The following is a 72,089-nucleotide window of genomic DNA, read 5'->3' as shown; positions in this document are numbered from 1 at the left end:
CACTGTAGTAATTTTTTATATGCATCAGAAAATAATCACTGTATCATATGCATACAAAATAAGTTTTAAAAGCACTTTATGAAGCATATCTATCAAGCTCCGGATAGAGCTTGAGGCCCCGTGTTTCTGGTGAGCCTGATTCATAACCGTTGCTTCATAACCTGTCCGCCTGCTCTGAGCGTGTTTGGATAAAACAGCGTGTCTCCGGCGTTCAGTATAAACGATTCAAACAGCCCGCTAATGTCCAACTGCCTTGCTACGGATACTCTGTGTGACCAAAAAAAACAACGCGTTTCATCCAGTATTGTCCGGACTTTTTCAAGGGATAATTAGGACTCCCGAGGTAGTCATTTAAATAGTCATTAGTATAACCTTATTGGTCAAAGAGGATTTGTTTTTTGTACATAACACTCTTCCTTTTTTACTTATTGGTAACATCGACCAATTTAAAAGTATCGATATCAATTACATAACATCGATGACAGTGTGTATAGAAATATCGGCTAGATTACGAGTTTTTGTCGGTAAGGTTTGCTGTGTTAACGAGCAGTTTATGCTCACCGCTCACCTACAAACAACGCTGGTATTACGGGTTTTTAGAAACCCAGCGTTAGCCGCAGAAAAGTGAGCGGAGAGCAAAATTTTGCTCCACATCTCACCTCAATACCAGCTCTGCTTACGTTAGAGGTGAGCTGGCTAAACGTGCTTGTGCACGATTTCTCCATAGGAATCAATGGGGCAGAGCCGGCTGAAAAAAAACCTAATACATGCAAAAAAGCAGCGTTCATCTACAAAAATATGTTATAAAAAGATATATATATATAAAAAAAAAAAAATACACAAAAATGATGTGCAAAAAGAAGCTTCTATATGTATACATATAGAAGCTTCTTTTTGCACATCATTTTTTTTTTTATATATATATATATATATATATCTTTTTTTACGTTTTTTTCACATATTTTTGTATTTTTTATTTTTTTTACATTTTTTATCAAGTTCACAGGACCCCACAATCTTCTTCACATTTATGGTATTTCATCAACTTTTTTCATCATCTTTTCACATTTGATACATCCATGGACTAATTATCCATTATATTCAAATTGATTCTTGACTTTTTATATATACAGGGAGTGCAGAATTATTAGGCAAATGAGTATTTTGACCACATCATCCTCTTTATGCATGTTGTCTTACTCCAAGCTGTATAGGCTCGAAAGCCTACTACCAATTAAGCATATTAGGTGATGTGCATCTCTGTAATGAGAAGGGGTGTGGTCTAATGACATCAACACCCTATATCAGGTGTGCATAATTATTAGGCAACTTCCTTTCCTTTGGCAAAATGGGTCAAAAGAAGGACTTGACAGGCTCAGAAAAGTCAAAAATAGTGAGATATCTTGCAGAGGGATGCAGCACTCTTAAAATTGCAAAGCTTCTGAAGCGTGATCATCAAACAATCAAGCGTTTCATTAAAAAATAGTCAACAGGGTCGCAAGAAGCGTGTGGAAAAAGCAAGGCGCAAAATAACTGCCCATGAACTGAGAAAAGTCAAGCGTGCAGGTGCCAAGATGCCACTTGCCACCAGTTTGGCCATATTTCAGAGCTGCAACATCACTGGAGTGCCCAAAAGCACAAGGTGTGCAATACTCAGAGACATGGCCAAGGTAAGAAAGGCTGAAAGACGACCACCACTGAACAAGACACACAAGCTGAAACGTCAAGACTGGGCCAAGAAATATCTCAAGACTGATTTTTCTAAGGTTTTATGGACTGATGAAATGAGAGTGAGTCTTGATGGGCCAGATGGATGGGCCCGTGGCTGGATTGGTAAAGGGCAGAGAGCTCCAGTCCGACTCAGACGCCAGCAAGGTGGAGGTGGAGTACTGGTTTGGGCTGGTATCATCAAAGATGAGATTGTGGGGCCTTTTCGGGGTGGAGGATGGAGTCAAGCTCAACTCCCAGTCCTACTGCCAGTTTCTGGAAGACACCTTCTTCAAGCAGTGGTACAGGAAGAAGTCTGCATCCTTCAAGAAAAACATGATTTTCATGCAGGACAATGCTCCATCACACGCGTCCAAGTACTCCACAGCGTGGCTGGCAAGAAAGGGTATAAAAGAAGAAAATCTAATGACATGGCCTCCTTGTTCACCTGATCTGAACCCCATTGAGAACCTGTGGTCCATCATCAAATGTGAGATTTACAAGGAGGGAAAACAGTAAACCTCTCTGAACAGTGTCTGGGAGGCTGTGGTTGCTGCTGCACGCAATGTTGATGGTGAACAGATCAAAACACTGACAGAATCCATGGATGGCAGGCTTTTGAGTGTCCTTGCAAAGAAAGGTGGCTATATTGGTCACTGATTTGTTTTTGTTTTGTTTTTGAATGTCAGAAAAGTATATTTGTGAATGTTGAGATGTTATATTGGTTTCACTGGTAAAAATAAATAATTGAAATGGGTATATATTTGTTTTTTGTTAAGTTGCCTAATAATTATGCACAGTAATAGTCACCTGCACACACAGATATCCCCCTAAAATAGCTATAACTAAAAACAAACTAAAAACTACTTCCAAAACTATTCAGCTTTGATATTAATGAGTTTTTTGGGTTCATTGAGAACATGGTTGTTGTTCAATAATAAAATTAATCCTCAAAAATACAACTTGCCTAATAATTCTGCACTCCCTGTATGTTCACCTGCTTTAAGATTGTTGTTATTAATTTTTGAACTGCATGTTGGTTTTATATTCATGCATTTTTATTATTACTATGTTTATCATGGATCCATGAATTTTAGTACTGCATGTTTTAACATTAAATCATATTGTAAAATTATTCATTTTAAATTATAAATATACATTTTAAGTATCATTGTCTATTAAACACACTATTTCTATTTATCTGGCGCTCCTTAGCATTTCATTATATCATACAATCATTTCTTACTAGGGACAGCTAAGGACCCTTTGCTTTTAGGAGCCGCAGATAACCAATTTGGTCCAGCGCTGATAGACATCTCTTTAACTACAATTATTAACCTCTAATCTGCCGCCCACAATGTCGCCGCCACTATATTAAATGTATTAGCCCCTAAACCTAAGTCTAACCCTAACCCCCCTAACCTAAATATAATTTAAATAATTCTAATTAAAATTACTACAATTAACTAAATTATTCCTATTTAAAACTAAATACTTACCTATAAAATAAACCCTAAGATAGCTACAATATAACTAATAGTTACATTGTAGCTATTTTAGGATTTATTTTTATTTTACAGGCAACTTTGTATTTATTTTAACTAGGTACAATAGTTATTAAATAGTTATTAACTATTTAATAGCTACCTAGTTAAAATAAAGACAAATTTACCTGTAAAATAAATCCTAACCTAAGTTACAATTAAACCTAACACTACACTATAATTAAATTAATTCAATAAATTAACTACAATTAATTACAATTTAAAACAATTATCTAAAGTACGGAAAAAAAAACACTAAATTACAGAAAATAAAATAATTACAATTTTTTTAAACTAATTACACCTAATCTAATCCCCCTATTAAAATAAAAAAGCCCCCCAAAATAAAAAAAGCCCTACCCTATACTAAATTACAAATAGCCCTTAAAAGTAATCAGCTCTTTTACCTGGAAAAAAAGTACAATACCCCCCAACATTAAAACCCACCACACACCCAACCCTACTCTAAAACCCACCCAATCCCCCCTTAATAAAACCTAACACTAACCCCTTGAAGATCACCCTACCTTGAGATGTCTTCACCCAGCCGGGCCGAAGTCCTCCACGAAGCCGGGCAGAAGTGGTCCTCCTGACGGGCAGAAGTCTTGATCCAGCCTGCATCTTCTATCTTCATCCATCCGGAGTGGAGCGGGTCCATCTTCAAGACATCCAACGCAGAGCATCCTCCATCAGCCAATAGGATTTTTTCTGCCTTAATTCCGATTGGCTGATAGAATTCTCTCAGCCAATCAGAATCGAAGGGACACCATCTTGGAACCTTCATTCTTCAGTTGGACTTCGTTGGAAGAGGATGCTCCACGTCGGATGTCTTGAAGATGGACCTGCTCCGGATAGATGAAGATATAAGATGCCGTCTGGATGAAGACTTCTGCCCGTCTGGAGGACCTCTTCTGGCCGGCTTTGATGAAGACTTCTGCCCGTCTGGTGGACCACTTCTGCCCGGCTTCATGGAGGACTTCGGCCCGGCTGGGTGAAGATGTCTCAAGGTAGGGTGATCTTCAAGGGATTAGTGTTAGGTTTTATTAAGGGGGGATTGGGTGTGTTTTAGAGTAGGGTTGGGTGTGTGGGTGGTGGGTTTTAATGTTGGCAATGCCCCGCAAAAGGCCCTTTTAAGGGCTATTTGTAATTTAGTATAGGGTAGGGCTTATTATTATTTTGGGGGGCTTTTTTATTTTATTAGGGGGATTAGATTAGGGGTAATTAGTTTAAAAAACTTGTAATTATTTTATTTTTTTCTGTAATTTAGTGTTTGATTTTTTTTGTACTTTATTTTATTTTATTGTAATTAATTTAATTTAGGTAATTTATTTAATTAAAGTGTAGTGTTAGGTGTAATTGTAACTTAGGTTAGGTTTCATTTTACAGGTAAATTTGTACTTATTTTAGCTAGGTAGCTATTAAATAATTAATAACTATTTAATAACTATTGTACCTTGTTAAAATAAATACAAAGTTGCCTGTAAAATAAAAATAAACCCTAACGCCTAGATTTAGAGTTCTGCCTTAGCCGTCAAAACCAGCGTTAAGGGCTCCTAACGCTGGTTTTGGCCGTTCGCTGGTATTTAGAGTCAGTCAGGAAAGGGTCTAACGCTCACTTTCCAGCCGCGACTTTTCCATACCGCAGATCCCCTTACGCCAATTGCATATACTATCTTTTCAATGGGATCTTCCTAACGCTGGTATTTAGAGTCTTCGCTGAAGTCAGCGTTAGAACTCTAACGACAAAACTCCATCCGCAGAAAAAAGTCAGGAGTTAAAAGTTTTATGGGCTAACGCCGGTTCATAAAGCTCTTAGCTACTGTGCTCTAAAGTACACTAACACCCATAAACTACCTATATACCCCTAAACTGAGGTCCCCCCACATTGCCGCCACTCTAACAAATTTTTTTAACCCCTAACCTGCCGACCGCACACCGCCGCCACCTACATTATCCCTATGTACCCCTATTCTGCTATCACTGACACCTACATAATATTTATTAACCCCTAATCTGCCCCCCCAACGTCGCCGATACCTAACTACACTTATTAACCCCTAAACTGCCGACCGGACCTCGCCGCTACTCTAATAAATGTATTAACCCCTAAAGCTAAGTCTAAACCTAACACTAACACCCCCCTAAGTTAAATATAATTTTTATCTAACGAAATAAATTAACTCTTATAAAATAAATTATTCCTATTTAAAGCTAAATACTTACCTGTAAAATAAACCCTAATAAAGCTACAATATAATGAATAAATATATTGTAGCTATTTTAGGATTTATATTTATTTTACAGGCAACTTTGTATTTATTTTAACTAGGTACATTAGCTATTAAATAGTTAATAACTATTTAATAGCTACTTAGTTAAAATAATTACAAAATTACCTGTAAAATAAATCCTAACCTAAGTTACAATTAAACCTAACACTACACTATCAATAAATAAATTAACTAAACTACCTAGAATTATCTACAATTAAATAAATTAAACTAAATTACAAAAAAAAAACACTAAATTATAAAAAATAAAAAATTACAATAATTTTAAACTAATTACACCTACTCTAAGCCCCCTAAAAAATAACAAAGCCCCCCAAAATAAAAAAATGCCCTACCCTATTCTAAAATAAAAAGTTAACAGCTCTATTACCTTACCAGCCCTTAAAAGGGCCTTTTGCGGGGCATGCCCCAAAGTAAACAGCTCTTTTGCCTGTAAAAAATATACATACAATACCCCCCCCCCAACATTACAACCCACCACCCACATACCCCTAATCTAAACCAACCAAACCCCCCTTAAAAAACCTAACACTAAGCCCCTGAAGATCTCCCTACCTTGTATTCACCCAGCCAGGTATCACCAATCCGTCCAGAAGAGGGTCCGAAGTCTTCATCCTATCTGGGCAGAAGAGGACATCCGGACCGGCAGACATCTTCATCCAGGCGGCATCTTCTATCTTCTTCCATCCGGCGCGGCAGGACCATCTTGAAGCAGCCGACGAGGAGCCAACCTTCTTCACCGACAGACTAACGACGAATGAAGGTTCCTTTCAATGACGTCAGCCAATCAGATTCAAGTTCAATCCGATTGGCTGATTGGATCAGCCAATCAGATTGAGCTCGCATTCTATTGGCTGTTCCGATCAGCCAATAGAATGCAAGCTCAATCTGATTGGCTGATTGGATCAGCCAATCGGATTGAACTTGAATCTGATTGGCTGATTCAATCAGCCAATCAGATTTTTCCTACCTTAATTCCGATTGGCTGATAGAATCCTATCAGCCAATCGGAATTCGAGGGACGCCATCTTGGATGACGTCATTTAAAGGAACATTCATTCAGACGTAGGACGTCGTTAGAAGAGGATGGATCCACGTCGGCTGCTTCAAGATGGTCCCGTTCTGCGTCGGATGGAAGAAGATAGAAGATGCCGCTTGGATGAAGATGTTTTCCAGTCAGGATGTCCTCTTCTGCCCCGATAGGATGAAGACTTCGGACCCTCTGGAGGAGCTCTTCTGCCAGGATAGGATAAAGACTTCAGATCCTCTTCTGGATGGATCTGTGATACCCGGCTGGGTGAAGATAAGGTAGGAAGATCTTCAGGGGCTTAGTGTTAGGTTTTTTAAGGGGGGTTTGGGTGGGTTAGATTAGGGGTATGTGGGTGGTGGGTTGTAATGTTGGGGGGGTATTTTATGTTTTTTTACAGGCAAAAGAGTTGTTTTCTTTGGGGCATGCCCCGCAAAAGGCCCTTTTAAGGGCTGGTAAGGTAATAGAGCTGTTAACTTTTTATTTTAGAATAGGGTAGGGCATTTTTTTATTTTGGGGGGCTTTGTTATGTTTTTTAGGGGGCTTAGAGTAGGTGTAATTAGTTTAAAATTCTTGTAATCTTTTTGTTTTGTTTTTTGTAATTTAGTGTTTTGGGTTTTTTTGTAATTTAGTTTAGTTGATTTAATTGTAGGTAATTGTAGGTAGTTTATTTAATTAATTTATTGATAGTGTAGTGTTAAGTTTAATTGTAACTTAGGTTAGGATTTATTTTACAGGTAATTTTGTAATTATTTTAACTTGGTAGCTATTAAATAGTAAATAACTATTTAATAGCTATTGTACCTGGTTAAAATAAATACAAAGTTGCCTGTAAAATAAATATAAATCCTAAAATAGCTACAATGTAATTATTAATTATATTGTAGCTATATTAGGGTTTATTTTACAGGTAAGTATTTAGCTTTAAATAGGAATAATTTATTTAATATGATTTAATTTATTTCGTTAGATAAAAATTATATTTAACTTAGGGAGGTGTTAGGGTTAGGGTTAGACTTAGCTTTAGGGGTTAATACGTTTATTAAAGTAGTGGCGAGGTCCGGTCGGCAGATTAGGGGTTAATACTTGAAGTTAGGTGTCAGCGATGTTAGGGAGGGCAGATTAGGGGTTAATACAATTTATTATAGGGTTTGTGAGGCGGGAGTGTGGCAGTTTAGGGGTTAATACATTTATTATAGTGGCAGCGAGGTCCGGTCAGCAGATTAGGGGTTAATAAGTGTAGGTAAGTTAGCGGCCACGTTGGGGGGGGCAGATTAGGGGTTAATAATTATAATGTAGGTGTCGGCGACGTTGGGGGCAGCAGATTAGGGGTTCATAGGGATAACGTAGGTTGCGGCAGTGTCCGGAGCGGCAGATTAGGGGTTAATAATAAAATGCAGGGGTCAGCGATAGTGGGGGCGGCAGATTAGGGATTAATAAGTGTAAGATTAGGGGTGTTTAGACTCGGGGTTCATGTTAGGGTGTTAGGTGCAGACTTAGAAAGTGTTTCCCCATAGGAAACAATGGGGCTGCGTTAGGAGCTGAACGCTGCTTTTTTGCAGGTGTTAGTTTTTTTTTCAGCTCAAACTGCCCCATTGTTTCCTATGGGGATATCGTGCACAAGCACGTTTTTCAAGCTGGCCGCTACCATGAGCAACGCTGGTATTTAAAGTTGAAGTGGCGGAAAATTATCCTCTACGCTCCCTTTTTGGAGCCTAACGCAGCCTTTCAGAGAACTCTAAATACCAGTGGTATTTAAAAGACGCGGGGGGGGAAAAACATGCGTAGTTAACGCACCCCTTTGGCCGCAAAACTCTAAATCTAGCCGTAAGCTAGCTACAATGTAACTATTAGTTATATTGTAGCTATCTTAGGGTTTATTTTATAGGTAAGTATTTACTTTTAATTAGGAATAATTTAGTTAATTATAGTAATTTTATTTAGATTTATTTAAGTTAGGGGGGTGTTAGGGTTAGGGTTAGGCTTAGGTTTAGGGGTTAATACATTTAATATAGTTGCAGCGACATTGGGGGCGGCAGATTAGGGGTTAATAAATGTAGGTAGGTGTCGGCGATGTTAGGGACAGCAGATTAGGGGTTAATAAAATGTAACTAGTGTTTACGAGGCGGGAGTGCAGTGGTTTAGGGGTTAATATATTTATTAAAGTGGCGGCGATGTCCGGTCGGCAGATAAGGGGTTAAAAATTGAATTCAAGTGTTTGCGATGTGGGGGGGGCTTGGTTTAGGGGTTAATAGGTAGTTTATGGGCGTGAGTATACTTTTTAGCACTTTAGTTAAGAGTTTTATGTTACGGCGTTAGCCCATAAAACTCTTATCTACTGACTTTTAAATGCGGTACGAGCAGGGATAGGCACGGACCAAGGCTGTGGTAGACATTTTCCAAAGTACAGACGTTGGTGAAGGACACCAAGCTACATTTCAAATTAAAAACGTCAAAAAACACTCTCTTTACAGAGAGGGTAGTGGATACATGGTGGAATAGCTATCCAGCAGAAGTGGTAGAGACAGTGAAGTAGTTTAAACATGCATGGGACAGGCATAAGGTTATGCTATATATAAGATAAGGCCAGGAACTAATAAAAGTATTCAGAAAATTGGGCAGACTAAATAGGCCGAGCGACACTTTGCTGTCAAATGGGCTGCACGTTGGACGCCCCTGGTCTAGTTCCACAAGTACAAATTAGTCATCTAATCAAACAAGTTTAAAATAACATTTATATAAAGACTGCTTGTGGTATTATCTTTTTTTATTTTTTGAGAGTCTGCAACTCCTGACCAAATCCACCTACCTTGATGTTAATTGCATGATCATCATGGTTGGTTGCTTACTTGGTTACGTAAGGTTTGTCAGAGTAGGCAGCGGTCTTCTACACACAGACACCAGCACCACGCTGCCGCACTGATCAAGGCATTGGGACAGGTCACAACTCACGGTTAGTTGACTGCAGGCAGTTTGCTTCTTCCCTAACTTTCCCGCTACTAAGCGTGGCGCTGCTTGAGTCAAGGAGGAGTGAGGACCAGCATTAATACGTAAGGTTTGTCAGAGTAGGCAGCGGTCTTCTACACACAGACACCAGCACCACGCTGCCGCACAGATCAAGGCATTGGGACAGGTCACAACTCACGGTTAGTTGACTGCAGGCACCTTGCTTCTTCCCTCACTTTCCCGCTACTAAGCGTGGCGCCGCTTGAGTCAAGGAGGAGTGAGGACCAGCATTAATCTGTCCTACTCCTCCCTCCCCTCCGCAAAATGGATGGTGGACACTGCAAGGGCCAGTCATGGACACCAGTGTCCGTGTATGGACACCTTGCCTATCCCTGGGTAAGAGTCTTGACAGGAGAGGCTGTACCGCTCACTTTTTCCAAGACTCGTAATACCCGCGTTAGGAAAATCCCATTGAAAATATGGGATACGCGATTGACGTAAGTGGGACCTCTCAACACTGCTTTTTAAGGCTAACGCAAGACTCGTAATCTAGGCGAATGCTTTTAAATTTATAATTATAGTTTTATATTTTATAATTTTATAAACACATAAAAATTATTATTCATAAAATTAAAAAATAGTAATAAAACATAAGTCATATATAGACTCTATAACATAATAAAACTGATAAAAATTAAAAGAGCAATAAATAAATAGAAAACTTGATTCATAGGGAAAAATCTCTTAGTGTTAGTGTATTAAACTGTACCACACATTAATCAGGTCTCATATTGTTAATGATACTAAGAAGTAAGTTGCAAATAATATATTGTCATGATAAACAAATTAGGGATGCTAACATTATTAATAAAAACAAAATGGCACAAATTAAAATATTTTATAATTTATTTTATAAAGGTCTAATTTCTCTAGTCATTCAATAACTAGTATGTGATATATTGTGCCTGTAATGAATTCATAAGAAGGCTTGTATGTCTAGATCTATGTTTAGACCTCTAGGGTGTAGGCTATTGGTATTTTTAATCCATAGTGTCTCTTTTTGTCTTAGTTTTAAGAGTCTATTCTCTGTATTTGGAGGGATCCAATCTATTACTTGTATAGAGATTCCTCTTTCACATTTACCATGTACTACTCTAAAATGATTAGACACACTATGGCTCTGTAATCCCTTTTTTATGTTATACAGGTGTTCACTGAATCTTTTCCTGATCTTGCGTTTTGTGCGTCCTACATAGATCAAATTGCACCCACATTTAAGGAGGTATACTACATATGTCGATTCACAGGTGCATCTACACTTTATATCAAACTGCTTTATATTGTTAAAATTATGAAAAATATTTCCTTTGGAAATATGTTTGCACATATTATAGCTTGTTTTTCTACATTTATATGTTCCACTTGGTATAGAGAGCCAATTATTTAGCGTATTATCTACTTGTATATTTTTTGTGTGGTTAAAAAAACATACAAGTAGATAATACGCTGAATAATTGGCTCTCTATACCAAGTGGAACATATAAATGTAGAAAAACGAGCTGTAATATGTGCAAACATATTTCCAAAGGAAATATTTTTCATAATTTTAACAATGCAAAACAGTTTGGTATAAAGTGTAGATGCACCTGTGAATCGACATATGTAGTATACCTCCTTAAATGTGGGTGCAATTTGATCTATGTAGGACGTACAAAACGCAAGATCAGGAAAAGATTCAGTGAACACCTGTATAACATAAAAAAGGGATTACAGAGCCATAGTGTGTCTAATCATTTTAGAGTAGTACATGGTAAATGTGAAAGAGGAATCTCTATCCAAGTAATAGATTGAATCCCTCCAAATACAGAGAATAGACTCTTAAAATTAAGACAAAAAGAGACACTATGGATTAAAAATACCAATAGCCTACACCCTAGAGGTCTAAACATAGATCTAGACATACAAGCCTTCTTATGAATTCATTACAGGCACAAAATATCACATACTAGTTATTGAATGATTAGAGAAATTAGACCTTTATAAAATAAATTATAAAATATTTTTATTTGTGCCATTTTGATTTTATTAATAATGTTAGGATACCTAATTTGTTTATCATGTAGACATATTATTTGCAACTTACTTCTTAGTATCATTAACAATATGAGACCTGATTAATGTGTAGTACAGTTTAATACACATACGCCTAGATTTAGAGTTCTGCGTTAGCCGTCAAAACCAGCGTTAGGGGGTCCTAACGCTGGTTTTGGTCTACCACTGGTATTTAGAGTCTTGTAGGTAAGGGTCTAACGCTCACTTTCCAGATGCGACTTTTACAAACCGCAGATCCCCTTACGTCAATTGCGTATCCTATCTTTTCAATGGGATCTTTCTAACGCCGATATTTAGAGTCTTGGCTGAAGTGAGCGTTAGAAATCTAACGACAAGACTCCAGCTGCAGAAAAAAGTCAGGAGTTAAGATCTTTCTGGGCTAACGCCAGTTCATAAAGCTCTTAACTACTGTGCTCTAAAGTACACTAACACCCATAAACTACCTATGTACCCCTAAACAGAGGCCCCCCCACATTGCCGCTACTCTATTAAATTTTTTAACCCCTAATCTGCCGACCGCACACCGCCGCAACCTACATTATCCCTATGTACCCCTAATCTGCTGCCCCTAACAACCCCGACCCCTACATAATATTTATTACCCCCTAATCTGCCCCCCCCCAACATCGCCGCTACCTACCTACAATTATTAACCCCTAATCTGCCGACCGGACCTCACCGCTACTATAATAAATGTATTAACCCCTAATCCGCCTCACTCCCGCCTCAAAAACCCTATAATAAATAGTATTAACCCCTAATCTGCCCTCCCTAACATCGCCGACACCTAACTTCAAGTATTAACCCCTAAAGCTAAGTCTAACCCTAACCCTAACACCCCCTTAAATTAAATATAATTTAAATCTAACGAAATAAAATAAATCTTATTAAATAAATTATTCCTATTTAAATCTAAATACTTACCTGTAAAATAAACCCTAATATAGCTACAATATAAATAATAATTATATTTATTTTAGGATTAATATTTATTTTACAAGCAACTTTGTATTTATTTTAACCAGGTACAATAGCTATTAAATAGCTAATAACTATTTAATAGTTACCTAGTTAAAATAATTACAAAATTACCTGTAAAATAAATCCTAACCTAAGTTACAATTAAACCTAACACTACACTATCAATAAATTAATTAAATAAACTACCTACAATTATCTACAATTAAATCAACTCAAATAAATTACAAAAAAAACAAACACTAAATAACAAAAAACAAACACTAAATTACAAAAAATAAAAAAAGATTACAAGAATTTTAAACTAATTACACCTACTCTAAGCCCCCTAAAAAATAACAAACTCCCCAAAATAAAAAATGCCCTACCCTATTCTAAAATAAAAATGTAACAGCTCTTTTACCTTACCAGCCCTTAAAAGGGCCTTTTGCGGGGCATGCCCCAAAGAAAACAGCTCTTTTGCATTTAAATAAACATACAATACCCCCCAACATTACAACCCACGACCCACATACCCCTGATCTAACCCAAACCCCCCTTAAAAAACCTAACACTAAGCCCCTGAAGATTTTCCTACCTTGTCTTAACCACGCCGGGTATCACCGATCCATCCAGAAGAGGGTCCGAAGTCTTCATCCTATCCGGAAAGAAGAGGTCCAGAAGAGGGTCCGAAGTCTTCATCCTATCCGGCAGCCCTTCAGAGAACTCCAAATACCAGCGTTGTTTAAAAGGTGCGGGGGGATAAAAAACATGCGTAGCTAATGCACCCCTTTAGCCGCAAAACTCTAAATCTAGGTGTAAGAGATTTTTCCATATGAATCAAGTTTTCTATCTATTTATTGCTCTTTTAATTTTATCAGTTATATTATGTTATCGAGTCTATATATGATTTATGTTTTATTACTATTTTTTAATTTTATGAATAATAATTTGTGTTTATAAAATTATAAAATATAAAACTATAATTATAAATTTAAAAGCATTGTTTTTAATATTTCTATACACACTGTCATTGTTATTAAAATGTTATGTAATTGATATTGATACTTTTAAATTGGTCGATGTTACCAATAAGTAAAAAAGGAAGAGTGTTATGTACAAAAAACAAATCCTCTGACCAATAAGGTTATACTAATGACTATTTAAATGACTACCCAGGGAGTCCTAATTATCCCTTGAAAAAGTCCGGACGATACTGGATGAAACGCGTTGTTTTTTTTGGTCACACAGAGTATCCGTAGCAAGGCAGTTGGACATTAGCAGGCTGTTTTAATTGTTTATACTGAACGACAGAGACACGCTGTTTTATCCAAACATGCTATCACACTGCTGTGTATGCTGTTGGTGGACTTTATTATCTAAAGACTTTTTTATGTGCTTATCAAATACATACTTCTTGTAAGTATGTTTTTATATGTGCGTGTGATTTTGAAATAAAATTATTTTACTCTTGAATCCTGGGTTGCGCTGTGTTTTCCCTCTGTTCACAGAGGAATATGGCTGCACCTCACTGACGAGGCCCAATGAAGATCAAAATGATTGCCTGGGCTTGTCATGTTCCCTGTTCAGATGAGGATTGCTTGGTATTTCGATGCTGGACTGATCAGACTGATTTACTTCAGGAAAGTTCTCCTCTGTGAAAAGCATAATTGGGCTAAAAGAGGCTGCTCTTAGGTAATAACTCGCCATAGAACAAGCTACTGAGCTGTTGTTCGTTCCTGGTAGAACGCTTCTATTTCTGTATTAAATTGCAAGATGCATTTACAAGGTATGTGCAGCCACCAATCAGAAATTTCTGAGCATACCTAGGTATACTTTTCAACAAGGGATACAAAGAGATTGAAACAAATTAGATAGAAATACATTGGAAAGTTATTTAAAATTGTACACTCTATATGAATCATGAAAGATAAAAATTGTGTTTCATGTCCCTAAATTATCTTAGTAGATCTCATGCCAGTAGTTGAAAACAAAGTCTACCCATTCACTCAGTTATTTACCCAATACCAGTTACTATTGGTCTATTTGTGATTATTTTTTTGAGGTGTTAACTGCACTGGCATATGCACAGGGTGTCAGGTATGCTCTGGCACATCTTAAAGCAGGGATACCATCTATACAGCTATTGAGTTATTGAATTTAGTTTGCTTTATGTATCTGTATTTCTTATATTGAACATTCACAGTGTCATTTTGCAACCATACTTATGTATCCAGAGCTACAGAATTTAGTGGCACTTTACATTTTAAAAGGACACCAGAGTCAGAATTAAACTTTCATGATTCAGATAGAGCATGCCGTTTTAAGAGTCTTTCCAATTTAATTAAATTATCAAATTGTGCACAGACTTTTTATACGCACACTTTCTGAGGCACCAGCTGCTACTGACCATGTGCAATAGTTCACAAAGTATACGTATATGAATCAGTGATTGACTGATGGCTCTCACATGATACAGTGGACTGACAAATTGAAGAAAATTTTGACATTTTGTCAGAAAAAAAATCTACTTTTAATTTAAAATTCAGAGAAAGTGCTATTGCATAATCTTTTTTTATGATGCATTTGTTGGTTATGCAATTCTACTGTATTTAATAGTCCTTTAATTATAGTAATAATAATAATATGCTATTTTTTAAATTATATGCTCTTGTATGTTGTCTGAATCACAAAAGAAAATTTTTGGTTTTAACTAATCCCACATCCCACAGTTAAAGGGACAGTTTACCCAACTCCCGTTTAAATTGTTTCCAATGATCTATTTTACCTGCTGGAGAGTATTAAATTGTTGGTAAGTAGCTTGTTTACCCTTTTTTCAGTATTTTAAATAGCTGATTTAGCCTGTGGGCTCCCCAAACCTACACTGAAAGTTTGTATTCTGGAGTCTAAGCTATTGGCAAGTCTACGTAAACAGAGCCAGCAGAAGAAATTACACTCCCAGTGGGGTGCAGGATAGTTTAGTAATAAAATGTTAATTTTACATTGTTCTTTCTAAGGATTTGATTTATTACGCCACGGATGCTGCATCAAAGCCCTATCATTTCTGGTCCGCCAGAAACGGAAGTTAAGAAGCAGCACCTTTAAGACTAGGGATGATTGATGGCCTCTGCTAGTGAGTGAGCAAGGGGCGGCATTGCACAAGCATTTCACCAAAAATTCACCCATTCCCCAGTTTTGCACAACCAACCTAGTTATATTAATACACTTTTAGCTCTGTGATTACCTTGTATCTAAGCCTCTTCTGACAGCCCCCTTATCACATGGTTATTCATTATCTATTGACCTGCATTTTAGCCAATTAGTGCAGTGTCCTGCACAACTCCATGGGCGTGAGCACAATGTTATCTATATGGCTCACATGAACTAGCAGTCTCTTGTTGGAAAAAGCTAATAAACAAAGCACATGATAAGAAGCTGTCTGTAGTAACTTAGAAACAGGCAGAAATTTAGAGGTTAAAATGTTATAAAGTATATTACTACATCAATGTTGGTTGTGCAAAGCTGGGGAATGGGTAGCAAAGGCGTTATCTATCTTTTTAAACAATAACAATTTTGATGTAGACTGTGCCTTTAAAAAAACAATAAAGGGGGGCGTGGCCTGACCAAGCTGAAAAATGGCAGCATAGTTAGTGAGCTCTGTTCAGCACATCGAGCAAATGACATCCATGTAGCCCCAGACAGCACCCAATCACCCCAAAACAAGGAGTAACACCCTATACCCTAACCTGGTCGCTCTGGCTACTTTAAAAAATCTATCTACATACGGAGGAGGGCAGGGAGCAAGATCCTAGAAAGGCCTCACAACAGCACAGAAGCAACGGCTGCACCGGGTGACACCGGACAACCAAAGAGCACTTACACAGCAGCACCGGAGATCATCAGCAGTGACAAGCATCCGCAGAGGAGTAGTGGGGGCCATCGGAGGGACAGAACAGCAGCGGAGGTCGGAGGGAGCCAAGTAACACCGCGCTCATACAGCAGCAAGGAGAAATCCAAGATGGCGCCGACGACCGCTGCGCACTGAAACTGTGAGCGGGACCTCCCTCCAGGTAAACACTATCTAATGTGAGTCACAAAAAGGTAAAGGACTCCCACACGAAATACAATATTACAGGGCTGTCAGGTGCTATGATACAGGCATAAAAAGGGCCCAAGAGAGTGGAGGGGAAAAAAAATGGCTGCCTCAAAAATATAAGATAAACAGAGATCCCACACAAAACACCATATTTTCTATAAAAGGGGACAGAAAACAGCAGACCCATCTGGGGGCTTTCAGTTACTCAGCTAGATAGCCAGATCATGAACACTACCCAACACCAGCTACTCTAATAATTTAGATAGAGGAACTGGTAGAGACTCCTACTACAAAAAGCAATAGACTGTAAAACATTAACTGGGACACATCCAGAACCTCACCAATAGGCCTTCATACCCACATCCCCACAAAAAATACTGAACCACTAATCTGTGGGTTACCTGCTATATCACTAACAGAAGAAGCAATAAAAACCTCCTTAACAATGTCAGCCAGAAGATTAATAAAAGGCGACAAAATAACTAAACCATCCACAGTTAATGCCTATTTTAAAACAACTATAAACTCCAAACCAAGCACAACAGATGAATTGGAAGAGGGGGACCAGGAAGCGTCAGATATAGAACATGCTGACACAAATGAAGATACCACCCCAGTGACCAAAGCAGATCTGAAGGGCTTAGTCTCTAAACAGGACATAACAGCCAACTTCGAAAAACTCTGGAATAAAATAGATAACATGCATACGGCAATGACCAATAGCTTATCTGAAATCAAATCAGACATTGCTGAACTTGGAGGGCGGATGGACACACTAGAGGAACACACAGACACCCTAGTAGAGGATATTACTAATGTTACCCAGTCCGTAGCCTCCCACCATCAAGAGTTAATCGAGATTCACGAAAAACTCAAAGATCTAGAAAATAGGAGCAGGAGGAACAACATAAGGCTGAAAGGAGTCCCAGAAAGTATCCTTAACAAAGACCTCCTCTCCTGTGTGGCGCAATTGTTTCACCAGGTGACGGCGGGGACAGGAGACTTCAATATTGGAATTGAAAGAGCCCACAGAGCCCTCAAGCCCAAGCACAAAGAGGGTATGCCCCCTAGGGATATAATCATCAAAATGGCGCTATTCCAAGATAAAGACAAAATTTTACAGGGAGCACGCAAGAACCCCACACTGAAATTTCAAGGGAAGGTGATACAGTTCTACCAGGACCTGAGTGTCAGAACCCTTCAACGTAGAGGAGCTCTCAGACCGCTGACACAGCTATTAAGGAGACATCAAATATTATTCAAATGAGGTTTTCCCTTTGCCCTGTACATTAATAAGGATTCTAGAACAATTACCCTCAAAGAACCATCAGATATTCCGGAGGTCTGTCAAATTCTAGGCCTAGAAACTCCAAAAATGTCACCTCCTGCCCCCCTACAGCCACTAACGAAACCAGCAGACCAGATTTCTAAACCACAATGGTCTAAATCGACCAAGAAGAAGCAAAAAATTTGAAAACTCCTTTTTTGGGACACATTTAGGGACACAGAAGTCTCCCATGACTCTGTAACAGCCGCTATAAGAAGAAGTAGAGCTTGACAGGGTACTACAAGCTCTAAAAGGACACTTTCTCCAATATCATCATAGCTTGTGAAACTAAAAACACACAGAAGGACCGGCTTTCCTTTTCTTGAATGATCAGCTCTGAGACAGTAGGGACACATGATACCTTAGAGCGAGACTTTGCTCACATTTATCAACCTCTTGTCATGGGACTTTTTTTTTTACTCAGCTACGTATAACTCGATGCAGCTGAACTGACACCCCCAATTAGCAAAAACTTATTGTTATTGTACTTTAAGCGATTTCTTAATATGTTTTCTTCTGTTTTTCTTATTCTATCTCTTTCTTCCCTCTTACTCTTTCCTACAGTAGTAAAGGTTGGAGGTCCGGATTATTGGGTCCAGAGTGCAGCCATGTTGTACTGTTGTTATATGTTTTTTCATATGTTTCAAGATGTCGAATGGGAGAGGCCTTTAATATTGAGGATAACCACGAGGGTGGTCTTGAAGCCTGCACTAGAATGGTATGAAACACTGGAGGGTGGTGGGCCTAGAGGGGTCTCACGAAGACAAGGTAAGCTGACTATTCACAGACAACACATAAATGGCCGGTGAGTTGACTATAGCCACACATAATGTACGGGGCCTCAACACTGATACTAAGAGAAGACTAGCCTTTAAACAATACTCTATGCTCAAGGCCAAGATACTATTTCTACAAGAAACACATTTTGTTACACCCCAACTCCCCTACTATTGGGCTAAAAGTTTCCCCAAACATTTTCATGCGACTGCCAAGACAAAAAAGAGAGGGGTTTCGATTCTCATCCACTCCTCGGTTAACTACGTACATGAATCCACTACGGCAGATGTAGAGGGTAGATACCTAATCTTAAAGGGACAGTTGGACAACGTAGACGTTGTCCTGTGTAATGTTTATGCGCCCAATGAACAATAACATATATTCTTTGCGAATATATCGCAACTCATTACACAGTGGTCACAAGTTAGAATAATTTTGGCGGGAGATTTTAACATTCCTATCTCACCACGGGGTACACAGGGGTCAGGGACGACATCGAACAGACAACTGAGGCGAGATAGCATAATACGAAACATTCAGGCTTCACTCAGCTCAAACTCACTGATTGACTCCTGGTACATTTTAAATGGCGACACCAGTGAAGCAACCTTAATACATATTCCCGACTCGATTATGTCTTCACCAGTCAAATCATACAGCCAACACTCCGCTCTTCTAGCATTTGTCCCTGTGTGTGGTCGGACCACTCCGTTGTAATACTCAGGATGACTGGACTGGTGGACCCAAATAGGTCCAGATCATGGACATACGACTCAAACTTACATAAACACCCACACATTCATTCCTCCACTTTGCAACATTTGACAGAATTTTGGAACATTAATACAGAAACCACTGATAATCCGACCTGTGTATGGGCAGCGCACAAATCTGTACTTAGGGGCATACTCATCAAAGAAAAAACTATCCACAATAGAAAGACGAGACGAGACTTGTTGCAAACACACGAGGACATAGCGCATCTAGAAAGACAACACAGATTAACGGGGAACCCCACCACACTACATAACTTGCAAAATAAAAGAGACTCATTGGCCAAGATGCTGAACTCCCAGGCCAACAGCTATAATGAAATTAAAATCACAGTACTTTATATATGCTAACAAGCCCGACAAATTCTTGGCTCATAAACTTAGAGAAAAATATAAGACGGCTAATATCCCACTCATTGAAAAACCTGATGGCACAACTACAACTCATCCCCAAGAAATAGTTGATGCCTTTGGAGACTTTTACGCGAAGCTTTATGACGGCCACAAAGTAACACACAGCCCAAAGATAGAGAAACTTACACGTAGCTTTTTAGATACCCCCTCACTAGTTAAAATAACAGAGGATGATAAAATGATGCTGAATGAACCCATTTCAACGCTAGAAGTTGTATTGGCGATAAAAGCTTTAAAACCAGGAAAGGCCGGGGGACCAGATGGTTTCCCAGGGGAATATTACAAATTATTCAGAAAGGAACTTATCCCTCACCTGACCAAATTCTGCAATCACATTATGCAAGGGCACCCAATTCCCGCTGAGTTGCTGCAAGCAAAAATTATAGTTATACCCAAACCAGGCAAAGACCCCAAAAAATGTCCTAGCTACCGCCCCATCTCCCTGTTTAATCAGGATATAAAAATTTTTACTAAGATATTAGCCAATAGGTTGGCAACTATATTACCCAAACTGATACATAAAGACCAAGTAGGATTCATTAGAGACAGAGAAGCCCCAGACAATGTAAGGTGAATTGTAGACACGGTCCATCATCTCAGCGAAACACGGACGCCTTCTCTGCTCCATTGGTTGGACGCGGAGAAGGCGTTTGCTAGGGTAGACTGGAGGTACATGACTAAAACACTGACTCAAATGAACTTCGAGGGCCCCTTTATTGACACCATCAAAGCTATATACACTAACCCGTCGGCCCTTGTGTCCTCTAATGGGTATAGATCTAAACCGTTCCCAATTCTGAATGGGACCAGGCGGGGTGTCCATTGTCCCCCTTGCTGTTCGCGCTGTGCATCTAACCCCTGGCAGCTAAGATACGGGAGAACCCTGGCATAGCAGGAGTTAGAGTGGGAAATACGGAGTATAAAATTAGTCTCTTCGCGGATGACATACTACTCACCTTGACCAGACCTATGTTCTCACTACCCAACCTGTATGAAACACTGGGAGAGTTCTCACTGATCTCTGGCTATCGCATCAACACTGACAAGTGTGAAATGACACCAATAGGGATCCCACCTCATACAAAGAAACTAATCGAAATAAACTTTGAGTTAAGAGAATCTAAACGACCCATGAAATATCTGGGGGTGGGAGTGACGGCTCAGACACAGCAGCTATACAAGGCCAACTATTTACCCCTGTACAAATCTATTAGAAAGGACCTACAGACATGGAAGAAGCATAATTTCTCCTGGATGGGGAGGATATTGGCGGTAAAGATGACGGTGCTGCCCCGTCTGCTCTATCTCTTCAGAGCTTTACCCATACGCATTCTATACCCTGACTTGGAGAAACTTCAATCAGAGATCTTATCATTTATTTGTGGTAAAAACTTGCTAGGGTAGCGGGGAGTACCATGACAAAACATAGAAGCTTGGGTGGTTTGGGGGTACCCAACTTAATCGAATACTTTAAAGCTGCTAGATTAGCCCAGGATGCCTTAATACTTAGAGCCAGAGATGAAGCTCTTTGGATACAGCTAGAATCAGACATGAGGGGTGGGGGTGGGTCAGACGCCATTTTATGGGAACACAGAGACAACACACACATGGCAAAACAACACCAATCAATCACAAGCGAGACCACCCAGATTCTATGGTCAGAACTGGCGCATAAAAGAGAGATGTGCCGACTAGATTCAATACTGAGACCCATTAGATACCTCCTCCATAAAGATCTACAAAGAGTAATCAATAAATGGGAAAATAAGGGACTGTATCGGGTAGCAGACTTCTTAATACAAAATAGAGTGATGACCCACGCCCAATTAAAAGACAAATTATCCCCTGATCCTTTGCACTGGTATTTATACCTCCAACTATAATCGTCAATACATACCTTTATGCAATCAGTACAAACCAGAGGGAAACTTACCCTAGAAAATATTTGTAGCTCCACAAATAGACCAAAGCAATCTATCTCTAGAATATACCTAGATATACAACAATCGAGGACCAAGGCTAAAACACCTCTCATGCATAGATGGGAAGCAGACCTAGACATTAGACTAGAACCAGAACAATGGTTCATGACTTTCGCTACAGCCACTAATGGCTTACTGAGCGCAGACCTTAGAGAAAATGCCTTGAAGACGATATTCAGATGGTACCTAACACCCCTCAGGACGGCACATATGACACAATCCGACTCTAGGTTATGCTATAGAGGATGCGGAGAAATAGGCACATACCGTCACATGATTTGGGACTGTCGGGAGGTTCAGATTATATGGCAGTCACTGTCCAACCTAATTAGTTATCTGTTAGATGAACAAATACAAATTGGCAGGACACAGGCACTACTCCATGAGCGGCTGCCTAACTTCAATAGACCAATTAACACTTTCATTAGAATACTATGTACGGTGGTGAGAACCTGGAAGGAGGGCACACCGACATGGCAAGAAATTAAGAACAAAATTCAACACACATGTAGCATGTACGATTTGGCTGCATGGTCACTAGACACCAAAGACATGAACAATGAAATTTGGTTTTACTGGAACTATAGAAATGGCTTCAACCACCCTCCCTTACAGACAATAACTCATTCTCAGGCGTCCAACCGCTAGACAGGTACACCTGAACTACAATATACAGTTTACCTATGGCACCTCAATGAAAAAGGGTACCACAAGCAATCGCTATCTCCTTTGATCTTTCTCTTCCCCTTCTTTGTTTTTCCCTTATTTCTTTCTCTTTCAACAACAGGATGATTTACCCACCTTCAAAAAATATTTTGTATGATTATAGGTTTATATAGATATAAGAGGATGGGGGCGATATGAACATATCTAACATACCTCCTGTTTAGAGGTACTGTTCTACGAAATACATAATTAATGTCATATCCTGTCTTTATATTTTTGTATTTTTCGGCTAGTTGTGATGCCGTATGTTCTCCTATGCTTTCATCCTTTTTCTTTGTTTTGTTTTTGTTTTGTTAACAATAAAAATGATTTAAAAAAACAAAACAAAAACAAAAACAATAAAATCAAAACTAAACTTTTATAACTTTTTATAACTTTTATAATTCAGATAGAACATGCACTTTTTTTTGCTTAGATCTGTTGTTATTCTTTGTTAAAGAGTAATCCTAGGTGAGCTCAGGAGTATGCAGATGCCCCTAGCCATTTAGCAGCTGTATTTGCAACAATGTTTAAAGTAACATTAGACATAGTTGGAAACTTTGCTGCCCTAGATTGTCTGCAGCATTCTGTGGCATAAGTGAATGTAGCAAAAGATAAAAAAGAACTAAGTAAAATTGATAATAGAAGTAAATTGGAAAGTTAAACAATATACTTCCCAGCACTATTAATTTATTATGATAAAGCAATAGTATGTATAGAAATAATATACACAGTATTGCTCAAAAAGGGGCCCCAATCATTTGCTCATCCATCCACTCTTCATGCCCACTAGACAAGGAGAAAAAAACAAAACAAAATCCCATCCAAGGGGTCCCAAGGGGGAACAGTTGTCATCAACCTGTCAAAGTCATATAAAGACTCGCATGGCGTTATTGTCCAGCATCATTTTCATTGGAATCAACTCAAATGGATCACCAATGCTTGCAAGTGCTGTCAAGTTGAGTCTATATTATCATAACCATGTATTTTAAAATGGCTGTTCGAACTTGTTCATATCTCGCAACAAGCCAGTGAAGATGCAGACTTAATAGTGCCAATTCATAACATTATGCCAAGTTCTATATGTAATTATCATTTGTGCCAGTATGTATGCATAGCGCTAATAATTCCCTTAAACCAGACAAATGCAGAGTGAAATAGTTGCCCCAATATGCCCTAAAATGCACAGGCCCTTTTATATATGATTATAGGACCACAGCATACTTCCGGTTACTTTTCAGTTGTAACTTGATCCAGATCTCTAACGGCTCTTCATGAAATCTCCATGTATCAGTCATTGTGCACATGAAGCTCCTATCCAGAATCCTGTGTTAAAGGGACACTGTACCCAAAAATTTAATTTTGTGATTCAGATTGAGCAAGAAATTTTAAGCAAATTTCAAATTTACTTCTATTATCAAATTTTCTTCATTCTCTTGGTATCTTTATTTGAAATGCAAGAATGTAAGTTTAGAAGCCGGCCCATTTTTGGTGAACAACCTGGGTTGTCCTTGCTGATTGGTGGATAAATTCATCCACCAATAAAAAAGTGCTGTCCAGAGTACTGAAACCAAAAAAAAGCTTAGATGCCTTCTTTTTCAAATAATGATAGCAAGAGAACGAAGAAAAATTGATAATAGGAGTAAATTAGAAAGTTGCTCAAAATTGCATGCTCTTTCTGAATTACAAATGAAAAAATTTGGGTTCAGTGTCCCTTTAACACTCGTAAATGGCAAGGGAGAACCGCTACTCAAAGCGCCCGTGTGTTTTTGTTTTTTTCTCCTTGTCATGTGCATGAAGAGTGACTGGATGAGCAAATGGTTGGAGCGCCTTTTTGATAAATACAGTGTATATTATTTCTACACATACTATTGCTTTATCATAATGAATGAATCTTCACGTATAGTGCTAGGGAGTATATTGTTAATTTTATGGATTAAGGGTGCTATGACTGCACTCTATCCCATGCACTAAATTGTTAAGTTGTTTGGTGTGTGTATATTTAGAGATAGTGCTGTCACGTTTACAAATTGGAAAGTTGTTTAAAATGCTATGGTTTATTAAATCCATTTAACTTTCATTTTGACTTCACTGTCCCTAAATCTACATCCACTATCTGCAATTATGAAGGTTTCATTTTGACATTAGTGTACATTTAAAACAGTCAAAATCCTAAAATGTTATTGTATAAAAAGATAGATAATCCCTTTATTACCCATTCCCCAGTTTTGCATAACCAACCCTGTTATATTAATTTACTTTTTACTTCTATGATTGCTTTGTATCTAAGCCTCTGCAGACGGCCTCCTTCGCTCAGATCTTTTGACAGATATGTATTTTAGCCAATATGTGCTGACTCATAAATAACTTCACTGGAGTGAGCACAATGTTATCTATATAGCCCACATGAGCAAACAGTACATGTTATTAGTTATTCACAGCCAGACTGTGAGATAAGAGGTGGACTGCAGAGTATTAGAAATCAGCTTATGAGCCTACCTAGGTTTATCCTCTAACAAAACATACAAAGAAAAAAGCGAATTTGATGATAAAAGTAAATGGGAAAGTTGTTTAAAATTACATGCCCTATCTGAATCATGAAAGTTTCATTTGGGGGCCGATTTATCAAAGCTTCAACTGATAATACGATGGAATTCACTTGAATCTCGCGTCATATTCGATGCAAATTGAATCCACCATAAATAACAAACCATCAACATTGTCAAATGTTGAAATGTGTGACATAATGTAAACTGCCGCAATCTCAATCCGACGCAGATCGATGCTTGCGTCATTCCAGATGTTTCGAATTCACATGGAATACACCCAAGGGTGTTAAGGGAATTTAGCACTGTTATAGACAAACCTTTACTCTTAATTTTTCAAGACTCATTATCCTCAGGCATGGTACCCCAGGATTGGCATAAAGCTGATGTGGTGCCACTCTTCAAAAAGGGAAGCAGGGATGATCCAGGAAGCTATAGACCAGTTAGTCTGACATCAATAGTGGGGAAGATATTTGAAGGGATTATAAGGGATTATATTGATGAGCATATTTGTGTAAACAAGATTATGAGTTCTAATCAGCATGGCTTTAGGAGAAATAGATCATGTCAAACTAATCTAATTAGATTCTACGAGGAAGTAAGTAAAAATATAGATAAAGGGGAATCAGTTGATGTGATATACTTAGATTTTGCAAAGGCATTTGATACAGTGCCACATGAGAGATTAATGCACAAAATTAAGGGACTGGGAATAGCTTAAAATGTTAGCTCATGGATAAATAACTGGATAAAAGATAGGGAGCAACGAGTAGTAGTAAATGGATCATACTCAGATTGGACAAAGGTAATCAGTGGCGTCCCCCAGGGATCAGTACTGGGCCCTGTTCTTTTTAATATTTTTATAAATGACTTGGAGCAAGGATTACATAGCGACATCTCTATTTTTGCAAATGATACAAAGTTAAGTAAGGTCATTAGGCCAGAGCAGGACGAACTCTCTTTACAAAGGGATTTGCTAAAATTAGAACTATGGGCAAGTGAATGGAAAATGAGATTTAATACGGAAAAATGCAAGGTTCTACATTTTGGAAGTAAAAATAAGCAGGCTACGTATTTTTTAAATGGGACAAGACTTAGCCAAACACAGGAGGAAAGGGATTTGGGAGTAGTAATAGATAACAAGCTAAAGATGGGTGCACAATGCAGGGCAGCGGCTTCAAAGTCTAATAAGATACTAGCATGTATTAAAAGAGGCATTGATTCAAGGGAGGAAAGCATAATTCTGTCATTATATAAAGCCCTGTTAAGACCTCACCTTGAGTTTGGAGTGCAGATCTGGGGACCGATTGCTAAATAAGATATCGCAGAAATAGAAAAAGTTCAGAGAAGGGCCACAAAGCTAATAAGGGGATTGGAGAAATTAACCTATGAGGAGAGGCTAGCCAAACTGGGTCTGTTTTCTTTAGAAAAAAGGCGCTAGAGAGGTGACATGATTACTTTATATAAATATATTCAAGGCCCATATACAGAGATGGCAGAAGCTCTGTTTATTCCAAGAGAATTGTTTCTGACAAGAGGTCATAATTTAAGGTTGGAGGAAAGGAGATTTAATCTCCTGCAACGGAAACGTTTTTTCACTGTAAGAGCAATAAAATTGTGGAACTCATTACCAAAGGAGGTAGTGAATGCCAATACCATAGATACATTTAAAAATAGTCTGGATAAATTTCTGCATATAAACAAAATTAATGGATATGACTGCTAGTATTAAAAGGGTCACATTTTAATGAGGTTATTTAAGCTTAACTGGAGCTTTTTGAAAGTATTTTAGATTTGTATAGGTTGAACTCGATGGACTTCAGTCTTTTTTCAACCTTATCTACTATGTTACTATGTTACTATGTTACATTTTACTCTATTTGACCCGCTTCCTAATTTATCAAACATTCAACAGGTACGCTCGCGTCTTTTCCGCCATAGCGTACCAATCATTCAAACCGCCACTCTTGAGGCCGCGAATGCCATAGAAATCAATGGGAGTCTAAAAACCCAGAAAGGTTATGTTAGATGCTGCAAGAGAATGAAGCTTATTACATATTTATGTAAATTAGAAAGTTGATGACAATTGTATACTTTTTCTAAATCCCACAGACAACAAAGACGCATGTTCAGTATCTAAATAATATGTTAAATAATAATATTATAATCACATGTAATTTCAAGGCACAGATTCATTTCAAAAGTAGTTTTAATGACAGGTAATGTCTGTCTGGCAGCAGGACTAGTAGATATAGGGATAAAAATTAAATAAATACATTACATACTATAGCTAACTTCCTTTTTTTGATCAATCTAATTTCACTATGCTTAACACATACACTGCATTTCGCATCAAATTGGACCCAATACTTCGCACCAAATGGGACGCAATACTTGAACTCCTAAACAACACATAAACTAGTGAAATTTTCCACCACTTCTGAATAAGAAATGCGTAATCACATGATTTATGACATCAGCCAATCTGATTTAATATACATTATATACTATCATTAACGCATCAAATTGTTTGATACTTGTGTCATTGATCACTCATCAGAACTTGTAAGTGCCATTTGTTACATTGTGTATTATACTTTGAAAGTATGTATATGTGAAATTATTATTAAAGTTAAACATTGATGATGACATTAGGACACAAGGTGTCATATTTTTTACAATGATTTTAAAAATCGATTGATGTTTGATTCAATGTAATCTTAAAATGATAGCTCAAAGGGATAGTCCACCTAACATTAAACTGTCTTGACTCAGATACAGCAGAAATTAAAATAACCTCTTTACTGTCATGATATTTTCAGTGTTTTTCTTCCTTCTCTTGAATTTCATTTTCATTAAGAAATGTCATCTTATATGCCAGCCCATTTTATGACACCTGTGTAGGGGTGGTGTTTAAAACTAGACTGCAATCAGGAAGGGTTACACAGATGTAGAGTGAAAACTGGCCCAGCTCTTAAAATATCCATTGGTTGCAAATAAATACATATGATACCCTGATTACATGTTATATTCGCATATTATTCTTGCTCAGAATAATAATATATTTACACTATATAGTGGTATAAATAAACACAGAGCTATGAAAGACAACATTGTTTAGAAAAAAACAAATTTTAGGGACATGCAAATATGTTTGGAAAAGATTTCTGACATAACACACACACACACACATATATATATATACATATATATATATATATATATATATATGAATTAGTTTAAATTCCAAAAGAGGACTCAACTAGTGAATCCTGCCTTTAGAAAATAAAAGAAAAGTTGCGCACACTTATATGTACTAGTTGTAAAATGATTGTACTAGTTAAAAGTAGTTGTAGAGAATACAATAGATTAACTTAATAGTTCTATTGTTTCTCTAGAAACAGATCTAATTTCAAGTGTGTTATAATAAACAACCTGAAAATTAATCACTATTGTCAGTGGAAAGTGAGCCTATATTTGAACCTATCTAAAATATTCAGATATACATGAAATATAAAGTAAAAAACATAATAAAATAATTTTGAAACAATTATAGAATAATTTAGAATTTAAAAAAGACAGTCTTATCCTTCTGATGATATTCCTATGGAAAATGTGCAGGGAGATGATTTCAGTGCAGCTCGTCAAGGAAACACCCAAGGTTCTGATTGAGTGATGTAGTACAGCTGTAGAAATCTAAAAAGACAAGCGCACAGAGACACCTCTCATAGTGCAGATCAATTGGGTTTATTTACACAAACATTTAAAATACAAGATAAGTTGTGGAGGGTATTCCTTACTCACAAATATGACCTCAATCGAAATGAGGTAAGATAAGGCAATTGGATACTCAAAGTGTCCCCACTTATAGCCTGGAAAACGCCGGGCTGTACAGGCAGTCCTCAAATCTCTATTTCGTAGATGAGGCTTAGTATTATTTTCTCCGGTAATAGTGGCCACAGTTCCTCATATGCTTTTTGGCAATCACAGATGAACTTGGGTAAATATAGCACAATCTGCTCTATTCAGAGCTGTAGAATACCGCTATGCTTCTCTTGTAGTGCTTAAAGAGAGCTCTCGGCGTGTCTGTCGGCAGTGACGTAAGGTGGGCGTGGACTTACGCGTTTCACGGTAAACAACCGCTTCGTCAGAGGCTTGATGACGCCCACCTTACCAGCTGAACTTTTGTAGTCAGCGTTAAGGGACACTCCCACCTTACGTCCTGAGCACTGATTTGCTGGTAAAAACAGACATAGCTTTTGGGCACCCGGATTGTTCAAGTTTATCCCTGAAAATGGCCTATTTAACAACACACATCTATCTGTGAATAAAAAAATAGTACTTCAAGTTATAACATCCTAAAATAGGTGATCGAACAGTACTAAGATAATGATTAATTAAGATTAAAAAATCACACACAAGTTGTTGGTAAAAGCAAATACTAATACAAATAATTTAAACAGTTATATAGTGTTAAAATAAACTGAAATTAACAATGTGTAATATATGTATATATCTTTAGCAGTTTGTCCTTACACTCCTTGTTTGTCCCTTAAGGTTAAACTATTAGATGTTATGCCGCACATTTAATTTTTTTGGTTTGTGAAATTTTGATTTTGGTTTATTGCACCTTTTAACACTTTATGGAATATGTCAATTAGACAGAAAACGTCTCATGTAATGGCCAAATCTTATTATCTATTATTATGGAGGTATATTATATTTTATATTAAAACTTTGCTTATTAGAGAATAGCAGGGCAATTATTTAGGATTCTAATTTATATGTGCACTAGTGCTATATATGCGCACATCTCTATGTATGTACGCATATACACGTATACATAATATATATATATATATATATACAAATGCATATACTATATATACTGTAAATAGAGGGATAAACGCTTAAGAGTGCCACACACACTTTTTTTATATGTGTATATACACTCGCGAAATACACCTAATTCCACACGCTATGCTTATGGTTTATTTAGTTCTTAATCAATAGAGTTTTATTGTAGTTTGGGGACTATATATTATGTTAAAAAGGCCTGAATATCAACTTCCCTATTCATACCCAAGGGTTCCATAGTCTGGAGACAGTGAATCCAAAAGGTCTCTCTTTGGCGTAAGCGTAACATTCTATCTCCCCTTCTCTCATCTAATGTAACTTGTTCAATAGCCTTGAAGCGAAGACTGGAAGGGTCATTATTATGTACCCTTCTGAAGTGATCTGTTACTCCATGAGATACGTCACCTTTCTCTATATTAGATATATGTTCCAGGACCCTCCTCTTCACAGTTCTTTTGGTCCTGCCTACATATTGACAGTGACAAGCACATTCTAATACGTATACTACGTATTTAGAATGACAATTCATACAGCTTTTGTAAGAAGAATCAAAATTTGAAAGATATTTTAGCTCCGAGTCGCTTAAGACAGGATGCTAAATCCAATTGGCTAAATAGAGCAAATTTTGGATTTTTTAAATGCAATCGTAAAAATTGCAATACATGCCCCATCATAGATATAAACAACAAACAAATAAAATCACAAGTTAATGGTTTCACAAAACCAATAAAAAGCTGTATGAATTGTCATTCTAAATACGTAGTATACGTATTAGAATGTGCTTGTCACTGTCAATATGTAGGCAGGACCAAAAGAACTGTGAAGAGGAGGGTCCTGGAACATATATCTAATATAGAGAAAGGTGACGTATCTCATGGAGTAACAGATCACTTCAGAAGGGTACATAATAATGACCCTTCCAGTCTTCGCTTCAAGGCTATTGAACAAGTTACATTAGATGAGAGAAGGGGAGATAGAATGTTACGCTTACGCCAAAGAGAGACCTTTTGGATTCACTGTCTCCAGACTATGGAACCCTTGGGTATGAATAGGGAAGTTGATATTCAGGCCTTTTTAACATAATATATAGTCCCCAAACTACAATAAAACTCTATTGATTAAGAACTAAATAAACCATAAGCATAGCGTGTGGAATTAGGTGTATTTCGCGAGTGTATATACACATATAAAAAAAGTGTGTGTGGCACTCTTAAGCGTTTATCCCTCTATTTACAGTATATATAGTATATGCATTTGTATATATATATATATATATATTATGTATACGTGTATATGCGTACATACATAGAGATGTGCGCATATATAGCACTAGTGCACATATAAATTAGAATCCTAAATAATTGCCCTGCTATTCTCTAATAAGCAAAGTTTTAATATAAAATATAATATACCTCCACAATAATAGATAATAAGATTTGGCCATTACATGAGACGTTTTCTGTCTAATTGACATATTCCATAAAGTGTTAAAAGGTGCAATAAACCAAAATCAAAATTTCACAAACCAAAAAAATTAAATGTGCGGCATAACATCTAATAGTTTAACCTTAAGGGACAAACAAGGAGTGTAAGGACAAACTGCTAAAGATATATACATATATTACACATTGTTAATTTCAGTTTATTTTAACACTATATAACTGTTTAAATTATTTGTATTAGTATTTGCTTTTACCAACAACTTGTGTGTGATTTTTTAATCTTAATTAATCATTATCTTAGTACTGTTCGATCACCTATTTTAGGATGTTATAACTTGAAGTACTATTTTTTTATTCACAGATAGATGTGTGTTGTTAAATAGGCCATTTTCAGGGATAAACTTGAACAATCCGGGTGCCCAAAAGCTATGTCTGTTTTTACCAGCAAATCAGTGCTCAGGACGTAAGGTGGGAGTGTCCCTTAACGCTGACTACAAAAGTTCAGCTGGTAAGGTGGGCGTCATCAAGCCTCTGACGAAGCGGTTGTTTACCGTGAAACGCGTAAGGCCACGCCCACCTTACGTCACTGCCGACAGACACGCCGAGAGCTCTCTTTAAGCACTACAAGAGAAGCATAGCGGTATTCTACAGCTCTGAATAGAGCAGATTGTGCTATATTTACCCAAGTTCATCTGTGATTGCCAACAAGCATATGAGGAACTGTGGCCACTATTACCGGAGAAAATAATACTAAGCCTCATCTACGAAATAGAGATTTGAGGACTGCCTGTACAGCCCGGCGTTTTCCAGGCTATAAGTGGGGACACTTTGAGTATCCAATTGCCTTATCTTACCTCATTTCGATTGAGGTCATATTTGTGAGTAAGGAATACCCTCCACAACTTATCTTGTATTTTAAATGTTTGTGTAAATAAACCCAATTGATCTGCACTATGAGAGGTGTCTCTGTGCGCTTGTCTTTTTAGATTTCTACAGATATATATATATATATATATATATATATATATACACACACAAGTATGTGCATTCTAGCATTAATAATCATTTTAAAAAAAGAAAAAAAATGAGATAGTCAGATCATGATTTCGAGAAATACAAATACACATTAATTTATGTGAAAATATCATATCAGATTTTTTGTATAACAAATAAATAAAACAATGAGATATTATAGTTTGTTCAGGTATAAATATAGCTATTTCTTGGACATTAACAGATGAAAAATAAAAGATTAGCTTTAGAGAAATGTGCTTGTTCATGAAAAGTAATGATATGGTATAAAGTTGGAAAAACAGAATATCTGCGACATCGATGACTTATTTATCAACAGTCCGATGCTCATCGCTCCTTACACCTGGATTTACAAACACTACAACGTGTTTTTTTCAATCTTTTTAATAAATAAGGGCATTGTATGTGGATTTGCGGCAGCGATGTCTGGCGAGCGTATTGACTCCAGCGAATGCACCGAGATTGACGCTCTGATAAATCGGCCCCTTGGACTTTACTGTCCCTGCTTTAAGAGTCTTTTAGAAACAAGTATGTGCTTGGCTCCTTATCTTAAATACATTTGCGCTTAATGAGATATCTGTGCTTTGCATAATGATATGTAACGATTTATGGATTTAGGATAAGTACTTCTATTATAGTAAATTTCTATAATGATAGGTGATATGAGCAATTCGCATCAAGTGGAAACTCATTGTATTCTCTTTCTTTTTACATTGTTCAGATAAGGGAGGCTTTAATATTAATCTTGCTGCATTAATTTAAATTGCCATTTACTTTTTCAGAGGGTTTTCTCCTTTCCCTTTGAAGCTGGAGTATATTCTGAACGAGTCATATACAGGTAGATAAGAAGTGTACAAGAAACATACTGACAGGTGACTGTTATATTGACACTAAAAGCAAATATATACATTTCAATCATAAAATAGGATATAACCCATAAAACAAAAGTAGCAATTAAAGGGATGTTGTATTGTAAATTGATCTTAAAGGGACAGTCTACTATATAATTTGTATTGTTTTAAAAGATAGATAATCCCTTTATTACCCATTCCCCAGTTTTGCATAAACAACATGGTTATATTAATATACTTTTTACCTCTGTGATTACCTTGTATCTAAGAATCTTCTGACAGTCCCCTGATCACATGACTTTGTATTTATTATCTATTGACTTGCATTTTAACCAATTAGTGCTGTGTTGTGCTAAGTCTTAAATAACTTCTTGGGCGTGAACACATTGTTATCTATATGGCCCACATGGACTAGCAGTCTCCTGTTGTGAAAAGCTAATAAAAAATAAGAGGCTGTCAATAGAGCCTTTGAAACAGGCAGAAATTTAGAGGTTTAAATGTGATAAAGTATATTCATCTAACAATCGGCTAGATTACGAGTTTTGCATTATGAGTGAAAAAGCCTCATAATGCTGCTTTTTGACTGCCGCTGCTATTATGAGTCTTGTCAGAATAGTTGTACCACACACTTTTTTCAATAGGACTTCCATAGCGCCGGTATTATGAGTTTTGCCTGGGAGGCCAAAAAGTGAGCGGTACAGCCTATACCAACAAGATCCATACCGCTATCTGAAGTCAGTAGTTATGGGTTTTGTGCTACAAAGATGTAGCATAAAACTCATAAGTATTACAAAGTACACTAACACCCATAAACTACCTATTAACCCCTAAACCAAGGCCCTCCCGCATCGCAAACACTATAATAAAAATATGAACCCCTAATCTTCCACTCCAGACATCGCCACCACTATAATAAACATATTAACCCCTAAACTGCCGCACTCCCGCATCGCAAACACTAGTTAAATATTATTAACCCCTAATCTGCTGCCCCCAACATCACCGCCGCCACAATACTAAAGTTATTAACCCCTAACCCTAAGTCTAACCCTAACACCCCTAACTTTAATATAATTAAAATAAATCTAAATAAAAATGACTATCATTAACTAAATAATTCCTATTTATAACTAAATACTTACCTGTAAAATAAACTCTAAGCTAGCTACAATATAACTAATAGTTACATTGTAGCTATCTTAGGTTTTATTTTTATTTCATAGCTAAGTTTGTATTTATTTTAACTAGGTAGATTAGTTAGTAAATAGTTATTAACTATTTACTAACTACCAAGTTAAAATAAATACAAAGTAAAATAAAACCTAACCTGTCTTACACTAATTGATTGGAACAGCCAATAGAATGTGAGCTCAATCCTATTGGCTGATTGGATTTTTTCACCTTTAATTCCAATTGGCTGATAGAATTCTATCAGCCAATCGGAATTCAAGGGACACCATCTCGGATTACGTCATTTAAAGGAACCTTCAGTGCACAGCTGGGACTGTATGAAGAGGATGCTCTGAAGATGGAGCGGCTCTGCGTCGGAAGGATGAAGATAGAAAACTTCTGCCCGCCTGGAGGATGACTTCTTGCCGCTTGGATGAAGACTTCTCCCGGCTTCGTTGAGGACTTCTTGCTGCTTGGATGAAGACTTCTCCCAACTTGATGAGGATGGATGTCCGGTCTTCAAAAACTGTAAGTGGATCTTCGGGGGTTAGTATTATGTTTTTTTAAGGGTTTATTGGGTGGGTTTTATTTTTAGATTAGGGGTTTGGGCAAAGAAAAAGAGCTAAATTCCCGGGCAATGCCCCTCCAAATGTCCTTTTCAGGGCAAATGAGGAGCTTAGGTTTTTTAGATAGGATTTTATTTGGGGGGTTTGGTTGTGTGGGTGGTGGGTTTTACTGTTGGGGGGGTTATTTGTATTTTTTTTTACAGGTAAAAGAGCTTTTTTATTTTGATAGGGCTATTAGATTAGGTGTAATTAGTTTAAATATTTGATCATTTCTTTTTTATTTTGTGTAATTTAGTGTTGTGTTTTTTATTTAGTTAATTGTATTTAATTAATGTAATTTATTTAATGTAATGTTAGGTGTTATTGTAACTCAGGTTAGGTTTTGTTTTACAGGTAACTTTGTATTTATTATAACTAGGTAGTTAGTAAACAGTTAATAACTATTTACTAACTAGTCTACCTAGTTAAAATACAAACTTAGCTGTGAAATAAAAATAAAACCTAAGATAGCTACAATGTAACTATTAGTTATATGTAGCTATCTTAGGGTTTATTTTATGGGTAAGTATTTAGATTTAAATAGGAATTAGTTAGGTAATGATAGTAAGTTTTATTTAGATTTATTTTAATTATATCAAAGTTAGGGTTAGGGTTAGACTTAGGGTTAGGTTTAGGGGTTAATATATTTATTTAGTGTTAGTGATGTGGGAGGCCAGAGTTTTAGGGGTTAATAACTTTAGTATAGTGACGTTAATACATTTATGTAGGTTGCGGCGACATTGGGGACGGCAGATTAGGGGTTAATAAGTGTAATGTAGGTAGCGACGACAATGGGGACAGCAGATTAGGGGTTAATACATTTATGTAGGTGGCGGCAACATTGGGGCAGCAGATTAGGGGTTAATAAGTGTAATGTAGGTAGCAACGACATTGGGGCAGCAGATTAGGGGTTAATAAATGTATGTAGGTGGTGGCAACATTGGGGATGGCAGATTAGGGGTTAATAACTGTAATGTAGGTGGCAGTGATGTCGGGGATGGCAGATTAGGGGTTAATAAGTGTAATGTAGGTGACGGTGATGTCAGGGGCGGCAGATTAGGGGTTAATAACATTATGTAGGTGGCAGTGATGTTAGGGGCAGCAGATTAGGGGTGTTTAGACTCGGGGTTTATGTTAGGGTGTTCGGTTTAAGCATAACTTTTCTTTCCCCATAGGAATCAATGGGGCTGCGTTACGGAGCTTTACGCTCCATTATTGCAGGTGTTAGGCTTTTTTTTAGCCTGCTCTCCCCATTGTTGTCTATGGGGAAATCATGCACAAGAACGTAAAATCAGCTCAAAGCAGCGCTGGTATTTGTGTGCCGTATGGAGCTCAACGCTGCCATATTGCCTGCTAACGCCGGGTTTTTGCAAACCTGTAATAGCAACGCTATTAAAGGTGAGCGGTGGAAATAACTTGCAAGTTAGTACTGAGCCGCTCATAATGCAAAACTCGTAATCTGGCCGAATGTTAGTTGTGCAAAGCTGGGGAGTGGGTAGTAAAGACATCATCTATCTTTTTAAACAATAACAATATTTGTATACACTGTCCCTTTAAATTGATCTTAAATGTATGTGTTTCCAATGTCTTGTTAAACCAGCTGCAGAGTTTAAAGGGCCACTTCAGTCAAAATTGTTCATTAACATTTTAGTACCTCTCTCTCACCTCCATTGTAAGTGTTTTATTTTACCTTCTTGTTTAAATAGCTATTCTACAACCAGTACTGCTGTACTAAAATTTTCAATTTAGGTGGTAGATTCAAAATGCAAAAGTAGCTATCTAAAAAGACAAAATAAGGGTTATTAAATGTTAAATATTGTACACACATACACATATACGGCTAGATTTAGATTTAGTTTTGTCGGTAAGGACCCGCGTAGCTAACGCCGGCTTTTTTCTGGCCGCACCATAAAAATAACTCTGGTATTGAGAGTCCACATAAAGGCTGCGTTAGGCTCCAAAAAAGGAGCGTAGAGCATATTTAACGCAGCTTCAACTCTCGATACCAGAGTTGCTTACGGACGCGGCCAGCCTCAAAAACGTGCTCGTGCACGATTCCCCCATAGGAAACAATGGGGCTGTTTGAGCTGGAAAAAAACCTAACACCTGCAAAAAAGCTGCGTTCAGCTCCTAACGCAGCCCCATTGTTTGCTATGGGGAAACACTTCCTACGTCTGCACCTAGCACCCTAACATGTACCCCGAGTCTAAACACCCCTAGCCTTACACTTATTAACCCCTAATCTGCCGCCCCCGCTATCGCTGACCCCTGCATATTATTTTTAACCCCTAATCTGCCGCTCCGTAAACCGCCGCTACTTACATTATCCTTATGTACCCCTAATCTGCTGCCCCTAACACCGCCGACCCCTATATTATATTTATTAACCCCTAATCTGCCCCCCACAACGTCGCCTCCACCTGCCTACACTTATTAACCCCTAATCTGCCGACCGGACCGCACCGCTATCATAATAAAGTTATTAACCCCTACTCCGCCTCACTAACCCTATAATAAATAGTATTAACCCCTAATCTGCCCTCCCTAACATCGCCGACACCTAACTTCAATTATTAACCCCTAATCTGCCGACTGGAGCTCACCGCTATTCTAATAAATGTATTAACCCCTAAAGCTAAGTCTAACCCTAACACTAACACCCCCCTAAATTAAATATAATTTTAATCTAACAAAATTAATTAACTCTTATTAAATAAATTATTCCTATTTAAAGATAAATACTTACCTGTAAAATAAATCCTAATATAGCTACAATATAAATTATAATTATATTATAGCTATTTTAGGATTAATATTTATTTTACAGGTAACTTTGTATTTATTTTAACCAGGTACAATAGCTATTAAATAGTTAAGAACTATTTAATAGCTAAAATAGTTAAAATAATTACAAAATTACCTGTAAAATAAATCCTAACCTAAGTTACAATTAAACCTAACACTACACTATCAATAAATTAATTAAATAAAATACCTATAATTATCTACAATTAAACCTAACACTACACTATCAATAAATAAATTAAATACAATACCTACAAATAACTACAATGAAATAAACTATCTAAAGTACTAAAAATAAAAAAGAACTAAGTTACAAAAAATAAAAAAATATTTACAAACATAAGAAAAATATTACAACAATTTTAAACTAATTACACCTACTCTAAGCCCCCTAATAAAATAACAAAGCCCCCCAAAATAAAAAAATGCCCTACCCTATTCTAAATTACTAAAGTTCAAAGCTCTTTTACCTTACCAGCCCTGAACAGGGCCCATTGCAGGGCATGCCCCAAGAAGTTCAGCTCTTTTGCCTGTAAAAAAAACCATACAATAACCCCCCCCCAACATTACAACCCACCACCCACATACCCCTAATCTAACCCAAACCCCCCTTAAATAAACCTAACACTAAGCCCCTGAAGATCTTCCTACCTTATCTTCACCATACCAGGTTCACCGATCGATCCAGAAGAGCTCCTCCGATGTCCTGATCCAAGCCCAAGCGGGGGGCTGAAGAGGTCCATGATCCGGCTGAAGTCATCATCCAAGCGGGAGCTGAAGAGGTCCATGATCCGGCTGAAGTCTTCATCCAAGCGGGAGCTGAAGAGGTCCATGATCCGGATGAAGTCTTCTATCAACGGCATCTTCAATCTTCTTTTTTCGGGAGCCATCATCTTCCATCCGACGCGGAACATCCTCTTCTCCCGACGCCTACTAGCCGAATGACGGTTCCTTTAAATGACGTCATCCAAGATGGCGTCCCTCGAATTCCGATTGGCTGATAGGATTCTAATCAGCCAATCGGATTGAACTTGATTCTGATTGGCTGATTCCATCAGCCAATCAGAATATTCCTACCTTAATTCCGATTGGCTGATAGAATCCTATCAGCCAATCGGAATTTGAGGGACGCCATCTTGGATGACGTCATTTAAAGGAACCGTCATTCGTCGTTCAGTCATCGGCCAGGATGGATGTTCCGCATCGGAGGTCTTCAGGATCCTGCCGCTCCGCTCCGGATGGATGACGATAGAAGATCCCGCTTGGATGAAGACTTCAATCGGATGGAAGACCTCTTCTGCCCCGCTTGGATGAAGACTTCTACCGGATGGAGGACCTCTTCTTGCTCCGCTTGGATGAAGAATTTGGCTCGGCTGGGTGAAGACGACTCAAGGTAGGGAGATCTTCAGGGGCTTAGTGTTAGGTTTATTTAAGGGGGGTTTGGGTTAGATTAGGGATATGTGGGTGGTGGGTTGTAATGTTGGGGGGGGGGTATTGTATGTTTTTTTTACAGGCAAAAGAGCTGAACTTCTTGGGGCATGCCCCACAAAGGGCCCTGTTTAGGGCTGGTAAGGTAAAAGAGCTTTGAACTTTAGTAATCTAGAATAGGGTAGGGCATTTTTTTATTTTGGGGTGCTTTGTTATTTTATTAGGTGTAATTAGTTTAAAATTGTTGTAATATTTTTCTTATGTTTGTAAATATTTTTTTATTTTTTGTAACTTAGTTCTTTTTTATTTTTTGTACTTTAGTTAGTTTATTTCATTGTAGTTATTTGTAGGTATTGTATTTAATTAATTTATTGATAGTGTAGTGTTAGATTTAATTGTAGGTAATTGTAGGTATTTTATTTAATTAATTTATTGATAGTGTAGAGTTAGGTTTAATTGTAACTTAGGTTAGGATTTATTTTACAGGTAAATTTGTAATTATTTTAACTATTTTAGCTATTAAATAGTTCTTAACTATTTAATAGCTATTGTACCTGGTTAAAATAAATATAAAGTTACCTGTAAAATAAATATTAATCCTAAAATAGCTATAATATAATTATAATTTATATTGTAGCTATATTTGGGTTTATTTTACAGGTAAGTATTTAGATTTAAATAGGAATAATTTATTTAATAAGAGTTAATTAATTTCGTTAGATTAAAATTATATTTAATTTAGGGGGTGTTAGTGTTAGGGTTAGACTTAGCTTTAGGGGTTAATACATTTATTAGAATAGCGGTGAGCTCCAGTCGGCAGATTAGGGGTTAATGTTTGAAGTTAGGTGTCGGCGATGTTAGGGAGGGCAGATTAGGGGTTAATACTATTTATTATAGGGTTAGTGAGGCGGATTAGGGGTTAATAACTTTATAATAATAGCGGTGCGGTCCGCTCGGCAGATTAGGGGTTAATAAGTGTAGGCAGGTGGAGGCGACTTTGAGGGGGGCAGGTTAGGGGTTAATAAATATAATATAGGGGTCGGCGGTGTTAGGGGCAGCAGATTAGGGGTACATAAGTATAACGTAGGTGGCGGCGCTTTGCGGTTGGCAGATTAGGGGTTAATTATTGTAGGTAGCTGGCTGCAACGTTGTGGGGGGCAGGTTAGGGGTTAATAAATATGATATAGGGGTCGGCGGTGTTAGGGGCAGCAGATTAGGGGTACATAAGTATAACGTAGGTGGCGGTCGGCAGATTAGGGGTTAAAAAAATGTAATCGAGTGGCGGCGATGTGGGGGGACCTCGGTTTAGGGGTACATAGGTAGTTTATGGGTGTTAGTGTACTTTAGAGTACAGTAGTTAAGAGCTTTATGAACCGGCGTTAGCCCAGAAAGCTCTTAACTACTGACTTTTTTCTGCGGCTGGAGTTTTGTCGTTAGAATTCTAACGCTCATTTCAGACACGACTCTAAATACCGGAGTTAGAAAAATCCCATTGAAAAGATAGGATACGCAATTTACGTAAGGGGATCTGCGGTATGGAAAAGTCGCGGCTGAAAAGTGAGCGTTAGACCCTTTTTTTAATGACTCCAAATACCGGAGGTAGCCTAAAACCAGCGTTAGGAGCCTCTAACGCCGGTTTTCACGGCTACCGCCCAACTCTAAATCTAGGCCATATACATTACATACACACATACAAAAACACACAAACATATACACTTTTGAGCCCTTCACAGTCCAACCCCATGCAACATAGTAGAGGAGGTTAAAAAAATAAAGAAGTTCATCGAGTTCAGCCTATATAAATTTTAATATACTTGCTACAAAAAAAATCCCTATACTATATCACTTTAAATCATTTTTAACATTATATATATATATATATATATATATATATATATATATACTAGTCCTAAAGCGGTACAGCGGTCCCACCCCTTGCTCTCTCTCTTCCCCCTCTCTTTTGCTCTCTCTTCCCCCTCTCTTTTGCTCTCTCCCCTCTCTTTTGCTCTCTTTCTCTCTCCCGCTTTCTTTTGCTTTCTCTCTCTCCCCCCTCTCTTTTGCTGTCTCCCCCTCTCTTTTGCTATCTCCCCCCTCTCTTTTGCTCTCTCTCCCCCCTCATTTGCTTTCTCTCTCCCACCTATTTTGCTCTCTCTCCCCCCCTCTTTTACTCTCTCTCCCCCCTCTTTACCTCTCTCACCCCTCTCTTTTTTGCTCTCTCTCCCCCTCTCTTTTGCTCTCTCTCTCACCCTCTCTTTTGTTCTCCCCTCTCGCCTTTGCTCTCTATCTCCCCCTCTCCTTTACTCTCTCTCCCTCTCTCCTTTGCTCTCTCTCCCCCCTTTCCTTTGCTCTCTCTCCCCTCTCTCCTTTGCTCTATCTCCCCCCCTCTCCTTTGCTATCTCTCTCCCCTCTACTTTGCCCTCTCTCTCCTCTCTCTTTTACTCTCCCTCCCCCTCTCTTTTGCTCTCCCTCCCCCCTCTCCTTTGCTATCTCTCCCCACTCTCCTTTGCTCTCTCTCCCCCCTCTACTTTGCTCTCTCCCCCCTCTCTTTTGCTCTCTCTCCCCCTCTCTTTTGCTATCTCCCTCTCTCTTTTGCTCTCTCTCCCCCATCGTTTGCTTTCTCTCTCTCCCACCTATTTTGCTCTCTCTCCCCCCTCTTTTGCTCTCTCTCCCCCCTCTTTACCTCTCTCTCCCCTCTCTTTTTTGCTCTTTCTCCCCCTCTCTTTTGCTCTCTCTCCCTCTCTCTTTTGTTCTCCCCTCTCTCCTTTGCTCTCTATCTCCCCCCTCTCCTTTACTCTCTCTCCCTCTCTCCTTTGCTCTCTCTCCCCCTTTCCTTTGCTCTCTCTCCCCTCTCTCCTTTGCTCTCTCTCCCCTCTCTCCTTTGCTCTCTCTCCCCTCTCTCCTTTGCTCTATCTCCCCCTTCTCCTTTGCTCTATCTCCCCCCTCTCCTTTGCTCTCTCTCTCCCCCCCTCTACTTTGCTCTCTCTCCCCTCTCTCTTTTGCTCTCCCTCCCCCTCTGTTTTGCTCTCCCTCCCCCCTCTCCTTTGCTCTCTCTCCCCGCTCTCCTTTGCTCGCTCTCCCCCTCTCCTTTGCTCTCTCCCCCCTCTCTTTTGCTCTCTCTCCCACTCTCTTTTGCTTTCTTTCTCTCTCCCCCTTTCTTTTGCCCTCTCTCCCCCCTCTCTTTTGCTCTGTCTCCCCTCTTTTGCTCTCTCTCCCCCCTCTTTGGCTTTCTCTCCCCCACATATTTTGCTCTCTCTCCCCCCTCTTTTGTTCTCTCTCCGCTCTCTTTTTTGCCCTCACTCTCCCTCTCTTTTGCTCTGTCTCTCCCCTCTCTTTTGCTCTCCCCTCTCTCCTTTGCTCTCTCTCCCCCCTCTCTTTTGCTCCCCCTCTCATTTGCTCTCTCTCCCCCCCTCCTTTGCTCTCTCTCCTCTCTCTCTTTTGCTCTCTCTCCAACCTCTCTTTTGCTATCTCTTCCCCTCTCATTTGCTCTCTCCCCTTTATTTTGCTCTCTCTCCCCTTTCTTTTGCTTTCTCCCCCCTCTCTTTAACTCTCTCTCCCCCCCTCTCTTTCTCTGTCCCCCATCTCTTTTGCTCTATCTCCCCTTCCCTTTCTCTCTCCACCCTCTCCTTTGCTCTCTCTCCCCCCTCTTCTTTGCTCTCCCTCCCCCTCTCCTTTGCTCTCTCTCCCCCCTCTCCTTTGCTCTCTCTCCCCCCTCTCTTTTGCTCTCCCCTTTCTCCTTTGCTCTCTCTCACCCCTCTCCTTTGCTATCACTCCCCCCCTCTCTTTTGCTCTCCCTCCCCCTCTCATTTGCTCTCTCCCCCCCCCTCCTTTGCTCTCTCTCCCCTCTCTCTTTTGCTCTCTCTCCCCCCTCTATTTTGCTCTCTCTTCCCCTCTCATTTGCTCTCTCCCCTTTCTTTTGCTCTCTCTCCCCTTTCTTTTGCTTTCTCCCCATCTCTTTATCTCTCTCTCCCCCCTCTCTTTCTCCCTCCCCCATCTCTTTTGCTCTCTCTCCCCCTCTCTTTCTCTCTCCCCCCTCTCCTTTGCTCTCTCTCCCCCTCTTCTTTGCTCTCTCTCCACCCTCTCCTTTGCTCTCTCTCCCCCCTCTCCTTTGCTCTCTACCCCCTCTCTTTTGCTCTCCCCTTTCTCCTTTGCTCTCTCTCACCCCTTTCCTTTGCTCTCTCTCCCATCTCTCTTTTGCTCTATCTCCTCCCTCTCTTTTGCTCTCTCTCCCCCTTTCATTTGCTCTCTCCTCTCTCTTTTGCTCTCTCTCCCCTTTCTTTTGCTTTCTCCCCCCTCTCTTTAACTCTCTCTCCCCCTCTCTTTAGCTCTCTCTCCCCCTTTCTTTTGCTCTCTCTCCCCTCTCTTTTGCTCTCTCTCCCCTTTATTTGCATTCACTCCCCTCTCTTTAACTCTCTCTCTCCCCTCTCTTTTGCACCCACTCTTTGGCGCTCTCAGGCCACGCCCACTCCCGGTCTGTCACACCCAATACTGGTCCAGCCATGCCCCCATCGCAACACTCCCGCCAACCACGCCCCCTCATCACGCCTGCTCCTTCCGACCGAGGCCACGCCCCCCACAACGGCCGATCTTGATCCTAAAGGCCAGGTATGTTTGTCCTTGCGCATACCTGGCCTTTTATTATATAGGATATATATATATATAATATCATAGATTAAACCAGCATTTTTCAATCGCGGTCCTCAAGTACCCCCAACAGGTCATGTTTTTATTATAGCTGATCCAGTGCACAGGTGAAATGATCAGGTTATGGGTGAGAGCAGGTTAGTAACCATAGTGTTACTGATCAGCTGATTACTTCGCCTGTGCACTGGTTCAGTTATAATGAAAACCTGGCCTGTTGGGGGTACTTAAAGGGACTCTGTACCCAAATTTTTTCTTTTGTAATTCAGAAAGAGCATGCAATTTTAAGCAACTTTCTAATTTACTCCTATTATCAATTTTTCTTCGTTCTCTTGCTATCATTATTTGAAAAAGAAGGCATCTAAGCTTTTTTTTGGTTTTAGTACTCTGGACAGCACTTTTTTATTGGTGGATGAATTTATCCACCAATCAGCAAGGACAACCCAGGTTGTTCACCAAAAATGGGCCGGCATCTAAACTTACATTCTTGCATTTCAAATAAAGATACCAAGAGAATGAAGAAAATTTGATAATAAGAGTAAATTAGAAAGTTGCTTAAAATTTCATGCTCAATCTGAATCACGAAAGAAAAATTTTGGGTACAGTGTCCCTTTAAGGACCGCAGTTGAGAAACACTGGATTAAAAAAATTGGTGGGTTTAAGGTGCGCTAGGACAGAAGATATCAAACACCTCCCTTAATAGACAATATCCCTTCTAATTGTCTAAAGTGCACAGTGAAAGGAAAAGAAAAGGGGTTTAAGGGAGGGCGCTATTAGCCAAAGATACCACCACTAAAGATAAATGTTAAAATATTTATTTAAAACATATATGAAATATTTCAAAAATATAAAAGGGACGTCTCCCTGTTAACAGTAATAGGTACAAAAATTAATAACACAGAATTCATCTTTTAGTTACTACTAAAATAATTTAGGATCAAACTAACAACCTAAAAATCCAATAAATCCAATTAAGATAAAATTATCATATAACAAAGTATTGGAGACCGGTAAAATGTTGCAAAGTCACTAAATACAGCAAAGTTGCTAATTGCGGACTTACATACAAAAAGAAACAGTGTCTCTGGGTATGAGATATTTGTATTATTATTATATTGTTGCTCAGAGAAAACGACAAAGCCTCTAGGTTTTAATCCCTTGTAGATAATATGGTTAGGAGGAAAATGATTTATAACTCATATATTGAGGGACCAAAATCAGGCAGGTAGTATCATGTTTTCAAAGTCAGTTAGGAAAAATGTCCATATATCTCTTATATTCCAAATAACAACAATGTCACAACATTGTTGTTTTTTGGAATATAAGAGATATATGGACATTTTTCCTAACTGACTTTGAAAACATGATACTACCTGCCTGATTTTGGTCCCTCAATATATGAGTTATAAATCATTTTCCTCCTAAACATATTATCTACAAGGGATTAAAACCTAGAGGCTTTGTCATTTCTCTGAGCAACAATATAATAATAATATAAATATCTCATACCCAGAGACACTGTTTCTTTTTGTATGTAAGTCCGCAATTAGCAACTTTGCTGTATTTAGTGACTTTACAACATTTTACCGGTCTCCAATACTTTGTTATATGATAATTCTATCTTAATTGGATTTATTGGATTTTTAGGTTGTTAGTTTGATCCTAAATTATTTTAGTAGTAACTAAAAGATGAATTCTGTGTTATTAATTTTTGTACCTATTACTGTTAACAGGGAGACGTCCCTTTTATATTTTTGAAATATTTCATATATGTTTTAAATAAATATTTTAACATTTATCTTTAGTGGTGGTATCTTTGGCTAATAAAACACTGGATTAAATCCTTCAGGATGGAGGCAACTGTCTAACTTCCAAATATAGGCATCCGTCCAAAAAGGATGTTAAATGATCTTCACTGCAATCATGTGACTCCAAGCGCAACTGATTGGCTCCTGGGTATCCACAAACAGCAGCACCAATAGCAGATTAAAAGGATCTTTATTACCAGTTCATCTGGGTCACATAGACAAAGCAACGTTTTGGGTGACTAGCCTTTAATCATGCATTATTAAGGGCTAAGCACCCGATCCTTCTAATCTGCTATTCATGCTGCTGTTTGTGGATATACATTGAAGGGTACCAGTGTGCACTAGGTTAGCTGTGCAATTTGGGTGTGTGATTGACTCCTGGAGGGCTGCCTGCATTGCTAGGGCTGTCCCCCAGTAGAATCCACCAGAACTTTCACAAGGAAGGGAGCAGGATGCCACAAAAGTTAGGATGTTAAATGCTGTGCTAAAGGTTTTAAGGCCCAGGGCTTTAATGATGGAATGGAATGTCCTAACAGCATCTAGAGGTTAAAACTTTGAAAAAACTCCAGGTAAGCGCTCAAGCTATAGCCAAAACCTGAGTTGTTTAGAGCACCCCATAGCAGTCAGTTATATGAGGGCTTTAACATGGTCACTCAAACTCCAGATGTTAGCGCACTCTAAGCTTCCACTCGAACACTAACATATCACTCTCAACTTGTAATATGAGAGTAAAAATGGATTGCGCTCTAGGGACATTAGCGCACCATAGCACTTATGTTTATGCTCCACTTGTAATGTAGGCTAAAGTTTCTAACTTGTCATTTATTCATTTGTTATAAAAATATATTATAAAAAGAAGAGGTGAAATTGCTCCCTTTTTATGCTTATGTTATAAAAATTGCAATAAAACAGATGTAGATACTCTTTCTCTGTGTACTTTAATTTATTTCTTAACTTCATCTTACATTGTTTCAGTATTTTTTTTATAGATGGTGACATTTTCAGTATAGATGGTGATACAACAGGTAAAAACAGTTATTCCAAGTCACATAATGAAGGTAAATAATATATATGTAAACAATTGAATACACTCCAGCATATATAATGTATCACTGGGAATACATCGAAGGGGAGAACATTTTAAAGTTCCATGTCCCTTAATGGTCCATTTAAAACACGTACAGTATATTCAGCTTATAACTGATCCAGATTTAAAATTAGCTCTGGAACATATTATATTCAGCAGAAGATCGGTGTCCATTGCTTATTAGGCCTGTAGTAACCATGATTGACAGTTCCTTAAAAACATACTGTTTGCTATTTGGTGCTTAAGGAGATAATTGAATGTAAACAGACATGTTGATATTTAAGATATATAAGCCCTGCCATTTGCAGCGGGGATTGTGTTTTTCTTTGAAGGGGGAAGGGGTGAAGAAATAACGATGTATGTATGAGCTTTAGTCTGATTACTGGACCAATTTTAAGGCACCTATAAGAACAAACGTACAGTCTAATTCATTGCTTGTGTACTAAATTCTTCGTGCAAGGCTTATAAGAAGGTTCAAACACACTTACATATTTTTATTATTGAGGTTAAAGGGACATGAAACCCAAAAATGTTCATTCATGATTCGGGTAGAGCGTGCAGTTTTAAACTACTTTCTAATTTATTTCTATTATCAAATTTTATTTGTTCTCTACGTAAGCAGAGACGTGAGCTCGGGAGTGTGCACGTGCCTTGAACACTATATGGCAGTATTTTTGCAAGAATGTAACCATTTGCAAGAGCACTAGATGGCAAAACTATTTCCTGCCATTTAGTGCTTCAGACACCTACCTGAGTGTCTCTTCAACAAAGAATACCATGGGAATGAAGCAAATTTGATAATGGAAGTAATTGGAGACTTTTTTTGTTTAATTGTATGCTCTGTCTGAATCATAAAATATTTTATTGGGTTTTATATCCCTTTAAAGTAAGAACATTACAAGCATCATTGAAAAAAAAAAGTAATTAGCAAATGAAACCTCTGCATTCAGGCACAATTTACACATATTCAAGTAATTGTAGCCAATCATTATAGCAAACATATTTACAAACTTCTACGTTTTCAGTTACATAATAAAATACTTTAATACAAAGTTTGCTTCTTCAACTGAACAAGATGGCTCCTGTTTTGTTTGTGTTTTGTTTTCCTTATTTTAAGTTTAAGAGACATGAGGTCTCTTAAACTTAAAAAAAAGGAAACAAAAAACAAGTTCAACCAGGCAGACCACTTTTGGGGGCTGACTTATCATTTGTCTTGCATACATAATCCGCTGTAGCGATCATGTCCACCAGACATCGATAAATGCCATTTATCATTGCACAAGAAATTCTGGTGAACTGCTTGTGCAATACCGCCCCCTGCAGATTCGCCGCTAGCAGGGGGTGTCAATCAACCCGATCATATGCAATCGGGTGGATTGATGTCCGCAGCCTCAGAGGCAGCGGACGAGTTAAGGAGCAGCGCAGAAACAGAGGTATGTGGCCCCATTCAGGCCATGAAAAATCAGTCCCTTGGACTTGAAATATGTAGGATTCCCATCTGCATAGCTTCTGCAATAGTAAAATGTGGAGCAGATGAACATATCTTACAGAATTTAGAAAAACAAAGAAACAAGGCAATTATCTAAGCATTAATAAATTAATAACAACACCTTAGAGATAAACCCTCACACTATATAATGAGCTAGTAAACATGATATTTAAACCTTAGGATAATAAGCAACTAAAAAGGACAATAAAACCTAGAGATTTTTATATAAAATAAAATTTTATATTTTATACATAATTAAACAACTTTGTAATATATTTTCATTATTTACCCCCCCCCCCCCCGTTTCGTGTAATTTAGCTCTAAAAATTGAGCAATTTCTAATTCACCTGCTAACTTTTAAAGGGTAACCTTGCTACATATATTCCCCTAATTAGCTTTTATCAGATATTAGCTGCATAGCAATGCATTTTATACTAACTTTATGACAGTGGTTAGCCTTGTTGTCTGCAGACTAAAGCCCAGATTGGCTCCTCCAAATAAGGTAAATGGTGGGTGGAGTTTGGCTATTGAAAAATAATCGCAGTTTGATTTAAAAAGATAGGTAAACCCTTTATTACCCATTCCCCAGTTTTCCATAACCAACACGGTTATATTAATATACTTTTTACCTCTTTGATTATTGTGTATCTAAGCCTCTGCAGACTGTCTCTTATCTCAAAGCTTTTAAAAGACATGCATTTTAGCCAATCCAAGCAGACTCCTAGGTAACTCCATGGGAGTGAGCACAATGTTATCTATATGGCACACTTGAACTAGCGATGTCTAGCTGTGAAAAGCTGTCAAAATGCACTGAGATAAGAGATGGCCTTCAAGGGTTTAGCAATTAGCATGAGCCTACCTAGATTTAGTTTTCAATAAAGAATACAAAGAGAACAAAGCAAATGTGATGTTAAAAGTAAATTGGAAAGTTGTTTAAAATTGCATGCCCTATCTTAATCATGAAAGTTTAATTTTGACTAGACTGTCCTTTTAAGACATTATTCTATATCAACACAACCGAAATGTCTTGTAATTACAAGATGTTTACTGTCCCTTTAAAATACCGTTGACATAATAATAAAAAATATATAACAAGGACGAAATGAGGCGATGCGTCAAAAATATGACATGTCCTCTGCAGGTGAGGCAGACAAAAAAATGAGACGGCACATACAAAATACAAAGCGACATAGAAAATATGCCAGAATGAAAAAATGCAGAAGATTGATGCAGCACATCAAAAATACATTGCAACCGACCTGGATCATAACACAAGCTGGAGGTTATGCAATAGTGGTACTGAGTTACATTATAGTGCAGTATAATTATTCATTTTAGTCTGGGTCTACAGGGTCAGGGATCTGACATGTTTTATGGCTGACACTGGGTCTGATATGGGTATATGACTAACAGAGGGGATGTAGGACCATCGGGTCTGATGTCATTATGCGGTAACAGACTACAGTCTTGTGTCTGATGTTGGCACATGACTAAAGAAATTAGAAGACTTTCAACATTTATATGTTCTTAATGCATAATACCGGCATTGTCAAAATGCATTTCATCTGTACCAAAGAATCTACAATGTACTACAAGAAATATGAAATCTGTATACTTAGTTCTTTTCAATAAAAAGATGTTTTAAAAAAAAAAGAAATTAGATAGACACACTCAACTAAGACATAACAAAAGCTAGAGAAAATGCTTCTCCACAAGACCAGTGCCACTCAGGGTGCATTTTTTTTTATTTCACAGTCTGCTATAGTATTTTTTGCCTCTGTGAAAGGCATAATGAGCTGAAAAAAAGACTATAACTTGAAAGACACTGGCCTTGTGGGCAAGCATAGAAGTTTGTCAAGCTTTTGTTGAGTGTGTTTCTCTATTTATGTTGTTGGCATATGGCAGACAGAGGGGCTTGAGTCTGATATCGGCATTTGGCTCAAAGAAGTGCTACAAGACCATTGGGTCTGTTTTTGGCATATGGCTGAAAGATGGGTTACACGGTCTTGGGTCTCATGTGGTTAAATGGCTGACAGACTAAGGGTTATGAGTCTGATCTGAGGTATGATGTGGCATATGGTTAAAGATCGTCTGTCACTGAGGGCCTAATATTATTATTATTATTATTATTATTATCGGTTATTTGTAGAGCCCCAACAGATTCTGCAGCACTATAAACAAATGCGGAGTACAACAAAACAATTATAGGGATCAAATGGGTAGAGGGCCCTGCCAAGAGTTACACTGTTGTAGACAGCGCTTAAGAAGGTGATCTACAAACAGCTGGACTCTTAGGCTTACATGCTAAGGGGGTTCAGGGGATAGCAATGGAGGAGAGGAACTAATATAAAGAAAGGTTAGCGTAGGTTGTATGCCTCCCTGAACAGTAGAGTCTTTAGGGAGCACTTGAAGCTTTTAATACTAGAAGAGAGTGTTGTGGAGCGAGGCAGAGAGTTCCACAAGATGAGAGCCAGTCTGGAGAAGTCCTGTAAACGGGAGTGTGATGAGGTGACGAGAGAGGAGTAGAGTAGGAGGCCATGAGCAGAGTGAAGGGGACGGGAGGGAGAGTATCTGGAGACAAGGTCTGAGATATAGGGGGGAGCAGTGCAGTTGAGGGCTTTGTATGTCAGAATGAGAATTTTGTGTTTGATCCTAAAGGCAAGAGAAAGCCAGTGAAGGGATTGGCAGAGAGGTGCAGCAGATGAAGAGCGACGTATAAGGAAGATGAGTCTGGCAGAGGTATTCATTATGGATTATAAAGGAGCTAGGCGACAGGTGGGGAGACCAGAGAGGACCGAGTTGCAGTAATCGAGGCGGGAAAGAATGAGAGAGTGGATTAAAATCTTAGTTGTGTCTTGTGTAAAGAAGTGTCTAATTTTAGAGATGTTTTTAAGGTGGAAGCGGCAGGCTTTAGCCAATGATCGAATGTGAGGAGTGAAAGAAAGATCTGAGTCAAATGTGACCCTGAGACATCGGGCATGCGGGGTAGGGGTAATGATGTAGTTGTCAACAGTTATAGAATGATTGGGGGTGGAGAGTTTTGAAGAAGGGGGGAAAATAAGGAGCTCAGTTTTGGAGAGATTTAGCTTGAGGTAGTGCGAGAACATTCAGTTAGAGATGTGAGAAAGACAGTTAGTTACACGTGTTAGCAAGGAAGGAGATAAGTCTGGTGCAGAGAAGTAGATTTGGGTGTTGTCAGCATACAAATGATATTGTAAACCATGGGACTTTATTAGGGAACCTAGTGATGACGTGTAGATTGAGAAGAGAAGGGGACTGAGGACAGAGCCTTGCGGTACTCCGACAGAAAGTGGTGACGGGGCAGAGGAGGCCCCAGAGAAGGCTACACTAAAGGTACGGTTAGATAGGTAGGAAGAGAGCCACAAGAGGGCTGTGTCACAGATGCAGAAGGATTGGAGGGTTTGGAGCAAAATAGGGTGGTCTACAGTGTCAAAGGCTGCGGACAGATCAAGGTGAATAAGCAGAAAGAAGTGGCCTTTTGATTTTGCTGTAAGTAGGTCGTTGGTAACCTTAACAATTGCTGTCTCTGTGGAGTGATGGGGACGAAATCCAGATTGCAATGGGTCAAGGAGGGAGTTTATTGTAAGGAAATGGTATAGGCGTGCATAAACTAGTTTCTCCAACATTGGTGTGTCCGGTCCACGGCGTCATCCTTACTTGTGGGATATTCTCTTCCCCAACAGGAAATGGCAAAGAGTCCCAGCAAAGCTGGTCACATGATCCCTCCTAGGCTCCGCCCACCCCAGTCATTCTCTTTGCCGTTGCACAGGCAACATCTCCACGGAGATGGTTAAGAGTTTTTTGGTGTTTAAATGTAGTTTTTATTCTTCTATCAAGTGTTTGTTATTTTAAAATAGTGCTGGTATGTACTATTTACTCTGAAACAGAAAAGGATGAAGATTTCTGTTTGTAAGAGGAAGATGATTTTAGCAGACAGTAACTAAAATCGATTGCTGTTTCCACACAGGACTGTTGAGATGAAGTAACTTCAGTTGGGGGAAACAGTTAGCAGACTTTTCTGCTTAAGGTATGACTAGCCATATTTCTAACAAGACTGTGTAATGCTGGAAGGCTGTCATTTCCCCTCATGGGGACCGGTAAGCCATTTTCTTAGTCAAAAACAAACAGAATAAAGGGCTTATTATGGGCTAAAAAAACTGGTAGACATTTTTATGGGCTAAATCGATTGCTTTATTTGTGCATATTATTCAGATTTAGGCTAACAATTGGCATTTATAATCTTGGGGAACGTTTATAAAACGGCAGGCACTGTATTGGACACCTTTTTCAGTCAAGGGGCCTTTCTAGTCATAGACTGAGCCTCATTTTCGCGCCATTAATGCGCAGTTGTTTTTTGAGAGCAGGGCATGCAGATGCATGTGTGAGGATCTAAGAATCTCTGAAAAAGCTTTTAGAAGGCGTCATTTGGTATCGTATTCCCCTCAGGGCTTGGTTGGGTCTTAGCAAAGACTATATCTGGGACTGTATAGGGGTTAAATTGAAAAACGGCTCAGGTTCCGTTATTTTAAGGGTTAAAGCTCTGAAATTTGGTGTGCAATACTTTTAAGGCTTTAAGACACTGTGGTGAAATTTTTGAACAATTCCTTCATACTTTTTCACATATTCAGTAATAAAGTGTTTTCTGTTTGAAATTTAAAGTGACAGTAACGGTTTTATTTTAAAACGTTTTTTGTGCTTTGTTGACAAGTTTAAGCCTGTTTAACATGTCTGTACCTTCAGATAAGCTATGTTCTATATGTATGAAATCCAATGTGTCTCCCCATTTAAATTTATGTGATAATTGTGCCATAGAGTCCAAACAAAGTAAGGACAGTACTGCCACAAATAATGATATTGCCCAAGATGATTCCTCAAATGAGGGGAGTAAACATGATACTACATCATCTCCTACTGTGTCTACACCAGTTTTGCCCATGCAGGAGGCCCCTAGTACATCTAGTGCGCCAATACTTATTACCATGCAACAATTAACGGCTGTAATGGATAACTCCATAGCAAAACTTTTATCCAAAATGCCTACTTATCAGAGAAAGCGCGATTGTTCTGTTTTAAACACTGAAGAGCAAGAGGACGCTGATGATAATTGTTCTGTCATACCCTCACACCAATCTGAAGGGGCCATGAGGGAGGTTTTGTCTGAGGGAGAAATTTCAGATTCAGGAAAAATTTCTCATCAAGCTGAACCTGATGTTGTGACATTTAAATTTAAATTAGAACATCTCCGCGCACTGCTTAAGGAGGTATTATCTACTCTGGATGATTGTGACAATTTGGTCATTCCAGAGAAATTATGCAAGATGGACAGGTTCCTAGAGGTTCCGGTGCCCCCCGACGCTTTTCCTATACCCAAGCGGGTGGCGGACATAGTAAATAAAGAGTGGGAAAAGCCCGGCATACCTTTTGTTCCTCCCCCTATATTTAAGAAATTATTTCCTATGGTCGACCCCAGAAAGGACTTATGGCAGACAGTCCCCAAGGTCGAGGGGGCAGTTTCTACTCTAAACAAACGCACTACTATTCCTATCGAAGATAGTTGTGCTTTCAAAGATCCTATGGATAAAAAATTGGAGGGTTTGCTTAAAAAGATTTTTGTACAGCAAGGCTACCTTCTACAACCAATTTCATGCATTGTTCCTGTCACTACGGCAGCGTGGTTCTGGTTCGAGGAACTAGAAAAGTCGCTCAGTAGAGAAACTCCATATGAGGAGGTTATGGACAGAGTTCACGCACTTAAATTGGCTAACTCTTTTATTTTAGATGCCGCTTTGCAATTAGCAAAATTAGCGGCGAAAAATTCAGGGTTTGCTATCGTGGCGCGCAGAGCGCTTTGGCTAAAGTCTTGGTCAGCGGATGTGTCATCCAAGACAAAATTGCTTAACATTCCTTTCAAAGGTAAAACTTTATTTGGACCTGATTTGAAAGAGATTATTTCAGACATCACTGGGGGAAAGGGCCACGCCCTTCCACAGGATAGGTCTTTTAAGGCTAAAAATAAGCCTAATTTTCGTCCCTTTCGCAGAAATGGACCAGCCTCTAATTCTGCATCCTCTAAGCAAGAGGGTAATGCCTCACAACCCAAACCAGCCTGGAAACCAATGCAAGGCTGGAACAAGGGTAAGCAGGCCAAGAAGCCTGCCACTGCTAACAAAACAGCATGAAGGAGTAGCCCCCGATCCGGGACCGGATCTGGTGGGGGGCAGACTCTCTCTCTTTGCTCAGGCTTGGGCAAGAGATGTTCAGGATCCTTGGGCGCTAGAAATAGTTTCTCAAGGTTATCTCCTGGAATTCAAGGAACTACCCCCAAGGGGAAGGTTCCACAAGTCTCACTTATCCTCAAACCAAATAAAGAGACAGGCATTCTTACATTGTGTAGAAGACCTGTTAAAGATGGGAGTGATACACCCAGTTCCAATAAAGGAACGAGGAATGGGATTTTATTCCAATCTGTTCGTAGTTCCCAAAAAAGAGGGAACGTTCAGACCAATTCTGGATTTGAAGATCCTAAACAAATTTCTCAGGGTACCATCGTTCAAAATGGAAACTATTCGAACGATTCTACCCACCATCCAGGAAAGTCAATTTATGACTACCGTGGATCTAAAGGATGCGTACCTACATATCCCTATCCACAAGGAACATCATCAGTTCCTAAGGTTCGCTTTTCTGGACAAACATTACCAGTTTGTGGCTCTTCCATTCGGATTAGCCACTGCTCCAAGGATTTTCACAAAGGTGCTAGGGTCCCTTCTAGCGGTTCTAAGACCAAGGGGCATTGCAGTAGTACCTTACTTGGACGACATTCTAATACAAGCGTCGTCCCTGTCAAAGGCAAAGGCTCATACGGACATCGTTCTAGCCTTTCTCACATCTCACGGATGGAAGGTGAACAAAGAAAAGAGTTCTCTGTCCCCGTCAACAAGAGTTCCCTTCTTGGGAACAATAATAGATTCCTTAGAAATGAGGATTTTTCTGACAGAGGTCAGAAAATCAAAACTTCTAAGCTCTTGTCAAGTACTTCATTCTGTTCCTCGTCCTTCCATAGCGCAGTGCATGGAAGTAATAGGATTGATGGTTGCAACAATGGACATAGTTCCTTTTGCACAAATTCATCTAAGACCATTACAACTGTGCATGCTCAAACAGTGGAATGGGGATTATACAGACTTGTCTCCAATGATTCAAGTAGATCAAAAGACCAGAGATTCACTCCGTTGGTGGCTGACCCTGGACCATCTGTCCCAGGGAATGAGCTTCCGCAGGCCAGAGTGGGTCATTGTCACGACCGACGCCAGTCTAGTGGGCTGGGGTGCGGTCTGGGAATCCCTGAAAGCTCAGGGTCTATGGTCTCGGGAAGAGTCTCTTCTCCCGATAAACATTCTGGAACTGAGAGCGATATTCAATGCTCTCAAAGCTTGGCCTCAACTAGCAAATGCCAAATTCATAAGGTTCCAATCAGACAACATGACGACTGTTGCTTATATCAATCATCAAGGGGGAACAAAGAGTTCCCTGGCGATGAAAGAAGTGACCAAAATAATTCAATGGGCGGAGGATCACTCCTGCCACTTGTCTGCGATCCACATCCCAGGAGTGGAAAATTAGGAAGCGGATTTTCTGAGTCGTCAGACATTTCATCCGGGGGAGTGGGAACTCCATCCGGAAATCTTTGCCCAAATAACTCAATTATGGGGCATTCCAGACATGGATCTGATGGCGTCTCGTCAGAACTTCAAGGTTCCTTGCTACGGGTCCAGATCCAGGGATCCCAAGGCGACTCTAGTAGATGCACTAGTAGCACCTTGGACTTTCAACCTAGCTTACGTATTCCCACCGTTTCCTCTCATTCCCAGGCTGGTAGCCAGGATCAATCAGGAGAGGGCCTCGGTGATCTTGATAGCTCCTGCGTGGCCATGCAGGACTTGGTATGCAGACCTGGTGAATATGTCATCGGCTCCACCATGGAAGCTACCTTTGAGACAGGACCTTCTTGTTCAAGGTCCATTCGAACACCCAAATCTGGTCTCCCTCCAACTGACGGCTTGGAGATTGAACGCTTGATTCTATCAAAGCGTGGGTTTTCAGATTCGGTGATAGATACTCTGGTTCAGGCCAGAAAACCTGTAACTAGAAAAATTTACCATAAAATATGGAAAATATATATCTGTTGGTGTGAATCCAAAGGATTCCCATGGAATAAGATAAAAATTCCTAAGATTCTCTCCTTTCTTCAAGAAGGTTTGGAGAAAGGTTTATCTGCAAGTTCTCTAAAGGGACAGATCTCTGCTTTATCTGTCTTACTACACAAAAGACTGGCAGCTGTGCCAGATGTTCAAGCATTTGTTCAGGCTCTGGTTAGGATCAAGCCTGTTTACAGACCTTTGACTCCTCCCTGGAGTCTAAATCTAGTTCTTTCAGTTCTTCAAGGGGTTCCGTTTGAACCCTTACATTCCGTAGATATTAAGTTACTATCTTGGAAAGTTTTGTTTTTGGTTGCAATTTCTTCTGCTAGAAGAGTTTCAGAGTTATCTGCTCTGCAGTGTTCTCCTCCTTATCTGGTGTTCCATGCAGATAAGGTGGTTTTGCGTACTAAGCCTGGTTTTCTTCCTAAAGTTGTTTCTAACAAAAATATTAACCAGGAGATAGTCGTACCTTCTTTGTGTCCGAATCCAGTTTCAAAGAAGGAACGTTTGTTACACAATTTGGACGTTGTCCGTGCTCTAAAGTTCTATTTAGAGGCTACTAAAGATTTCAGACAAACATCTTCCTTGTTTGTTGTTTATTCTGGTAAAAGGAGAGGTCAAAAAGCGACTTCTACCTCTCTTTCCTTTTGGCTTAAAAGCATTATCCGTTTGGCTTATGAGACTGCCGGACGGCAGCCTCCTGAAAGAATCACAGCTCACTCCACTAGGGCTGTGGCTTCCACATGGGCCTTCAAGAACGAGGCTTCTGTTGACCAGATATGTAAGGCAGCGACTTGGTCTTCACTGCACACTTTTGCCAAATTTTACAAATTTGATACTTTTGCTTCTTCGGAGGCTATTTTTGGGAGAAAGGTTTTGCAAGCTGTGGTGCCTTCCGTTTAGGTGACCTGATTTGCTCCCTCCCTTCATCCGTGTCCTAAAGCTTTGGTATTGGTTCCCACAAGTAAGGATGACGCCGTGGACCGGACACACCAATGTTGGAGAAAACAGAATTTATGCTTACCTGATAAATTACTTTCTCCAACGGTGTGTCCGGTCCACGGCCCGCCCTGGTTTTTTAATCAGGTCTGATGAATTATTTTCTCTAACTACAGTCACCACGGTATCATATGGTTTCTCCTATATATATTTCCTCCTGTCCGTCGGTCGAATGACTGGGGTGGGCGGAGCCTAGGAGGGATCATGTGACCAGCTTTGCTGGGACTCTTTGCCATTTCCTGTTGGGGAAGAGAATATCCCACAAGTAAGGATGACGCCGTGGACCGGACACACCGTTGGAGAAAGTAATTTATCAGGTAAGCATAAATTCTGTTTTTTCGAGAAGCTTTGATGCAAGAGGGAGGAGGGAAATAGGGCCGTAGTTGGATGGGGAGGTAGGATCAAGGGATGTTTTTTTGAGGATAGGTGTGACCAGTGCATGTTTCAGCGATGAGGGAAATATACCGGTGCTGAGGGAGAGGTTGAAAGTGTGTGTGAGTATAGGGGTAAGGGTAGCAGAGAGGGAGGGGAGTAGCTGTGAGGGGATAGGGTCAAGGGGACAGGTAGTGAGGTGAGAGCACAGTAACAGCCAATAGAATGCAAGCTCAATCCTATTGGCTGATCCAATCAGCCAATAGGATTTTTCCTACCTTAATTCCGATTGGCTGATAGAATCCTATCAGCCAATCGGAATTCAAGGGACGCCATCTTGGATGACGTCATTTAAAGGAACCTTCATTCTTCGTTAGGACGTCGTTTGAAGAGGATGGCTCCGCGTCGGCTGGATTGAAGATGGACCAGCTCCACTCCGGAAGGATGAAGATAGAAGATGCCGCCTGGATGAAGCCTTCTGCCATCTGGAGGACCTCTTCTGCCCAGATAGGATGAAGACTTCTGCCGTATGGAGGACCACTTGTGCCCGGCTGGTTGAACACGGCTCAAGGTAGGGTGATCTTCAGGGGGTTATTGTTAGGATTTTTTAAGGGGGGATTGGGTGGGTTTTAGAGTAGGGGTGTGTGGGTGGTGGGTTTTAATGTTCGGGGGTATTGTATTTTTCTTTTACAGGTAAAAGAGCTGATTACTTTGGGGCAATGCCCCGCAAAAGGCCCTTTTAAGGGCTATTTGTAATTTAGTATAGGGTAGGGAAATTTTATTATTTTGGGGGGCTTTTTTATTTTATTAGGGGGATTAGATTAGGTGTAATTAGTTTAAAATTCTTGTAATTCTTTTTTTATTGTCTGTCATTTAGTGTTTGTTGTTTTTTCGTAATTTAGTTTATTGAATTTAATTGTAATTAATTGTAGGTAGTTTAGGTAATTAGTTTAATGATAGTGTAGTGTTAGGTGTAATTGTAACTTAGGTTAGGATTTATTTTACAGGTAATTTTGTACTTATTTTAGCTAGGTAGTTATTAAATAGTTATTATCTATTTAATAACTATTGTACCTAGTTAAAATAAATATAAAGTTGCCTGTAAAATAAAAATAAATCATAAGCTAGCTACAATGTAACTATTAGTTATATTGTAGCTATCTTATGGTTTATTTTATAGGTAAGTATTTAGTTTTAAATAGGAATAATTTATTTAATTGTAGTTATTTTATTTAGATTTATTTAAATTATATTTAAATTAGGGGGGTGTTAGGGTTAGGGTTAGACTTAGGTTTAGGGGTTAATAACTTTATTATTGTGGCAGCGACATTGTCGGTGGCAGATTAGGGGTTAATTAATTTAATATAGTTGCGGCGACATTGGGGGGGCAGATTAGGGGTTAATAACTATAATGTAGGTGTCGGCGATGTTGGGGGGGGCAGATTAGGGGTTTATAAGTATAATGTAGGTAGCGGCGGTGTCCGGAGCGGCAGATTAGGGGTTAATAGTATAATGCAGGTGGCGACGATGTCGGGGCGGCAGATTAGAGGTTAATAAGTGTAATATTAGGGGTGTTTAGACTCGGGGTTCATGTTAGGGTGTTAGGTGTAGACATATAGGAAACAATGGGGCTGCGTTAGGAGCTGAACGCTGCTTTTTTGCAGGTGTTAGGTTTTTTTTCACCCAGCTCAGCCCCATTGTTTCCTATGGGGAAATCGTGCACGAGCACGTTTAGCCAGCTTACCGCTACCGTAAGCAACGCTGGTATTGAGGTGAGATGTGGAGCTAAATTTTGCTCTACGCTCACCTTTTTGCGGCTAACGCCAGGTTTAAAAAAGAACTGTAATGCCAGCGTTGGCTTAAAGGGACATTAAACACTAAATACACACTAGATAGAATGATGCATTCAAAGAAAAGATTAGTCCATGACTAACATGTAGATGTATTTTTTAAAGTTTCATTAGTTGTTTAAAAAGTGACAAAATAAGTGTAAAGTTTTATTGTCTATAAAACACTGGGAGCTGCCATGATATAACTTGTGTTACCTTCTCTGCTGTGGCCAATTAGGGACAGTTATACATAGGTCATTAGAGTGTGCAGCCAATGGTTGTGCTGGATTTAACAGTGTGCTGCACTTCCATTTCTAACAGGAACTGAAAAGCTCACAATTTCAGAATGGAATTACAGGCAATGAGGACAACTTAAATAATGAAAGTATATTGCAGAGTTGTTTTATATATACAATTTATCATTTTATATTACCATCTCAAAGTGTTTAATGTCCCTTTAAGGGAACGGTGGGAAAAAAAGGAGCGTTAGCCCCAAAAGCCTTACAGACAAAAACTCGTAATCTAGCCGGTAATTTGTTATAGAGAGAAAAGGCAGCAAAAAGGAATATGAAGATATTAGGCATTTTTACAAAAGAGGGAACTAGTTAAACACAGAAGGCACAGTATTACAGTACCAATTGCATAAGAAAACAGTAAGGTATATCAAACATAATATTACAAAAGTACCTGCCTTTTTCTTGCCCCTTGTCCAATCCTTGCTCAATCTTTGTATAATTCTATTGCTAATGTCTCACTTATAAAATGTTCACTTTGAAAATGTGAACATATGTTATTGTTACAATGTACACTGCCCAGGCAATGCACCCCTGTGCAATGCACATCCCAGAGTGAAATATATGCAGGGAGGGCAGTCAGCTGAGTCCACTAAATTTAGTTGATTGCTAATCAAAGACAATTGGAAAGTTAGATTCTGGTCTGGTCAGGGTGAGATGTTAAGTAAACAGACAATAAAATTTTGGGGAGGTTAAAACTATGGAATAAGACCTAGTAATAATATTCAAAACATTGCCAGCATGGAGAGAAATCACGCACAATCTTTGGTATTTTTTTTAGACCTTGTATTGTAATGTAGGAGTCTGTTTCACATAAACAGCATTACATAGTAACATAAACATGTCTCAAGATAAAATTTGTGTTTTTACATTTTTTTAAGGGCCTCGGCATGCCGACAAGACTTCTTAGATCATCTCACCTGAGCAGCATTGATAGAGGGGCTTCTGGTCCTTGATGTCTGATCAGAGGATAAGATCATGTATCAGACAGAAGGGCTGCAGGAACAAGGGTCTGACTTGAAGTGTAATCTCTTCCCTGTCTCGAAGGATTTCGACTCTCCACTGCTCTACCCCATACACACCCCTTCAATGCAAATTATGTTCACAGCTAAAGCAATGAATGGTTCCTATCAATAATTCTGGCACCTCAGAGAGACAAGGGTAACTTGGTCACTTGAAAATGCATGTAGATCGCAGACAACAGAAACATATAACAACATAAATGAAGATTTGTGCAAATTGCGCTACTGTATTTTTGTAATTTGTTCTACAGGTTTGCCATGTACCATTTTATCTGACTAAAAAACAATAAGCAAAAATAAAAGAGGAACACCAGGGAACCTTATTCCTACAGACAGAAAACACTGAGGATCAGTAACACTGCACTAAGGGGCCGATTTATCAAGCTCCGTATGAAGCTTGATGCCCCTGTTTCCGCGCAAGCCTTCAGGGTCGCCGGAAACAGAAGTTATGTTGCTCCATAACTTGTCCACCTGCTCTGAGGCCGCGGACAGAAATCAACCAATCGAATACGCAAATCTGCAGGGGGCGGCATTACACCAGCAGTTCACAAGAACTGCTGGTGAAATGATAAATGCCGACATTTATCGATGTGCAGAGGACATGATACGCTACATCATATCATGTCCAATCGCACTATGATAAATCTACCCCTAAGTATTATGATAGGGAAAAAAGGGTGGATTTTTTATGGTACTAGTTGCTGAGAAAGTCTTAGAAGGTGGATGTACTATATGAATTATTAAGGTCCCTTAGGGGGTGGTTTAATTAAGTGGAGGCCTCTAGGTACTAGGATGGCTGGGGTTAATTTAAATTTTGAGAGATGGAAGATTATTTCCAGTGGGCGTCGGGGGGAATGGGGACAGTTGCAGATAGTGGTCAAGTGATAATTTTAGTGAGTGCTGAAGGGATAATTGCTGAGAGGCGAATATTTGTGTTTAAGGCGAAAATGTATGGTTGGTTTGGGAACTTGGGTAATAGCAGTTGGAAGGTGTAAATATATTACAGTGAGACTGTGGCTATGAATAACAGCTTTGGGAGGTGTGAGAGATAAGTGGTTAATTACAGTGAGAGCTATTGCAGTTAGGGTTAATTGTGGGAGGCAGGTCCTGTTTATTACTATACAAGATATGGAAGGAATCAATGAATCCTACTAATATATATATAAACCACTGATATCTATATGGCATAGGCTGACAGATCGCACACACATGACTCACAGCATTACCACTGGTACCTGAGTGTCTGTGCCCTATGGCTGGGTAATGGATTTACATTAGGTAAAGGCTAAAGTAAAGAAAAAGGGGTTTGCAAATTAACAGTAACTAGTCACTAGAAATACTGACACTGTGTTTACCGGCTCTGTCACAAATACAACAGGACCGAGATCTTGCTCACTGTGTTTATCTATAATGATATATGACTCAGCAATGCATTTCTGATACCATTTTGCAATGTGTCTCTTTTTGTAAAAGATGTTTTAAGTTAAAAGTTCTAGAGCAGGGGTTTTCAAAGTCAGGCAGTTTGCCTCCCCTATGACAAACTTTATGACAGCCTCCCCCCCCCCCCCCCCCATAATAGATGTTACTTTAATTTTGCTCTTTAAAGACATTTGTAATATTTATTTTTAGTTTTAATGTGGGGAATTTACATTGGATCCAGGGTTCACACACAGATCTTAACCAAAGGAATGATTAACTTAGGTTTTTTTTTTTGTTTGAATAGTTTTTATTGAGGTTTATGATAAAACGACATACAAATACAAATCCAGGTGAACTGCTATATAACAACAAGAAACAGCATCATACTGTAAGAGCTCAGTAGCTATCAAGATCAAGTCAATAATAGTATAATATGCAGTAGTTTCTAATGTCAAGATAATAGTAGACGATAGTATGTCATGCGTAGAGTCCCAAGACTAAGCAAACCTCATACATTTTTTACTTTTAGGTATATTGTAACATCTCATTAATGATTAATAAACAGTAGAACATGGTGTATACGCACTTATCAAAATGTATATTAACATCAAGCTTATGATGAGAAACAGAGAAACTCAGCATATACATTACATACATAAGAGAACTTACATTATATAAGAGGAATAGGAGAAAAGTGATAAAGGATAAGAAATAGATATGATATATCATCAAAGAGTGTTTGTTTGCTCTCTATCCTCTCAAGAAAATGGTTAGTATACGCTATATTGCTGGGAAAGGGACAGCGTTAAAGATAGAGAACATAGTTATTATATAATATTGGTAATTGCGGTTATTCACAAGGGAACCGCGAATTAAGTATCTGGTCTAATCCTAAAGAACCAGACTACTATACAATAAGGGGGGGGGGGGGAGGTGGCAAAGTGGATGATTATACGAAGATATGTAACCTAGGAGCCAAAAGGCTCATTGTGCGTCAGGGAGGAGTCACTGAAATAAATAAAAGTAGGAGGGATAGGAGTAGATAAGCTGTAGTAACACGGGGCACCATCATCATCTGTGTGTGACTAAGTATATTTGGGTTGCTAATAAGTGCATAACAAGAAACTAATGTGTTCAAGGACAGTGCCAAACCCAATATGCTAGAGACTCAAAATCTAAATATACAAGTGTAACATAAGCTAGGCATCTCAGCTCTGATAACTCATGGAGGAGTGGAATATGATTGCATAAATGTTCAAATGAATGTTCAAATGAATGATGGGGGAATGAGTGAATAAATGAATGGGGAAAGGGATAAATGAATGAGTGGATAAATGAGTGGGGAGGGAAGAACGTTTAGTGGGTAAATGGATGAATGAGTGGATGATTCTTCAAAGAACTGGGGTAATGAATGCTGAATATAAGGATGACTAACACATTGAATAAAAGACATAGTTGGGTCTGTTCATCTGAGAAACCAGCTAAGTAAGGTGGACCAAGAGAATACTATATGTCGACTAACTATTAAATGCAATGTGAAGTAATCTACTTCTTGATGTGGGCTAGTAATTGCAAATTAAGTTATACAATCTCCTTCGCTTATAGATATAGCTAAACATATAAGCCTATAGCAATTAAGTCTTCCATAGTCAGGCTAAAATGCCTACCTGGTTAGAGAGAGATAGATGCAACACCACAATTTGAAGCATCTCTAATAATTAGGCATTATAGTGTAGATAGGGGGTATGACTTTTCCACAACCTTGGACTATTTATACCCTGCTGCCCAGACACGGGCCCTATGTCCAAACAACAGGTAAAGCAATTATATGTATAGCTGTGTAACTCAAATAGTTCTTCACTAAACCTCCCTGAGCTATTTGTATAATATGTTTAATGCCTATTATGCTAGAAAGGAGACCTGAGTTATAATGTGTGCTTTTGCAATAAAACTCACTGTGGTATATATAAAGTCATATAGGATATTATCTATTTAGGATATCATCTCATGAATGCTCACTATCTATCAGTGTTAACCAATAGGTCAAATAATGATTTACTTAGGTTTTAATTTGCACTTTGTTAAATTTAAGTTACTGATCAAGAAAATAAATGCAACACAGTCTCTGAGGCCTAGATTTGGAGTTTGGCGGTAGCCGTGAAAACCAGCGTTAGAGGCTCCTAACGCTGGTTTTAGGCTACCGCCGGTATTTGGAGTCAGTCAAAAAAGGGTCTAACGCTCACTTTTCAGCCGCGACTTTTCCATACCGCAGATCCCCTTACGTCAATTGCGTATCCTATCTTTTCAATGGGATCTTTCTAACTCCAGTATTTAGAATCGTGGCTGAAGTGAGCGTTAGAATTCTAACGACAAAACTCCAGCCGCAGAAAAAAGTCAGTAGTTAAGAGCTTTCTGGGCTAACGCCGGTTCATAAAGCTCTTAACTACTGTGCCCTAAAGTACACTAACACCCATAAACTACCTATGTACCCCTAAACCGAGGTCCCCCCACACCGCCGCCACTCAATTAAATTTTTTTAACCCCTAATCTGCCGACCGCCACCTACGTTATCCTTATGTACCCCTAATCTGCTGCCCCTAACACCGCCGACCCCTATATTATATTTATTAACCCCTAACCTGACCCCCACAACGTCGCCTCCACCTGCCTACACTTATTAACCCCTAATCTGCCGAGCGGACCGCGCCGCTATTATAATAAAGTTATTAACCCCTAATCCGCCTCACTAACCCTATAATAAATAGTATTAACCCCTAATCTGCCCTCCCTAACATCGCCGACACCTAACTTCAAACATTAACCCCTAATCTGCCAACTGGAGCTCACCGCTATTCTAATAAATGTATTAACCCCTAAAGCTAAGTCTAACCCTAACACTAAAACCCCTCTAAATTAAATATAATTTAAATCTAACTAAATAAATTAACTCTTATTAAATAAATTATTCCTATTTAAAGCTAAATACTTACCTGTAAAATAAACCCTAATATAGCTGCAATATAAATTATAATTATATTATAGCTATTTTAGGATTAATATTTATTTTACAGGTAACTTTGTATTTATTTTAACCAGGTACAATAGCTATTAAATAGTTAAGAACTATTTAATAGCTAAAATAGTTAAAATAATTACAAAATTACCTGTAAAATAAATCCTAACCTAAGTTACAATTAAACCTAACACTACACTATCAATAAATTAATTAAATACAATACCTACAAATAACTACAATGAAATAAACTAACTAAAGTACAAAAAATAAAAAAGAACTAAGCTACAAAAAATAAAAAAATATTTACAAACATAAGAAAAATATTACAACAATTTTAAACTAATTACACCTAATCTAAGCCCCCTAATAAAATAACAAAGCCCCCCAAAATAAAAAAAATGCCCTACCCTATTCTAAATTAAAAAAGTTCAAAGCTCTTTTACTTTACCAGCCCTGAACAGGGCCCTTTGCAGGGCATGCCCCAAGAAATTCAGCTCTTTTGCCTGTAAAAAAAAACATACAATACCCCCCCACAACATTACAACCCACCACCCACATACCCCTAATCTAACCCAAACCCCCCTTAAATAAACACTAAGCCCCTGAAGATCTTCCTACCTTGTCTTCACCTCACCGGGTATCACACCGATCCTTTCTGGCTCCGATATCTTCATCCAACCCAAGAGGGGGCTAGACATCCATCATCCGACGGCTGAAAAAGTCCAGAAGAGGGTCCAAAGTCTTCATCCTATCCGGGAAGAAGAGTAGATCCGGACCGGCAACCATCTTCTTCCAAGTGGCATCTTCTATCTTCATCCGATGAGGACCGGCTCCATCTTGAAGACCTCCACTGCGGACCCATCTTCTTCCGACGACGACTTCCCGACGAATGACGGTTCCTTTAAGGGACGTCATCCAAGATGGCGTCCCTCGAATTCCGATTGGTTGATTCTATCAGCCAATCGGTATTAAGGTTGGAAAATTCTGATTGGCTGATGGAATCAGCCGATCAGAATCAAGTTCAATCCGATTGGCTGATTCAATCAGCCAATCAGATTGAGCTCGCATTCTATTGGCTGATCGGAACAGCCAATAGAATGCAAGCTCAATCTGATTGGCTGATTGAATCAGCCAATCGGATTGAACTTGATTCTGATTGGCTGACTCCATCAGCCAATCAGAATATTCCTACCTTAATTCCGATTGGCTGATAGAATCCTATCAGCCAATCGGAATTCGAGGGACGCCATCTTGGATGACGTCAGTTAAAGGAACCATCATTCGTCGTCTAGTCGTCGGTTGAAGAGGATGTGCCGCGTCGGCTTGGAAGAAGATGATTCCGCTCCGCTCCAGAAGAAAGAAGATTGAAGATGCGGCTTGATAGAAGACTTCATCCAGATGATGGACTTCCGACTTCAGCCCGAGGATGGATTTCTTCAGTCGCCACTTGGATCCAGACTTCAGCCCGAGGATGGACGTCACTCTTCAGCCCCCCGCTTGGGCTTGGATCAACACTTCCGAGGCTTGGATCAAGACTTCCGAGGATGGATCGGTGAACCTGGCAGGGTGAAGATAAGGTAGGAAGATCTTCAGGGGCTTAGTGTTAGGTTTATTTAAGGGGGGTTTGGGTTAGATTAGGGGTATGTGGGTGGTGGGTTGTAATGTTGGGGGGGGGTATTGTATGTGTTTTTTTACAGGCAAAAGAGCTGAATTTCTTGGGGCATGCCCCGCAAAGGGCCCTGTTCAGGGCTGGTAAGGTAAAAGAGCTTTGAACTTTTGTAATTTAGAATAGGGTAGGGCATTTTTTTATTTTGGGGGGCTTTGTTATTTTATTAGGGGGCTTAGAGTAGGTGTAATTAGTTTAAAATTGTTGTAATATTTTTCTAATGTTTGTAAATATTTTTTTATTTTTTGTAACTTAAATCTTTTTTATTTTTTGTACTTTAGTTAGTTTATTTAATTGTATTTATTTGTAGATATTGTATTTAATTAATTTATTGATAATGTAGTGTTAGGTTTAATTGTAGGTAATTGTAGGTATTTTATTTAATTATTTATTGATAGTGTAGTGTTAGGTTTAATTGTAACTTAGGTTAGGATTTATTTTACAGGTAAATTTGTAATTATTTTAACTATTTTAGCTATTAAATAGTTCTTAACTATTTAATAGCTATTGTACCTGGTTAAAATAAATACAAAGTTGCCTGTAAAATAAATATAAATCCTAAAATAGCTATAATATAATTATAATTTATATTGTAGCTATATTAGGATTTATTTTACAGGTAAGTATTTAGCTTTAAATAGGAATAATTTATTTAATAAGAGTTAATTTATTTCGTTAGATTTAAATTATATTTAATTTAGGGGGGGTGTTAGTGTTAGGGTTAGACTTAGCTTTAGGGGTTAATACATTTATTAGAATAGCGGTGAGCTCCAGTCGGCAGATTAGGGGTTAATGTTTGAAGTTAGGTGTCGGCGATGTTAGGGAGGGCAGATTAGGGGTTAATACTATTTATTATAGGGTTAGTGAGGCGGATTAGGGGTTAATAACTATATTATAATAGCGGTGCGGTCCGGTCGACAGATTAGGGGTTAATAAGTGTAGGCAGGTGGAGGCGACGTTGTGGGGGGCAGATTAGGGGTTAATAAATATAATATAGGGGTCGGCGGTGTTAGGGGCAGCAGATTAGGGGTACATAGGGATAATGTAAGTAGAGGCGGTTTACGGAGCGGCAGATTAGGGGTTAATAATAATATGCAGGGGTCAGCGATAGCGGGGGCGGCAGAATAGGGTTTAATAAGTGTAAGGTTAGGGGTGTTTAGACTCGGGGTACATGTTAGGGTGTTAGGTGCAGACGTAGGAAGTGTTTCCCCATAGACAACAATGGGGCTGCGTTAGGAGCTGAACGCAGCTTTTTTGCAGGTGTTAGGTTTTTTTTCAGCTCAAACAGCCCCATTGTTTTCTATGGGGGAATCGTGCACGAGCACGTTTTTGATGCTGGCCGTGTCCGTAAGCAACTCTGGTATTGAGAGTTGAAGTTGAGTTAAATATGCTATACGCTCCTTTTTTGGAGCCTAACGCAGCCATTCTGTGGACTCTCAATACCAGAGTTATTTTAAAGGTGCGGCCAGAAAAAAGCCAGCGTTAGCTACGCAGGTCGTTACCGACAAAACTCTAAATCTAGCCGTGAGTGATTTCTACCACAGTGCCTTTCTCCCTCCTACATTTTGTTCTTTACCTTATTCCACCACAAAATGGCAAGTGTCATTCATGGCCTCTAGTTTTCAATACGCTCGCCGTATTCAGCATTGCACCAGCAGCTCACAAGAGCTGCTGGTGCAACGCCGCCCCCTGCTGACTCGCGGCCAATCAGCCGCCAGCAAGGGAGTGTCAATCAACCCGATCGTACTAGATCTGGTTGATTTGCGGCGATGTGTGTCCGCCGGCTCAGAGCAAGCGTACAGGTTATGGAGCAGCGGTCTTTTCGCCAGAAACACAGGGCATCAAGCTCCATACGGAGCTTGATACATATGCCCCATTGTCTTAAAACCGTATGGTTGCCAAACTCTGCTCCTGCTTGTGGCTTCCATAGGATAGTGCAATTGTCACTCCGCTCGCACATCCTCTTATATGCACTAGCTACTAGCACCCCCCTGGGAAGGCCAGCCTTACACTTTTCTAGAGTGAAAGCTTTTACTATAAATGTGACCCCATGGGTAAGGTTGTAGAGTCACATGCACCAGAATCTGGTGCACGGTGACACAGTGTATCATTGATAGCATTTAAAGGATGCATTTTACAAAAAGGCATATTTCATAAATGATTTTAATGGTATTTCAACTACACTAATGTGCATATCAAATACCATTATAATGTTCTTGAATAAACTACTCGGCTGGGGGAAATATAAATGAAGCATACAATATAAAATGAATAATATTATTGGATGTGATTGTAGTTTTAAAGGTTTGCTAATTTTTTGTGCCTAGGGCAGCAAGGAACCCAAATATTACAATGCTTAATTAATTTGCAATATCTTTGGAAAATGCTGGTAGAGAACATAAGAGAAAGAGTTTAGTGGGATAAGGGAAAACATGTTTCTGAATGTTTGCAGTAGGGAGTCTAGACATGTGCGGTTCGTTTCGGATTAATTCGGAAATTCGGTAAATTCGGTAAATTATGAGATTCGGATCGATTCGGATTTCCGAATTAAAATACTTCCGAATCTACCGAATGAATCCGAAATAGCTGCCGTATCTCCGAATAAATCCGAATTAGCTCGGTAAAATTCGGCATTTCCCCATAGGAAACAATGGGAGTTTCGGCTGAAAAAAAACTAACACCGCAGCCCCATTGTTTCCTATGGGGAAACACTAAGTCTGCACCTAACACCCTAACATGTACCCCGAGTCTCTAAACACCCCTAATCTGACACTTATTAACCCCTAATCTGCCGCCCCCGCTATCGCTGACACCTGCATTATTTTATTAACCCCTAATCTGCCGACCGAATATCGCCGCCACCTACATTATAACTATTAACCCCTAATCTGCTGTCCCTAACACCGCCGACCCCTACATTATAGTTATTAACCCCTAATCTGCCCCCCCCAACGTCGCCGCAATCTAACTACAAGTATTAACCCCTAATCTGCCGACCCGATATCGCCGCCGCCTACATTATAGCTATTAACCCCTAATCTGCTGTCCCTAACACCGCCGACCCCTACATTATAGTTATTAACCCCTAATCTGCCCCCCCAACGTCGCCGCAATCTAACTACAAGTATTAACCCCTAATCTGCAGACCCGATATCGCCGCCGCCTACATTATAGCTATTAACCCCTAATCTGCTGTCCCTAACACCGCCGACCCCTACATTATAGTTATTAACCCCTAATCTGCCCCCCCCCCCAACGTCGCCTCAATCTAACTACAAGTATTAACCCCTAATCTGCCGACCCGATATCGCCGCCGCCTACATTATAGCTATTAACCCCTAATCTGGTGTCCCTAACACCGCCGACCCCTACATTATAGTTATTAACCCCTAATCTGCCCCCCCCCAACGTCGCCGCAATCTAACTACAAGTATTAACCCCTAATCTGCCGACCGCAAATCGCCGCCACTATAATAAATGTATTAACCCCTAAACCGCCGCACTCCCGCCTCGCAAACACTATAATACATTTTATTAACCCCTAATCTGCCCTCCCTAACATCGCCGCCACCTACCTACAATTATTAACCCCTAATCTCCCGCCCCCAACGTCGCTGCTACTATAATAAGGTTATTAACCCCTAAACCTAAGTCTAACCCTAACACTAACACCCCCTAATTTAAATATAATTTAAATAAAACGAAATAAATTTACTATAGTTAAATAAATGAATCCTATTTAAAACTAAAGACTTACCTGTAAAATAAACCCTAAGATAGCTGCAATATAACTAATAGTTACATTGTAGCTATTTTAGCATTTATATTTATTTTACAGGCAAGTTTGTATTTATTTTAACTAGGTACAATAGTTATTAAATAGTTAATAACTATTTAATAACTACCTAGCTAAAATAAATACAAATTTACCTGTAAAATAAATCCTAACCTAAGTTACAATTACACCTAACACTACACTATCATTTAATTAATTAAATAAATGACTCATATTTAAAACTAAATACTTACCTGTAAAATAAACCCTAATATAGCTGCAATATAACTAATAGTTACATTGTAGCTATTTTAGCATTTATATTTATTTTACAGGCAACTTTGTATTTATTTTAACTAGGTACAATAGCTATTAAATAGTTATTGACTAATTAATAGCTACCTAGTTAAAATAATTACAAAATTACCTGTAAAATAAATCCTAACCTAAGTTACAATAAAACCTAACACTACACTATCATTAAATAAATTAACTACAAGTACCTACAATTATCTACAATTAAATAAACTAAAGTACAAAAAACCCCCACTAAATTACAAAAAATAAAAAAAACACTAAATTACAAAAAATAAAAAAATATTACAAGAATTTTAAACTAATTACACCTAATCTAAGCCCCCTAATAAAATAACAAAGCCCCCCAAAATAAAAAAATGCCCTACCCTATACTAAATTACAAAAGTTAACAGCTCTATTACCTTACCAGCCCTGAACAGGGCCCTTTGCGGGGCATGCCCCAAAGAAAACAGCTCTTTTGCCTGTAAAAAAAAAACACAATCCCCCCCCACATTACAACCCACCACCCACATACCCCTACTCTAACCCAAACCCCCCTTAAATAAACCTAACACTACCCCCCTGAAGATCTCCCTACCTTGAGTCGTGTTCACCCAGCCGGGCCGAAGTCTTCATCCGATGGGGCAGAAGAGGACATCCAGACCGGCAGAAGTCTTCATCCAAGCGGGGCAAGAAGAGGTCTTCCATCCATCAGAAAAGTACAAAAAAACAAACAAACACTAAATTAGCAAAAATAATAAAA

The sequence above is a fragment of the Bombina bombina genome, chromosome 2, assembly GCF_027579735.1.
Source record: "Bombina bombina isolate aBomBom1 chromosome 2, aBomBom1.pri, whole genome shotgun sequence".
NCBI lineage: Eukaryota > Metazoa > Chordata > Amphibia > Anura > Bombinatoridae > Bombina > Bombina bombina.
The sequence above is the reverse complement of the archived record's forward strand: the minus strand, read 5'-3'. Positions refer to the sequence as shown.